A 72,089-nucleotide genomic window follows, 5' to 3' on the forward strand; every position below is an offset into this window, starting at 1 on the left:
AATAGCCCCCCTCTCATATTTAATATCTGTCAACCTATTTATCATTTATGTATCACCTATCTACCTGATTATCTATATCTACCATATATCTATCAGTCTATTCATAGCCAATGCTTGGCTTTATGAGTGGGGCCTATGGCTGATTTCTATCATTCTAGATATTCAGTTATTTTAAAAGTTCTGATTTTGAATTTATTTGGTATTTCAAGTTTTTTTTCCTAATTTGTTTTCTTTACAAAACTACATGCATAAATACAATCTTTTAAAAACTGTAGTTTCACTGATGCAAAACTATTAAAATATTTTTATCTAATAATTAAAAGATCATAAAACAGGAAGCAAAGTATCTTCACTCCATCTTGAAGAGCAGTTCCACAAGAGAGTGTTAGAAGGGAACAAGCGTTTTAGGATAGGATGTATTTTGGAGCTGGAAGAACCATGAAGGTATAATTTAGTCCAACCTCATCAAGGGACCATGAGGGTTAAGCACCTAGTTCAAGTTCGACTAGGTGATAACAAACAGAAGTGGGAATCCAATCTACTTCTTTTAACATACACTGCCACTTTTTGAAATTGTTTTAAGCATTACAATAAGAAGAGACACATTCTGTGTGACAATTCTCTTCTGGTTTGTGTAATTGCCATTAAAATAGGTTTTATCATGTTCAATTTCCTGTTCTCTATTCTCCTTGTAAGACAGAAGTTTTGTTATATATTGTTCTATGCTATTAAAAAGAATGATGTAGATTGATCACCTATGGTGTACTTTGATAATTGTCCCCATTTCTTTTCACTATAAGCTTAGTGTCCTTTTCTGGAAGAGGGCTGGGCCGGGGGTGGGTGGGGGAGTGGGGTGGGTAGAGAATATTAAATGATAATTTTCTTTCCCAGGAAGCCAAACTGCTGTTTAGTTTTCTATTAATAAATCCTGGGAGGGGGCGGAGCCAAGACAGCAGTGTGAAAAGAGGGACTCTCTTGAGCTCTCCCCCAAATCCCTCCAAGCATCCATAAAAAATGACTTTCAACAAATTGAAGAGCTACAGAACCCAAGAAATGACAGAGTGAAACAAGTGTCCAGCCCAAGATGGCCTGGATGGTGGCTGGGAAAGGTCTATGGCATCATGCTGGGAGCAGAGCACAGCCCAGCATGCACCACAGCAGGACAGGACAACGCAGAGCAGGCCTCAGGGCCCTGAAGCACTGAGCTATGACTGTTTACAGAGTTCTCAACCCACAAAAGCCAATGAAGGTCATAGGGAAAACTGTTGGACCTCAGTGGGAGAAGGGCATTGTCCGCTCCCAGCCCCAGGACTGAGAAGGTGGCTGCAGAGGTGGCAGCAGAGGTAGCAGCTGATTCCAGAGCTTCAGGCCTACAGATGGTGGGGGGAATCAAGGGGCTGATCACAGTGGGTGTGCAGGGATCTCTTTGCTGGAACTAAGGCAGTGTACTCTTGCTTTGCCATGCTTGGATCTGGGTCTCAGTCCTGGCTGGAGGTTCTTGGCAGAAAAGAAAGGTTGGTGTGGCAGAAGTTGTGGTGGCTGTGGAGAGTTAGTAGTTACATGGCAGAAAGGAGTGCTTGCACTCACAAACCAGAGCACAGGTAGGGAGAAGAATATCATACCACCTCAGAATAGAAGTAGCTCTTAAAACAGAAGCATAAAATCCCTGAACCTTGGGACAGAGCACTCTCCACTCTGGAAGCAGTAATACCCTGACAAAGAGCTCAAAAGTCAAGTAATTGGCTAAGAAAATGAGCAGATAATGTAAAAGGACTCAGACTATAAAATCGTACTGTAGTGACAAAGAAGATCGAAACATACAGCCAGAAAAAGTCCACAAAGTCAAAGATCCTACATCAAAAACCTCCAAGAAAAATACAAATTGGTCTCAGTTCAAGGAAGAGTTCAAAAAGGATTTCGAAAATCATGTAAGAGAAGCAGAGGAAAAATTGGGAAGAGAAATGAGAGTGATGCAAGAAAATCATGAATAAGGAGTCAACAGCTTGCTAAAGGAAACCCAAAAAATGCTGAAGAAAATAACACTTTAAAAACAGACTAACCTAAATGGCAAAAGACCTCCAAAAAGCCAATGAGGAGGAGAAAGTCTTAAAAGGTAGAATAAGCTAAATGGAAAAGGAGGTCCAAAAGACCACTGAAGAAAACATTACATAAAAGTTAGATTGGAGCAAGTGGAAGCTAGTGACTTTATGAGAAATCAAGATATTATAAAACAGAACCAAAGGAATGGAAAAATGGAGGACAATGTGAAATATCTCATTGGAAAAAACCACTGACCTAGAGAATAGATCCAGGAGAGATAATTTAAAAAACTATTGGACTATCTAAAAGCCATGATCAAAAAAAGGGCCTAGACATCATGTTTCAAGAAATTATCAAGGAAAACTGCTCTGATATTATAGAACTACGGAATATAGAAGTGGAAAAAAAATCCACTCCACTCATTGCCTCTTGTAAAAGATCCCAAAAAGAAAACTACTAGGAATATTGTAGCCGAATTCCAGAGTTCCCAGGTCAAGGAGAAATATTGCAAGCATCCAGAAAGAAACAATGTGAGTATTGTGGAAACACAATCAGCATAATACAAGATCTAGCAGCTTCTATGTTAAGGGGTTGAAGGGCTTGGAATATGATATTCAAGAGGTGAAAGGAGGTAGGATGAAAACCAAGAATCACCTATCCAGCCAAACTGAGTATAATATACTTCAGTGCAAAATATGGATTTTCAATGAAATAGGGGACTTTCAAGCATTCTTGATGAAAAGACCAGAGCTGAACATAAAACATTTACTTTCAAATACAAAAATCAAGAGAAGCATGAAAAGGCAAATAGGAAAGAGGAATCATAAGGAACCTAAAGTTTAACTGTTTACATTCCTACATGGAAAGAGGATATTTGTAAATCATGAGACCTTAATCAGTATTAGGGTAGTTGAAGGGAATATACATATATATAGAGAGAAAGCACAGGGTGAGTTGCATATGAAGGGATGATATCTAAAAAAATAAAATTAAGGGGTGAGAGAGGAATATATTGGGAGAAGGAGAAGGGAAAAGATAAAATGGGGTAAATTATCTCACATAAAATGCATAGAAAAGCTGTTATAATGGAAGGGAAGAGTAGATAGGTGAAAGAGAATGAAAAAACCTTGTTCTCATCAGATTTGGGTTAAGGGTATCTACAGGAAAGTAGTGGGAAAGGGGATAAGAGAGGTGGATAAAAGGGAGGGCAGATTGGGGAGGAGGTAGTCAAAAGCAAAAAGTTTTGAAAAGGGACAGGGTCAAAGAAGAAAACTGAATAAAGAGAAAAACAGGATATGATGGAAGGAAATATAGTTTATCTTTCACAACAAGATTATCCTAGAAGTGTTTTGCATAATGATATATGTACAATCTATGTTGAAATGCTTACCTTCTTAAGGAGAGGAAGGAAGAAGGGAAAGAATTTCAAACTCAAAGTTCTAAAAACAAACTTTAAAAATTGCTTTTACATGCAACTGGGGAATAAGATATACAGGCAATGGTGTATAGAAATCTGTCTTACTATACAAGAAAGTGAGGGGAAAGGGGCTGGTTGGGGCTATGGCATGACAGAAGGCAGGCCAGACTGGGGAAAGGGGCAATCAAAATACATGCCATCTTGGGGAAGGGGGGAGGGTAGAGTTGACATGGAGGGTAGAGATTTGTAACTCAGGTAACTCAGAGAGTAGAAATTTGTGACTCAAAATCTTGTGGAAATGAATTTTGAAAACTACAAATAAATTAAATAATTAAAAAAATAAAGTCTGGGCCAAAAATTGAAAGTTTCTGTGGATCAGTGAAGTACTGAAAAGGCAAAGTTCTATCAAAAATTTGGTTGTCACTGCAGTGCCATGAGATATATTTGTTATTAAACAAGAATGTAACAAGTCACAAAAGGAACACAAGCTTCCTTTTCAAAGTGATTCTGCATGCTTCTGGTCCCACAGGGGCATGCCCCTTTATCTTAGCACCACAGATCTTGAAGTAACCACAGAAGCCATCCAGTATGACATTCTCATTTTACACATAAGGAAACTCAAATACTTGAGTTGAAGTAACTTGACCAGGTTGTTGTTTTCAACATTCACTTCCATAAATTTTTGAGTATAAAATTATCTCCTCCTCCCTCACCCCACCCCATCTCCAAGACAGCATGTAATCTGATATAGGCTCTACATATACATTCATGTTAAACATGTTTTCACATTAGTCATGATATAAAGAAGAATTAGAACTAATGGGAGGAACCACAAGAAAGAAGAAACAAAACAAAACAACAAAAGAAAAGCAGAGCAAATAATATGCTTTGATCTGCATTCAGACTCCAAAATTCTCTCTCTGCACATGGATGGCATTTTCTAGCATGAGTCTTTTTGAGTTGTCTTAGATGCTTGCATTGCTGAGAAGAGCTAAGTCTATCAACGTCATTCATTGCACAATGTAACTGTTAATGTGTGCAATATTTTCCTACTTCTGCTCCCCTCACTCAGAATCAGTTCATATAAACCTTTCCAGGTTTTTCTGAAGTCCACCTGCTTATCATTTCTTATAGCACAATAGTGTTCCATTATATTCATATACCACAACTTCTTCAGCCATTTCCCAATTGATGGACATCCCCTCAATTTCTAATTCTTTGACACCACAAAGAGTTGCTGTAAATATTTTTGTACATGTGGGTCCTTCTGCTGTTTTATGATCTCTTTGGGATGCAGACCTAGAAGTGGTATTGCTGGGTCAATGGTTATGCACAGTTTTATATCCCTTTCAGCATAGTTCCAAATGGTTCTCCAGAATGGTTGAATCAGTTCACAATTCCACCAACAATGCATTAGTGTTCCAATTTTCCCACAACTTCTCCAATATTTAACATTTTCCTCTTTTATCATGTTAGTCAATCTGATAGGTGTGATGTGGTACCGCAGAGTCATTTTGAATTGTATTTCTCTAATCAATAGTGATATAGATCATTTTTATATGTCTACAGATAGCTTTAATTTATTCCTCTGAAAACTGTCTGTTCAAATTCTTTGACCATTTCTCAATTGGGGAATGACTTGTATTCTTATAAATTTTACTCAGGTCTCTCTGAATTTTAAAAATGAAGCCTTTATCAGAGACACTGGCTATAAAAATTGTTTCCCAGCTTTCACCTTCCCTTCTATTCTTGATTGCTGCCCTTTACTCTTAAAGAGGACCATGACATCAGGGTGATGATGCCATGACTTGCAAGTAAATTGCATTTAAGTGAGGGAGGGCTTTGCAAAGTCACCAACCTTACTTTCTCCTCAAGAGCCATCTGGGCCCAGAGGCAAGATATAGATCAGAAAAACTGGAGATGGTCCCAGATGTAGTGGGAGACCGTGGCTTTTGTAAGCTAAGATCTTTCCCAGGTCTCAGTTTGACTGAGGCAACACCCATTCAGTGATTAAAACTAGGTAAGAAATTAACGACTTGACCAGTGTCACATAGAGTGCCAGTGGTGGAAATCTAAACTAGGTCTTTCTACTGAAGTGTCACTGCTTTCCACTGTACCATGCTGCCCTGTTTCTTGCAGGTGTTAAAGCAAGCACAGGGATTTGGTTATAAACAACTGTTACCTTATGGTAGTAACAACCTGTCTTTTAAATTTATTCTTTTGTTTGTTTAATAATTTCAAATGCGTATAAGTGACTTTTTGTTACCCACTTTGAGTCTGTATTAACTGAATTGGGCAATGGCCTTCTCTGAAAATAAATATTGTTGTTTATCTAGTTCTATATTCTTTTTCTTTTTTTCTCATAAGTTATTGTTGTACTCCTTCTTTTGCAGCAAATTGCATTGCCTTACTATTGATCTTTCTCGACCTCTTTTGGTACAGTTTTGACCACCCCATCCTTAACTGACTCTATTTGATTTCTTGGATCCTGTGCTTTTCATATTCTCCTTCTTCTCAAACTCCTTTGCTGTTTCTATCCCTTCCTCTGTTCCATTCATCCTTCCCTATCTCTTTATCTCCTTCCTTCCTTCCTTCTTTCCTTCCTTCCTTCCTTCCTTCCTTCCTTTCTTCCTTCCCACCTGCTAGATTCTCTACATTTTGATTACATTTATTATCTTTGAACTACACAAAGGTGAGAATTTGAAAAATGTTTGTAATAGGAGACCCTGTTTTCACAAACTGAAGAGACTCACTAATCCTAATAGAATTTTTTTAATGGATTAAGGCACTAACAAAACTTGGAGCAGTTGATCTTGAGTTTGAGTCCAGTTTTGACACTCATTATTGATATGACCACAAGTAAGTCTCTAAACTTCTTTCTCAGCTGTAAAATATAGATAATATTCCTTGAGAGAAGTTTCTGTTATTAAATAACTTCATAATCCCTACAGAACTATATAAATGTGAGACATATATAGATACAAATATATGTATATCTATATCTATTATATGAAGTGCTTTATGAAATTTCAATTAACATATAATCATAAGAGAAGAAGAAGAAGAAGAAGAAGAAGAAGAAGAAGAAGAAGAAGAAGAAGAAGAAGAAGAAGAAGAAGAAGAAGAAGAAGAAGAAGAAGAAGAAGAAGAAGAAGAAGAAGAAGTAGTAGTAGTAGTAGTAGTAGTAGTGGTAGTGGTGGTGGCTGTGGTGGTGGTAGTGGTAGTGGTAATGGTGGTGATAGTTAAGTTATAGTAGTATCTTCTTTGGAGATTTCTCCTTTCTAATGGCTGTTTTTCTCCTTTTTTTCTTAAAATCACATCATTCGCAATCCATCTTTCACACACAGTTGCCAAATTTATATTTTTAAAATACAGATTTGACTGTGACACTGTCCTACTCAAAAATCTTTAGTGATTCCCTGCAACCTCTGGGATAAAATATAAGAGACTTATTCAGACATTTAAGGTCCTCCACAATTTTTCACTTACTTATGTTCCCAGTCTCATTTCACATTATCTCCCTTCATGTATTCTCCACTCTACTCAAATTGGCCTGCTAACTGTTCCCTTTCCATGACATTCCATCTCCAGCCCTGTATGCCCTTGCACAAGTGACTCCCCACATATAGAATGGAATCCCTGCTCACTTATACTTTGTATAAACTTATTTCCTCTCTAGTACAAATCAGGCATAATTTCTGTCATCAGGGCTCTTGAGGGTTCATATTGTTAATATTCTCTCCTCTTAAAACACATAAACACAAAGTTTTAGTGTTACTTTTTTCTTATTTTTTATATTCTTGTCATTTCCAGGTGCAGTGTGCCTCCATAATGCTCCCATTGTTACAAACATGTACACACACACACACACACAGCACCACCACCAGCACCTTCAAAAAAGGAGAGGCATACAAAGTTGACTAGGTATCTGACAGTATATTCAATACTCCAAACCCAGAGTCCCTCCCTTCTCCAATGAAAGGAAAGAGATATATTTCCTCATCTCTTATTATGGCCAAGAATGGTTATCACTGAAAATAGACACTATTTAGTGTCATTTTGTTGTTTTCTTTTGACAATGTTGTTGTCGTAAATGTGTGTGTGTGTGTGTGTGTGTGTGTGTGTGTTACTTCTCTGGTTCTCATGCCTGAATTCTGTTATGCATCAAATCATAGCACTGTCATCCTTAATAAAGCTTGAATTTGTCTGTCTTTTCTTATGACATAATATTTTATTACAGTCATATAAAATGACTTGTCTAGTCACTCTCACATCCCACTACAGTTATTTTGTTACCTTAGAAAGTGCTATTGTGAATATTTTGGTAGAGTCAAGATCTTTATTATTGTTTTTGACTGCCTTATGGTATATATTCAACAGTGAACTTTCTCAACCAAAGGACATGAACAGTTTATTCACATGATTTTATTTTTTTTTTTTACAGAATGGTGGCATAATTGACATTTCTACCAAAAATATTTCTATCTTCTAGCAGTTTTTCTCCAGACTCAGCTGTCATGTTGTTTCAACGATCCAGCTAGCAGCTGCTGCAAGGGTGTAAAACCAACAACAACCAGCTCACAGAATGCTGCAAGCCCAGGTCCTTTTCATTTGCTTTATTAAGGAAAGTAACATCAAGGGGTTAACAATCTCACTCTAATCCAGCATACAAATATCATTTACTTAGTTCAGGGGAAAAAACCCGCATTCTGAATTACAGACCAAATACAATTCATAGTTATCAACATCTGGGTACTCAGCTGGGGAGCTCATTATAACTGCTGGCCCAGAGTCACAGGCCACTCCTGCTGTGGCGCAGAGCTCCAAGACAGAATGCTAACCTCTGTGCTTATATACCCTGTTCAGGGCCCTCCGGGCCTTCACCTCACCAAGGCTGGGTATAGAGAAGTTCCCCACCCCCAACATCACATCAGATACAAATCAGCGGCTCCCAATTGTCTCAGTGCTGAGAAATACAAAAACATCCCACTTTATCTGTCCCATTCAAACAAAGGCCAGAATCATTAAAGGTCAAGAACAAAAAGTCCCACCTTAATTACTATCACACATGTGTCAGCTCCTTCTTGACTTTGTTTTTTTCTCCAATTGGTGAGTTCTTCCAGAAATCTTCGTTTTCACAGGAGACCTCTATCTGGCATCCCACATTTTATAGAGTACAACCAATTTGGTACATCCTTCCAGGATCTCCTTTTTGAACTCCTCTTTCATATGCTGTCTTCTCCCTTTTGGAAGTAAGCTCTTGGCTTACATTTTTGTCCCCAAAACTTAGGGCAGTGTCTTCCACACACATTATTGTTGTTGTTCAGTCATTTTAGTGATGTCCAACTCTCCGACACTATTTCATAGTTTTATTGGCAAAGATACCTGAGTGGTTTGCCATTTCCTTCTCCAGCTAATATTATAGATGAGGAAAGTGAGGCAAACAGGGTTAAAGGACTTGCCCAGGGTCACACAGCTAGTAAGTGTCTGAAGCCACATTTGAACTCAGGAAGATGAATATTCCTGATTCCAAACCCAGTGTTCTATCCACTGCACTATCTAGCTGTCCTATAGTAAGTACTTATTAAATGTTCACTTACATTGACTAATTCTCTTTTTCTATAGTCTTTGCCACTTTCTTATGCATGTAAATGCATGTAAACTTTAAAGTTGTTTTACCTTGTCTTTATTATTATTATTTGAAGCAATCATTCCATAGTTGTTAATAGGCTACTCTGGCCTCTTGAAATTATTTTGTATATCACCAGTCCAATGCATCCTATATGAGGAAACATAATGTTTCCTTCTTATTGTGATATTCCCAGTGCTTAGAACATTGCTTTGTGAAAAGTAGGCATTTAATATGGAATTGAAGTGAAGTGAAGTGAAAACACTCATATTATTTGACTTGAAAGGATATAATTTATGCCTGGCCACCATATAGCACTTCAAGTGTAAGAATTTCTTTGAAATTGATGGTCAGACTCATTTATAATGCCCGTTATTCTAAGAAGTTGTCACATGTCAGGAACTATACCAGGAGAGCAGTTGTATTAGAACTCAGTGAAAGAAACCTCCCTCAGACCCCTATGTTTTTGGAACTCAAAATAAATTATTCTATTCAGCAGTCAAAGACAAATCCCTATAATGAAACCTTTTTTTTATTTTAAACCATGGTAGCTACCCAATTTGCTAAAGAACCAGTAATACTGCTATGTAATCTTTCTTTTCTGAAAAGTTACTATAATTTTAAGGTACAACTATCCACATTATCCTGGATAGGAATATATAATAGCCTGTCTCTTAATAACAATATAATCTAAAACTATCCCAATCTTTAATTTCATTTTTAAATGTATTGGGAAAGCCTTATTTATTCACCAAATATGGGAAAGCAAGAGACCAGAACTATGTTTTCTTTGGGGAGAACTTTTTAAAAGTCATATTTATATAGCCCTTTCTAGTGATAGAGCACAGAAATTACTTCATTTTGCTTCACAATAGCTCAAAAAGTTAAAAGTTAAAATTAAATAAGTAGTCTGAATTTTAGAAAAGCAATGTCATTAAAATAAGTCATCCTAAGGTATCTATGACCAGAAGCTCTCCTGGGAGTATTTGTGCTTTTAAAAAGGATACTGGTTAACCAGAATTAATTTCTTCTCTTGTAAGTAATAGGCGAGGTGTCAGGTGAGAACCTTCTTTGTCAGGCTATGAAATGAAGGCGTGGGTAGAATTACAATGTGCAATTATAGCCTATTTTGAAGTGATATAGGGCTCAGAATTGACAGGCCCAGGTGGCTGATGTCTTAACCCAGAAGTTCTTAACTTTTTTGTGTGTCAAGGACCCCTTCTCAGCATAATGTTTCTAAGACCATAAAACACGATACATAGGATTATAAATTACACTTCAATTCTATCGAAATAAAGATATTCTCAACCTGAACTAAAGTGAAGACAGCCAATGTAGCAAAAAATTATGGTCTTTAGTGGAGGCAAGGGAGTTGCAGCTGGGGTACCATGCAGCAGCAAGTGCTGGGGAACCTAAGCAAGGGGCTGAGCATGGTGTTGTTATGAAGTACTAGGAAAGTGCCGTTTTCAGAATGGGCAGGCTGCAAGTACAAGGAGGATGGGACATTCCAGGATGTGACAAGGTAGGTCATTTTATATAACAACCGAAAGTCCATAAAAAGCCTGAGAATCTCAGGAGGGAAGAGTTGTTGTTGTGGTGGTTGTTAAGTCATGCTCTATTCTTTATGAACTCATCTGGGGTTTTGTTGTCAAAGACACAGGAGTAGTTTGCCATTTCCTTCTCCAGAATGTTTTACAGATGAAGGATCTGAGGTAAACAGGGTTAAGTGACTTGCCCAGGGTCACATAGCTAGTAATTCTCTGAGGATGGATTTGAATTCGCGAAAGTAAGTCTGCCTGATTTCAGGCTTGGCTCTCCATCCACTGCATTGGGAAAGGTTCAATATTTGTAAAATAGTCATGGGCTGGGACCGATCGGTCTCATGCAATTCATGGGTCTGGGAACTGGGACAATATGAGCTTTAGTCAACCTTAGTCAGCTCATAGTCAGCTGTGCTCAACAATGTATATTCCAATCTAAGTTTGTGAGCAAGTTCTAAAATCTATTCACGTACCCTAAGGGTCCACAAACCTTAGTTTAAGACACTCTTAAGTAGAAACCAAAATCCATAGTCAAGATTGCTAAATACTGAGCCGAAGACCCTGGAGAAGCAGTAATATACAAAGAAACAGATCAAAACCACTTATATAACTAAATGTATGGTACAGCAGGGGCAGATAAAGACTGAGGTTCTGGGATCAGGAGTTTGAAACAGGGGAGCTCTTGAGTATTAATATGGGTAGGAAAAAAATTAATTTGTTGTTTTTTGTTACTCTGTGGGTGGCAGTGAGGGTGCTTGTGGTGAGAACTGAGCCTGATAAAAAGTGCAACATCCTCCTAGAATTAGAGTTAGATTTAAAATTAGAAGAGAACTTAGAGAGATCATCCAGATTAACCAGGACAGTTCCTGTCTCACCCTTAATCACCCCCACCTTTGCAGAATCATCACAATGGTGGACACTAGTCTGATCCTTGGAAGAATGACTAGCCTTGAGCCTTTTAGTTTGGTGGATATGTAGAACTATATTCTGAAGACATACTGTTTTGGTCAGCTCCAGGCCATGATGAAAACTCAGAGCAGAAATTTAATAGATAATTTTCAGGTCCTCTAAGACAAATAAAATCTTAGCTTCCTATTGCTTCCTCCCCTTTTGTAGTTACCACAGTCCTCTTTTTACTCCCTTTTAACTGCCATGTCTACAAGCATGTGGGCCATAACTGCCATATTTACTGCCCATTGACCTAATTTCTTTCTTAATCTGGTTTCCATTGAAACTGCTTTGATGATATTCTCTCACCAGTTAACTGTGAGATCTCCCCCACCCCTCAATTGAATTACCTTTCCTTAATGCTTATACTCCTGTTTTTTTTTCTTTTAAATTTGGCTCTATCTATGACCCCCTCTTTCTTCTTGCAACTCTTTTTTCATTGGTTTCCATTATATTTTGCTTTCCTTATTCTCCTTCTTATCCCATTCTTTTACTCAGTTTTGGCTGCTCTTCTTCTAGCTTTGACTTATTGAAAAACTAACATGGAACTCAGAATCTCATTAGATTTCAAAATAAACTTCTGAAGAAGATGCTGTCTCCCATGTAGCACACACCAGGGTGAGAACTTCAATCGTTGTTTGTAACACACATGAACACACACACAAACATACACACAAATATGTGTGCACACAAATACTTTGAAAAGTCTTTGAGCCTTTTCAAAATCTCATAAATTCTTCCCTTTACTAACTAAAACAACTGTTGAGTTGAAATACCATTTTGACAATTAAATACAAATATAATGATTGCATTTTAAAAATTCAAGTTCAAAGTATTATGAAAGCTGGTATCTCCCAAGATATTTATATGCACAATCCAGAATATCACAGTATGTAAAGTTGGATTTTGCAAATAATAAACATTTTACTTAAAATACTCACAATCAGCAGAAAATAAATTTGCTTTCTTATTTGATTTTATTTTTATGCTTTCCATTTCTTTGCCAAGTTAAATTGTTTTCATATGAAAAGAGAAAGATGAAGATACTTTAAAATACTTAATGATATCTCCTTATATTCTTAAACAAGGAATTGTAAAATGTGTGTCTCAAAACAGACATTATAACCCCACATGAAAAATTTGACTTCATAAATTTAAATAGTCGCATTACTTAGATAGAATAAAATAGAGTAGGAATATAACTTGAATATTCATCTAAGATTGGACAAAGAATAAATGGAAACCTTATGTTTTTGGCATTGTCCTTTGGTTGTAATACTCAGTTCATCTTCCTCAGAATGCAATTTGGACCTCTCTTTAGATCTAAACTTTTTTTTTCTTCTGTCACCCTTCATTCTTCACTTCCCTGAAGGTCTCCACTATTTTGGGAGCAGAATCAGACATTCTTTTTCATGTTCACGAAAACACCTATTTGGCAGTTCCTTTGAGATTTCTACAGATAAACATGTCTTTCTCACACTACCCTTGAAGCATTTACTCATTTTAATATTTTGAGTTTACTTGAAGCACAGCCTGGGTCTAGATTCTTACCTCATCTTAAAATAGTTCATAGGACAAAGTTAGAGTGGGACTTACAGATAATCCAGTCCAATCCCTCAGCTTATTGATAGGGAAACTGAATTCAAGAAAAGTGTAGCAAATTGACTAAAGTTTCTGAGATAGTAAGCTGCTGAGTATCAAATGCTTCAAACTGTTATAATCAAATAAACTCTTGTACAGTTCTAGTCCTACCATATTGTAAAGGCATAGGGAGACTTATATGTGTAGCAACAATTTGGCTAGCAGCAGCTGTTGAGGTATAAGACACAACACAACCAGCAACAAGAGCTGCCAGCACAGGTTCTTTTGATCTGCTTTACTAAGGAAAGTAACTTTAAGGGGTTAACAATCCTTCTTTAATCAAACATAAAATATCATTCACTTAGTTCAGCAGGAAAAGCCAGCAACCTGAACTTCACAGCAAATACAAACAAATTACAACCATATACAATATTAACAGACCAAATCACAATTCATAGTTACCAGGAAAGCATCAACATCTGGGTTCACCAGCCCAGGACTCTTAAAATGGCTGCCCAGAGTCCCATGCCACTCTTCCAGTGACTGAGAGCTCCAGACAGAATGTTAGCCTTTGAGCTTTTACACTCTGTTCAGGGCTCAAAGGATTCACACCTAATCAGGAAAAGGGGGAGAGCTTGGGGCTTTACACTTAGTTAGCAAAAGAGTGTGCGCCTGGAGCTTTGCACTTAGTAAGACTCAATCAAAGCCACTTAATTAGTTTAACTTTCTAAAACAGTAAAAAAAAAAAAGTCCCACCTTAATTACCAATACACCATGCAAATGCGCATATGGGCTGAATCCATTTTCAAGCACTGGATAGTCAAACAGCTGGGTTTTTGTTGTTTGTTATTGTTGTTTTCCCCTCAAATTAGACATGCTAATATCCAGTTCCCAAGGACATACATAAGCAAATTTAAATTAACATTTTGGAAATTTATCCCAGAAATATAGAATGTCAAATTTATAAGAGACTTAAAAGTACAACACATTTGAAAGCATCCCCAACAAGTGGCAGTCTTTGCTTAAATACATAAACTGATCACTATTATCTAGAAGAAACCACATACCTCACAGAACTTTTAAACAAGGATGCTAGTTGATGTATATGGACAAATTATATTTACATGCTTGCTAGCACTGATATGAACTAACTCTTTCAAGTTGTATTTTTACTATTTAAATGTTATGTAGTTACATCTATAAATTAATAATCTGAATCTCAAGTTTTCATTTTGAAAGTTATGATTAATGTTTTAGCCCTTTGGAAAATTGTACCATGTCTGTTTTTTGTTTTTGTTTTGGTACAATAGTTAGCAACGACAATTGGGGTGAATATTTTCAAAACCTCAAGACTTTGCTTTCAAATTTCTAGAAGGAAAAAAAAAAAACTTTTCCCAGTGTTTAAGAAGCTTTTGCTTTGTTTGTTTGGTTTTGTTTCTGCTTACAAAAGAGAGAGAGAGGGATAGCACAATTAAGAACCAAGACTATTATATTTGTAACCCTGGTAGTTCCCCACTACCAGGTGGTAGTCCTGCCACTGTTTCAAACTCTTTGCTCAACTTTTTTCAGGAAAAGATGGACAGCTTGCCAAATTGGTAGGTTTGTCATTTGAAACAGTGGGAACTGGAATAATTAGCTATGACAAACAACTACACTGACAATTGTAATGTCTCTCCACCAGTGAATGGATACGATATAAAGAGGTGTTTGATGAGGCTAAAGTAAGATTGAAGTAAGAAAGCCTTTTATGCTTGTTAAGTTGAAGAGGTTTGGGGTAGAGGGGTGCTTGACACCCCAAAGTACTGACAGGCTGGGTCCTGCCGAAAGAATTCAACTCAAACCTTCTCAGCCAAGGGAAAAGACAAAGTTTATTAAGGGTTTGCCATAATGGGTTGCCTTAAGAAATCCCACCCTTTGTGATGCTTGTTTTCATAAGCAGGTCAGATTCAACCTGAGCTGAGCTAGATTGTATCTGAGTGCCTTCATGGAGGCAAGATGGAGATTATATACACAAAGATTGTGGGAGGGATTGAGGGGTAGTCTGGGATGACTAGAGAAAGGGTGTAGGGAGGGACTTGAGGAGGAGTCTAAGGAGGAGCTTGATGGGACTGGGATGAGGTCAGACTGCAGGAATGAAGAGACTGGGATCAAGGGTGGGAATAGCTGAGGGCATGAATAGTGATAGTATCAAGTGTGGGAAGTAGCTGGACAATAAAGGGCAAGGCTAGGTAGTGATTTGGGCCTAATGATAATGTAAGGCTTATGGCCTTAGGGAAAGGCCAGATCTAGTGGGAAGATTCAAGGAGAGTTCAAGGGGGCTCCCAGAGACTGTATTCCAGATTCAAGGGGCTTCCTAGAGACTGTACCCTCATCAGATTGATTATTGGTTTCAGTGAATTTCAGACATTTTAAAAGAAAAAAAATTTTTTTAAAAGTCTATCTGTATTCTTCTACATATACAGATACACACACATACATATGGTAATTTTTTCATTATGTCAAACTCTTCATGGGCCCTTTCAGGGATTTTTAGGCAAAGATACTGGAGTAGCTTGTCATTTCTTTCTCCAATTCATTATATAGATGAGGAAACTGAGGAAAACAGGGTTAAGTGACTTGCCCATTGTCATATAGCTAATAAGTGTCTGAGACCAGATTCACACTCAGGAAGAGGAGTCCTCCTGACTCCAGGGATGGTACTTTATCTACTATAAGATATAGATAGATAGATAGTGTAAAGGCAATAAGCAAATGAGAAGATCTTTGCCGCCCATTTGAATGGGCTTGGGGGGAGGGGTGGGGCTCTCAGGATCCTAGGGGGAGTGACTAAGACCAGAGCCAATGGTAGACACCTGAGTTCTGGTAGCTTACATGGTGTTCTAGTTGAAGGGATGACATCCGACGACTATATAAAAGGAGAGAACACAGTTTGGAGATTGAGACGCAGTGGAGGGAAGAGAAGGAGAAGTAGCGGCGGTGGTGGCAGTAGCAGCAGCAGTGGAAGCAGGTGCTACTAAAAGCAGGACTGACCCTCATGCAGGCAGGAGAGTGCTGAGCAAGGGCTTGAGGCCAGTGGATAATCTTCTTACTGGAGGGCCCTAGCATTGGAGGGAAGTACCAGTATGGCTTGGCTTGCTGCCATAATATTTTTCTGTACCCTCCCATTCACTATTGTGAGATGGGCATATTGGTTTAGGAAGGTTCTTGCCAGGATATCGAACTGGGGACACTGGTCTGTGGGTCTGCTATTTCGGAGTTTGAATAAATGCTTTAACTCCTCTGCCTTCTACTTAGACAATTCTTTATATCTGGCGATTCTGGACCATTCAGGCATATTCATGATTTTCTTTGAAATCATGAATTCTGCCTTAATGTTATATCTGGTGACGAGGATGGGATCACTAGGTATAAGATCTCTACTTAGAAGCAGAAGAACTTCAGAGGAAGAGATGAATATCCCAGGGTGGGAGGATTCATTTTATTCCTCCCTAGCAAAGGAATGGGCTAAAAGAGCTGGACTCTGTGAAAACTGGGAAGCAAGGCTACAGAGAGGAGATCCTAGGGATTTGGAAAGATGTTTACAAGAGGTTAGAATTCAGTCAGGGGCATCACTATCTAGGCAAAGCTGGATATTGTTATCAGCCTACTGGCTAGTATATGAAAGATTGAAATTAAGTGAAAGAAATGGGGGCACTCCTATACCACGGCAAGATGGGGAATCTCAGACAGCAGGAGAACAAATTGTTGCTCAAGAGTCTACTGACTCAAATGAGAATTTTTCCTTTAATGTGGCTAGGAGCAACAGGAGGCCAAATAGGTTAAGCGCATTTCAACTCAGCCCAGCTCGAGCCTGACTGCCTGGTTTGTCCTTGCCATTGTGGCAGGGGAAGGGAGTGGAGAGAAAGTGAGACAATGTCAGGGGCTGAGGCACAAAATGCTACTAGAGTTCAGGATGTCCCTAGCATAAAGAATGAGAGATGGTTAAATACTCAGACAGACGTTCATCCCATACAAAGGAGGAGGACAGAAACCCAAGGTGACAATTCAGTTGCGAGGGAAGTTCAGGAAGATTTTTCACAGCGAGAGATCACAGGCATTTTGAGTAGATTCACCCAAAGAATGGGAGAATGGTTAATATCTTGGATGGTAAGACTCAGTGATGAAGGGGCCAGTGGAATATCAGTAGATAGGGTGGATTGTATGAGATTCACAGGCATTAGCCATGATCCTCTAGTTCAGCAAGCATTTAGGGGACATCATCATCAAAGAGACAGTGATAGCAAGACTAATCTGTTGGCGTTAGCCGCTGTGGGATGTAATATGCTACCGATTCTATGTGGCCCACTGAGAATAAACCTTGGTATTCACTTCAAGATTGTATCAAAAAACTAAAGGAGGAGGTATTGAAGACTGCTATCATGATGGGAACTGCAAACACATATTATGATGATCCCTTGGGAGTCCCTCATAGGAATTTAATAGTCAGGACAGCTCCTCCTGCTTATAAACACCTAATTTTGACTCTGTAACTTGGGGAAATGGGGATCTGTCTTTCAGTAGTGATAGAAAAGATTTCACAGTTAAGTGACTTAGGAGACTGGGGAAGAGATAGATCTCCCTGAGAGAGCAGAGTGAATATCCAGCAAATTTGCTGCCAAAATAGAGTGACAAAAAAGAAAAGTTCACTGCTCTATTGAGAGCAGGGGTAGACTTTGAAATGATAGATGGCATTCCAACCAATGAACTGTACAGAATGTACCAAGATAAAGCACTTAATAACAGATGAAATAGGGAAATAAGAACTGCTCCTGTAGACGCTACAGACCCTGAACCCTCACACCCAAGTGAGTCACATGTTAGGGAATACTAGGAAACAGGCCTAGCCCCAGTCCAAATTAAGGAAATACACAGGCTGGATTGCAGACCCCACATTAACTTGACCATATGTTGGAAAAATGGGTCAAGTATGGTAACTAGGGCATTAGTATATACTGGTGCAGAGGTCACCCTTATCTATGGAAATCCGGACAAGTTCAGGCATGGAACTCCTATTACCATCACAGGATTAGGAAGGGCTGAAATATCAGCCAGACAAGTTAAATTGATGATGAAAATTGGACAGTTGCCCAAGAAAATATATGCTGTGGTTATTGTGCCGATTCCTGAATACATCATTGGGATAGACATATTGAATGGTATGACCTTGAATTTACCTGAAGGGAAATACCAATTTGCTGTGAGGAAAATAGATATTAATGCAGTCTTAGTGGGGAAAATAAAGATGGATCCAATCACTTTGCCCGAACCTTCTGAAGTAATCAATTTGAGGCGATATCGTGTACCAGGTGGGCAAGATGAAATTGCCAGTACTATAAAAGAATATGTTGAAGTAGGAGTGTTAGTCCCTACAACTACTCAATGGAAAAACACTGTCAAGCCAGTTCGAAAGTCAGGTGGAACATGGAGGATGACAGTAGATTATAGACAGCTGAACAAAGTGACCCCTCCCCTATATTCTGCTGTTCCAGACACTGTTACTTTAATAGAGAGAATACAGAAACATGAAGGTACTTGGTATGCTGTTATTGATTTGGCCAATGCCTTCTTTATGATCCCAACAGACCCCAAGCAATAGGACCAGTTTGCTTTTACTTGGCAAGGCTGACAGTATACATTTACATGTCTGCCTCAAGGATATATTCATAGCCCAAATGTTTGCCACAGGATTGTAGCTGAGCATTTAGATGAATTAAAGTTACCTGGTGTATACCTTACCCACTACAAAGATGACATCATGATACAGGCAGAAAATATAAAAGAAGTGGAGAAGAGTTTAACACTATTAATTGACCGTATGAAAAGCAAAGGATGGGAAATTAACCCCACAAATGTTCAAGGGACAGCTCAAACTGTAAAATTTTGGGGGATACAGTGGAATAAATGGCTGCAAGTAATTCTCCCACAAACTCGACAAAAAATCCAGAATTTTCTCAACCCTACTAATAGGAAAGAGGCCCAAAAGTTCATAGGGCTATTTGGTTACTAGAGACACCACATCCCACACTTGGGACAGATTTTAAAACCCTTGTATAAAGTAACCAGGAAGAAATATGAATTTGATTGGGGACTTGAAGAAAGTAGATCTTTTGAGGAAGCAAAGGCTGCTATACAATTAGCTCTGGATTTATGGCCTATGCAAAATGGGCCAGTGGAATTACAAGTAACTGTTCAAGATGACTATGCAAATTGGAGTCTATGGTAAAACAACAAAGCCAAAGTGTACCTTTAGGATTTTGGACAAGGAAACTACCTTCATCTGGAATGCAATAAACACCTTTTGAGAAGCAGCTGTTAGCTGCATATTGGGCTTTGGTAGAAACTGAGCAACAGACTCTGGGTCATGAAATGGTATTAAGTCCTGGAATTCTGATTATACTTGGGTATTGAGCACCCCAGCTTCCCACAGAATTAGACATGTGCAAGAGGTGAGCATAATCAAATGGAAGTGATATATTCAGAATAGGTTGAGAGCAGGCAAAAATAGAGTTTCTGCTCTACATGAATCTGTGGCAAACATTGACACTGAGGGGAATGACTAACCCCCTGAAGCTAAGCAACAGATGGTACCATCCTTAGTGAACTGGAATAATGGATATGATGGACCAACCGAGGAACAGAAGAAATATGTTTGGTTTACTGATGGGACACTAAAATATTTGGGACACAAGAGACATTGGAAAGCAGTAGCCTATAACCCCTGTACTAGGTGAACTCCAGGAAGTTCTGGGATAGGCGGAAGTAGCGAATATGCTGAACTGATGGCAGTGCATCAAGCCATCAAAACAGAGAAAGGAGGACAGGGTCATATATTTACTGACTCATGGGCGGTAGCTAATGGGTTAGCTACGTGGATGCCTATATGGAGGAATCAGAATTGGGAGATTCGTGGCAAACAAGTTTGGGGTAAAGAGTTATGGGAAGATATATGGGATATGTCTCTGGTTACGAGTTTGTCAGTTATTCACATTGATGCTCACGCAACCCTAACCACACCAGAATGTGACTACAATGCACATGCGGATTGGCTAGCAAAGATTGCTACTGAACGTATTGTCCCTACTCTGACTCCAACTGATGACCCAGCCTTAGCAAAATGGGTCCACCAGACTGCCAGCCATTTAGTGGTCCACACCACCCATCTATGGGCACAGGATTGAGGTATTAGTATCTCTCATGCATTGTTAAAACAAATAACAGAGGAGTGTTGTATATGCCAATTGGAAAAAGAATGAACTGTTCCTAGGATAGTAACTGGAGAAATAACAAGGGGAAAAGTTCCAGCCCAAATTTGGCAGATAGACTATATTGGACCAATACCCCAAGATAAAGGATGTAAATATATATGTACATGTGTGCTAGTTGCTTGTCCTTATAAGGATGCAACTCAGTAAAACACCTGTAAAACCCTAGATATTGTAAGTTTACACTATGGAACCCCAATGCAGATTCAAAGTGACAATGGGTCACATTTCAAGGGCAAAGAAATGAAAAGATATTGTGTATTGAATAATATAGAGTGGGTATACCATATTCCATACTACCCACTAGCATCTGGGCTGATTGAAAGAATGAATGGATTGTTGAAAGAAGAGCTAAGAAAATTAAGCTCTGATAATTCATATCAACACTGGAAGGATAATTTTTCTATTGCCTTATGTAATTTGAGTAAGAGGCCTTTAGGAGGGACTACACCTCTAGCCAGAATGATGACCCCAAATCTGATGATTGGAAAACAGCAAACACGTGAGATGCAAAATATTGAATTTTGGACTGTGAGGGAAGATGTCCCAAGACCGTGTCCAGGAACACCTGGCTCGGCAGGATATGATTTATATTGGATAGAGAATTTTAGGTTGAATAAGAAGGGGATAAGAAAAAACCTCTACAGGGGTATGTATGAGAATCCCCAAGAATCATTTTGGATAGATATTACCTAAACCAGGATTAGCAGCTAAGGAGTACATGTATTGGCTGGAATGATCAATTCTAATTATCAAAGAGAAATTGTTGTGACACTCCAGAATTTGGGTGAAAAACCTGTACAATTTTGAAGAAATGATAGGATAGTTCAGGTGATTATTATCCCCTGTGAAAAAATACCCTTTGTGAAAACTGATGCTCCTCCCAGAATAACTACTAGAGGAACGAAAGGGTCTGGCTCTGTTGATAGAATAAAATTGGGAGCTAAGGTATGGGTAAAATGGAAACCAGATGATATTCCAAAGGCTGCAGAAGTCATAGCCTATGGTAAGGACAACACTGTAACAGTTGTCTATTCAAGGGAAGATAATTACCAAATCATACCCCTGAATGAAATATTTTACCATGAATAGGGCTGTAATAATATATTCACAGACTCCAGAAGTATGGCTGATGCTGATAAATGCCACCAGCCACTCAGAGGGAAGGTGATCTTCTGTGATTAACAGATAAAAGTTTGTATCTGGGGAAAAGGCCTGGAGGGCAATCCTAGTCTCCATCTAGGATGGGACTCTTCTAGCTTAGTTTCCTTATGGTGTTCCCTTTGAAAAGAAACATTTCCTACCTGAGTTAGGCTATGAGATCGAATTTTTGTATAATTGGAGTCTCAACTAGAATGGGGATGATTTTATTTGAAGTATAATAGCCCATACTTACCTACTCTTTTGTTCTTTGTTTTGGTTAACCGCCTTACAGGGCCCTGAGCAGAGTATATGTTCTGGAAGGTTAATATTTCACTTTTGGGCATACACCCATTGAAAGAATGTTGGTGATGAGACTCGGAATAACTGATTGAAGCGCCCCCCTTCACTTTGAAAAAAACAGCTGTTGGTGATTCTCTCTGGTAACTATGCAAGTGGTATCTTGATCGATCTGTTTCTAATTTCTGTTTGTATTTGGTCTGAAGTTCAGGGTGCTGACTTTTTCCCCCTGAACTGAGTGAATGATATATGTTTGTTTAATTAAAGTAAGATTGCTAGGCCTTTAAAGTTGCTTTCATTAGAAATGAAGATCAAAGAACCTTTGTTAGCAGCCTTTCTGTGTGCTGGTGTTATTGGCCTTACACAACCACAGTAGCTGCTAGCAACATAGATTTAGAACTTGTTGAGACCTTATAAGGCTCTTGAACATGCACTCTTTATTATTTCTGGCTTAGAATTATCCATGGCTTCATTTTCTATTGTTATTGGTCCTCAGGTGTTAATTGTTCATATATTTGTGCTTCATCTGTCTTAAAGAAGATGAAGATTTTCTTAAGTTATCACTAAATTTTAAAGATTCCTTCATTAATCTTAAATTTAATTCATTCCAGGGCATCTCTAGGTTATGACCCCTGCTATAAAAATTTATCTTATTTCATTTAGAAATTAAATTTCAATCTATTGTTTAGGGGGTATTATATTGCTCTTTCAGGGGCAAATTTTGTTCAGTCATAAGAAAACCTCCACATTACAGAAAATTAATGGAGCAAAATATTTATCTTATTAAAATATGTTAGTTACATTAATTGTTATCTAATCACTGAGTTACAAAAAGAAATCTTACTTGGAAGTGGATTTTTTTTTTCTTTCTCACCATCTTTTATAACTCCCCTTGATACATGAAGGAACTAAAATATCACAGCAAACAATGTAGTTTAACATAAGCCAATTTTTGGTTTCTTATTATGAACACATTCTGGATTGTCTCTTGAATTAAGAGGTAACACGGGAACCATGCCAAGTCTCAGAACAAATTAAGTTCCTTAGAGTTGGTTAGAATTTATCCTCAATGAATAAGGAAAAATTTTAATCAGGTTACATCAATTTCCTTGCTTTTCTATGGGTTACAGGCAACATTATGTGTGTGTGTGTGTGTATATGTATATATGTATATATATACATATATGTGTGTGTGTGTGTGTGTGTGTACTTAGAATAATCCAAGACAATCCCAAAGGACTCATGATGAAAAATATGCTAACCACCTTCAGAGAGAGAACTCATGAATCTGAGTGCAAATTGAAGTATAATTTTCTCACTTTTTTTCTCTTTCTTGCTTTTTTGTGATATAGCTAATATGAAAATACGTTTTGCATGATTTCTCATGTATAATTAATATCATTTTCCTTGCCTCCTCAGCATATGGAGGAAGCATAGAAAGGCATAGGAGGGAGGGAGAAAATTTGGAACTCAATTTAAAAGGAAAATAATGATAACATAAATAATATTATAACTTTTTAAATAAATACTTAGGTTATATATTTTGGATACATGTTTTATTAGGTTAACAAATTATTTGGAGTGGAATGAACACAATGACCTGAGTGGAAATGGTGGGAAATGTAATTTATGGAGAGAAATTATTGTAAGAATTTAAGTAATATCTACTATGTACAAGATAGTGCTGGGCACTAGAAAGAAAAAGGCCAAATGGCCCCTACTTTTGAGGAACTTACATTCTCCTAGAAGACATAACATGGTAAAGGAAAAATCATGTTTTTTTTTAAGGGAACAAACACTTGACAACTAAAGGAGTCGGGAAAGGATATAGTAACATAGGAGATGACACATGAGTTGGGACTATTCTAATACGCAGAAGTAAGCAAGGAGAGCATTCCACTGCTTTTGTCATTGTTAATCACCCTCTTCTCTGGGATTCTTTCTGTTCTCTAGGTTTTTATGACACTTTTATCTCTTAGTTCCTCTATCTGTATGATCATTCCATTTTTCTCTTTTTTTTGCTGGATCATCATCCACCAAAACCACTGATTGTGGATATCCCCCACATCTTTGTCCTTGCCCCTCTTATTTTCTCCTTCTATATATTGTCTTACTTGGTCATCCTATCAGCTCTCATGGATTCAATTACCATTTTCAGGTAAATAATTCCCAAATATGTATATATCCATGCCTATATGAAACCTCATTCTAATATTTCCAACCCTCTATTGTAATTTTCAGAGTGAATGTCCCATTGATATATCAAACAGCATTTATAAAAGAGAATGTCTCTTCCCAATCCCTCACCTCTTCCCAGTTTCTCTATTAGAGTCAAGGACACTAGTATTCTTATAGTCAATCAAGCTTGAAACATCAAGGTTTGTCTTTGTCTTTGACTTTTCACTTACACTCTACCCACATATACAGTCTGGTGTCAAATCTTATCATTTTTACCACCACATTATCTCTCATATACATGTTCTCTCTACTCATACATCTACCACTTTGTAGCAGGCATTCATCAATTCATGATTCAAATACTGAAATAGTTTCTTGTTGGTCTTCCTACTTCAGGTCTCTCTCTACCTCAGTCCATCCTCCACTCAGTCGCTAAAGTGATATTAATAAAATGCAGTTTTCAATATTACACACACCCACACCCATCCACACACACACACACACACACACACACACATCAAAAAGCACCCTATTACCTCCAAATGCAAATATAAAAGCCTCTCTTTAGCTTTAAAAATCTTGTATAAACTGGATGCTTCCTTATTTATACCTATATGTAATACCTGGGGTGTAGGTTGTATTCACGAAACACCAGTATCTCTGGTATGAGGGCTGCTGAGCCCTTTTCAGAGCTGATTTCCACTTTTGGTGCCTACCTCTTCCACCTAACTCTCACCTGTGGTTCCAAGAAGCTGTAGCGTGCACAGTGGCCACACCCTTGCAAACTATTTCAGCAGATGAGGTAAACCAGGTTGATGGTGACTGAGGGTCTCAAATCTGTTGGTGAGTTAATGGGGTGTCTGTCCTAAGAGAGGACTTCCTCTGGTGGGATAGCCATATGAGAACAATTTGTTCCAATGGCCATTAAGGCAGGTGAAGCAAGCACTGTGGAGCACTTAGGGCTCATTTCAACATCAAAGACACAAAGGTCATCCAAAGTATCTTGAGCCATCACCAGTCATCTTGACTCTGTTGTGCCACTGCACTGTAATGGCTCTGGAGGAGTGAGTGTGGTCAAGGACTTCATGCAACTCTGCCTCATTTAAATCCAATTTATGCATGAATAAAAAAAAATATGACCCATACCATCTTACCATTTTTTATCTACAGACACAAGTGATGAAGCAGCAGGTGTGGATACACTGGGAGTTGTAGTCATAACCCTGTACACAGAGGGCCCAAGCCTCATTGGAAGCAGCAGCAGGATTTGGCAGCCCCTGGTTGTATGAGCAGCATTTTAAGAATCACACTGCTGAAGAAAGGGCTAGAAAAGGTGCCTTAAAAATTGTCTCCTTACCAACCCTGGCTTGATTATAGTGGCAAGTGGGGATCCCAACCTGTGGTCAAAACACACAAAAAATGTACAAAAACCTTTGCAAAGATGATTCCATTCACCATTAGTATATGGAATGTGCATCCACTTATAGACGATACAAAATTCAGTAGACCTGAAAATGAAGAGCTCTTGTTGATAGAGAACTCAGCAGGTATCACATTCAAATAGCAGTCCTGAGTGAAAAAACGCTGGTGAATGAAGGCCACTTACTGAAGTTAGAGATGGATATATGTTTTTCTGTTGTGGCTCCAGTGAAGGAGAGCACCTTTAAGCTGGTGTAGGTTTTGCAATCAAAACTAATCTAATCAACAAACTCATATGCCAACCAAAAGGAATGAATGGCAGGCTCATGACAATGTGATTGCCATTTGCAAAAAAAAAAAAAAGTCCCACTATCATCACCAGGGCCTGTGCTCCCAGGATGAAGAACCATGATGAGGTCAAAGACCTCATGTGCTAAAAGAGAGCAAGCTTATACTTCTAGGTGGCTTTAATGCTAGTTTAGGTTCAGACTATCAGACTTGGCAGAGAGTCCTAGGGAAGAATGGAGTTGGAAACCACAACAGCAATGGTCACTTAGTACTGAAGACTTGTACATCTTATGATCTTCTCATCACCAACACTATTTTCCATTTACCTAAATGCAATAAAACTTAGTGGATGCACCTTTGCAGCAAAAATTGGCATTTAATAGACTATGTGACTGTAAAAAGAAGATGTGAGAGTGACAAAGGCATGGTATTGTGCATAATGCCGGACCGATCATAGACTTACCCTCTCCAAGCTATATATTCACATTCAATAGCAGTGGCAGGCCCAAGGCATAATAAATATCAATAGATTAGAACTGGTCTCTAAGTATTAACAGCATGTTGCTAGGTGGAGCCAAGATGGCACTGTGAAAGGAGGGAACTATGGGAGCTCTCACGCAAATTCTGTCAGGTATGTCTAAAAAAAGTGAATCTGAGCAGATGTGAGAGAGTTAGAAGCCACTAGTAGATTGAGTGGGGCAGGAGCCCTGGGCACGTGGAATGGCACCAGACCACACCAACCAGAAACAGCAGAGGAAGTCAGCCAGTGTGCTGTTCTGGGAGAGCACTGGGTTCATGAAATGCAGAAACAGGAGCAGGCACAGGGGGAAAGTGTCAACTATGGCAACGCTCAGGCCCCCAGCTCAGGCCTCCAGCCCATGGTGTAAAGGTTTGAAACGCACCTTCTTGAACTTCTGGGAGCCATGATGACCAGGTAAAATATCTCTCATTTATCCCTTCCTCACTCAGATAATACTACCTCAGGAGAAACCCTGAAATAGAGGAGCCAGAAGTGGGGCTTCAGTAGCCTTTTAGTCAGAGAAGTTGGAGAGATGGACATTCTTGTGGTGATGAACAAAGACTGCTGTGGGAAGAGAGGTGTCCCAGCAGGCCCCCACCTCTGCAGAACAACTAGAATAACTGATCCCCAGGGAGTGGAGCTAGCAAACATCAACACCAGGAACCCAGACATGCCTTCACACAGCCAGGGGAAGTGGCAGACGCCAGCACAGACAACAACTGAGACCACCCATCCTGTAGAACAGAACCAAGGAAAGAGGAGACTTCCAACAGCGAGACCACCCCTCCCCCACATCTCATGAAACCAGAGGCCACAGCACACAAGGCCAGTGAGCAGGGCCACAGTTCCCAATACAAGAACCTTGGGACAGAGCCCCTTGAGCCCCAGAAGCAGAGATACACTTTAGAAGCCAGGGGAAAAAACACCATGAAGAAACAGAATAGAAAACCAAAGATGGTTGATTCCTATTATAGAGACAGGGCAGATCAAAATACCAATTAAGAAGAGGGCAGCATTGACACTATACGCATATCTGAAACCTCAAAAGGGAATGTGAACTGGTCTCCAGCCCAAAAAGCATTCTTGGAAGAACTGATGGAGGACATTAAAAAACAAATTAGAGAGGTAAAAGAAAAAAATGGAAAAATAGAAAAAAAAATTGATGATGAGAACAAATTTTTCAAAAGTAAAATTGGTGAAATGGTTAAGGAGAGTCAGAATATAAATGTCTCATTGAAAAAGTAAAATTAATCAAATGGAAAAGGAAGTAGAGAAGCTAAATAAAGAAAACAATACATTAAAAATTAGAATTGGTCAAGTAGAAGCTAATGAGTCTATGAGATATCAAGAATTAGTCAAATATCTTCTCCTTCTCCTCCTCCTCCTCTTCCTGCTCCTGCCACTGCTGCTTCTCCCCCCCGTTCCCTTGGAGTGGACCATTCTGGTGCCTCTTTTGTGAAGTGGCAGCTGAGGAGACTGTGGGACTCGCCATGGCCAATGAAAAGCTGAAGGAAGGAGTCAAGACTGAAAACAATGACCACATTAATTTGAAGGTGGCAGGGCAAGATGGTTCAAAGGTGCAGTTTAAGATTAAGAGGCACACACCACTTAGTAAACTAATGAAAGCCTATTGTGAACAACAGGGTTTGTGAATGAGGCAGATCAGCTTCTGATTTGATGGGCAACCAATCAATGAAACAGACACACCTGCACAGTTGGAAATGGAGGATGAAGATATAATTGATGTATTCCAGCAGCAGACAGGAGGCACTTACTAAAAAGAATCTACAACTCTTCTCCAGAACTGTGCTCCCAAGGAAAACAATACATTCACATTCATCAAATGGAGGTGGGGAGGAGAAAAAACAAACTGGCTCTGTGAAAATACCCCTTTTCTCCATTAGTGGCATGCTCACTCAACTTTTATCTTTATATTCCAGTAAGTTATTTTGCTCTCACTGTTTAACAACAACAACAAAAAAAAAAACACAAAAAAATCCTTGCATACCTTGTTTGATTGGATAATTTCAATGTTTTTCTTTTATCATTGTAAAACCAAGGATGATTTTATAACTTTTTTATACATAGCTGTTACATGTAGGGCAATCTCTGTCTCTCAGTAGGGATAAATTACTATAAAAAAATTGATCCTAGATAGTTTTCCCTTCACATCAAACATCTTGATGTAAACTTCTTGTTTAAAAAAAAAAGAATCAGTCAAATAAAGTCTAAAGAATGAAAAAATGGAAGAAAACATGAAATATCTCATTTGAAAAACAATTGACCTGGGGGCAGCAAGGTGGTGCAGTGAGTAGAGCACTGGCCCCGGAGTCAGGAGGACCAGAGTTCAAATCCAGCCTCAGACACTTGACACATGTACTAGCTGTGTGATGTTGGGCAAGTCACTTAACCCCAATTGCCCTACCCCCCCCCCAAAAAAAAGTAAAACAATTGACCTGGAAAATAGATCCAGGAGAGATAATCTAAGAATTACTGGTCTACCTGAAAGCCATGATGAAAAAAAGAGCCTGAGTAGTATCTTTCAATAAATCAACAAGGAAAACTACCCTGAGGTCCTAGAACCAGAGGGTAAAATAGTCATTGAAAGAATCTACCCATCACTCCCTGAAAGAGATCCAAATTGAAAACTTCCAGAAATATTAAAGCCAAATTCCAGAATTATCAGGTCAAGGAGAAAATACTGCAAGCAGCCAGAAAGAAACAATGGAACTACAGTCAGGATCACACAGGATTTTTCAGCTTCTATATTAAGTGACAGGAGAAATTGGAATATGATAATTCTGAAAGGGAAAGGACAATTGAAAGGGATATACATAGACTGAAGGTATCAGTATAAAGTAACTGATGTGATGATTAAAAAAAATACTTAAGGGACTGTTCTGGGAGAAGAGGTAAGGGGCAGGTAGAAATGGTTAAATTGTGCCAGATGAAGAGGCACAAAAACATAGAGGGAAAGAAGGGAGGGAGAAAAGCAGTGTTTGAGCTTTATTCTCATCAGATTTGGTTCAAGGAGGGAATAGCATACTCTGATAAGTAAAGAAATCAAATTTGTCCTACAGTCAGTAGGAGGGGAAAGGGGAAAGAAAAGAGGGGGTGGATAGAAGGAAGGGAAGAAATAGCCAGGGAAAAGGATAAGGGAGGAAAAGTTGAGGCAGATGGTGGTCAAAAGCAAAACTCTTTTGAGGAGTGGAAGGGAGAAGGAAGAAATAAAGGCATAAATGGGGGGGGGGGGGAAATAGAGTGGAGAAAAAGACAGATAGTAATCATAACTGTGAATGTGAATGTGATGAACTCTCCCATAAAATGGAGGCAGATAGTAGAATGAATTAAAAACCATAAACCTACAACATGTTGTTTACAAGAAACACATTTGAAACAGTGGGATACACAAAGAGTAAAGGCAAAAGGCTGGAGTAGAATATATTATACTTCACCTAAATTAAAAAAAAAGAAGGGGAAGCAATCCTAATCTCAAACAAAGCAAAAACAATGATAGATCTAATTAAAAGAGATGAGGAAGTACTATATCCTGCTAAAAGGCTCCATGGACAATGAAACAATGTCATTACTTAACATATATGCACAAGTGGTATAGCACACAAATTCTTAGAGGAGAAGTTAAGGAGCTAGAAGAAATTCACAAGAAAATCATACTAGTGGGGGACCTCAACTTTCCCCTCTATGAACTTGAAATTTAAGCTTAAAATAAATAATAAAGAAGTTAAGGAGGTGAGTAGAATTTTAGAAAAGTTAGATTTGATAGACCTCAGATAACTGAATAGGGATAAAAAGGAATATACCTTTTTCTCAGTTGCACATGGCACATACTCAAAAATTGACCACACACTAGGACATAGAAACCTCACAATCAAGTGCAGAAAGGCAGAAATAGTCAATGCATCCTTTTCATATCATGATACAATTAAACATTTGTAATAAAGAACCATGAAAAAGTAAACTAGAAATTGATTGGAAACTAAATAATATGATCCTGAAGAATGAGCAGGTCAAAGAACAAACCATAGGAACAATTAATAACTTCATTCAAGAGAATGACAATAATGAGGCAACATACCCAAACTTAGGGTATGAAGCAAAAGCAGTTCTTAGGGGAAGTTTTACATCTCTGAATGCTTACATGAATAAAATAGAGAAAAACAAGATCAATGAATTGCTCATGCAAGTGAAAAAGCTAGAAAAAGAACGAATTGAAAATCCTCAATTAAATACCAAATTAGAAATACTGAAAATCAAAGGAGAAATTAATAAAATTGAAATTAAGAAAACGATCAAGCTAATAAACAAAACTAGGAGCTGGCTTTATGAAAAAAAATAAAATTTATAAATTTTGGTTACTTTGATTAAGAAAAAGAAAGAAGAAAAATAAATTGCCAATATCAAAATTGAAAAGGATGAATTCACCTCCAATGAAGAGGAATTTAAAACAATAATTAGGAATTATTTTGCCCAATTGTATGCCCATAAATGTGACAACCTGAGGGAAATGGACGAATATTTACAAAAATATAAATTGCCCACGTTAACAGAAGAGGAAGTAAAATATCTGAATAACCCCTTCTCAGAAAAAAATAAATAAAGCAAGCCGTTAATGAACTCCCAGAGAAAAAAGCTCCAGGGCCAGATAGTTTTACATATGAATTCTATCAAATTTTAAATAGCAATTAATTCCCATACTTTATAGACTATTTGGGGAAATATGGAAAGAAGGAGTCCTACCAAATTCTTTTTATGACACAAATATGGTACTAATACCTAAACCAGGAAGAGTCAAAACAGAGAAAGAAAATTATAGACCAATTTCTCTAACAAATATTGATGCCAAAATTTTAAATAAAACGCTAGCAAAAAGACTGCAGCAACTCATCCTGAGAATAATACATTACGACCAAGTAGTATTTATTTCAGGAATGCAAGGCTCCTTCAATATTAGGAAAACTATCAGCATAATTGAACATATCAACAACAAAACTAGCAGAAACCATATGATTATCTCAATAGAAAGAGAAGAAGCTTTTGAAAAAAATGCAACACCCATTCTTATTAAAAACACTAGAAAGCATAGGAATAAATGGACACTTCTTAAAATTATAAGAAGCATCTATCTCAAACCATCACCAAGCGTTATATGTAATGGGGATAAGCTACATCCATTCCCAATCAGATCAGGGGTGAAACAAGGATGCCCATTATCACCACTGTCATTCTACATTGTAATAGAAAGTCTAGCTTTATCAATAAGAGAATGAAAATAAATTGAAGGAATTAGAATAGGCAAAGTACAAACTCTCTGCAGATGATATGATGATTTATTTAGAGAATCAATCAAAAAAACTACTTGAAATAACAAAAAAAAATTTAGCAAAGCTGCAGGATATAAAATAAACCCACATACATATTCATCATTCCTATATATTTCTAACAAAGCCCAACAGCAAGAGATAGAAAGAGAAATTCCATTTAAAGTTCTTGTAGAGACTATAAAATACTTGAGACAAGTATTTGCCAAGACAAACCCAGGACCTATAGGAACACAATTGCAAAACACTCTTCACACAAATAAAGTCATATCTAAATAAATGGAAAAACATCAATTGCTCATGGTTAGGCCGAGTTAATACAATTAAAAAATGACAATTTTACCTAAATTAATTTACATTTTCAGTGCCAAACCAATCAAACTACCAAAAAATTATTTTGCAGAGGTGGATAAAATAATAACAAAATTCATCTGGAAGGAAAAAAAGGTCCAGAATATCTAGGTAATTAATGAAAAGAAATGCTAGAGAAAGAGGCCTAGCCATAACAGATATTAAATTGTACTTTAAAACAGCAGTCATCAAAACTACTTGGTACTGGCTAAGAAACAGAGTGGTGGATCAGTGGAATAACTTAGGTAGAGTAGACACAGTAGTAAATGACTATAGCAATCTACACTTTGACAAACCCAAACAATCCAGCTTCTGGGCTAAGAATTCACTATTTCACAAAAACTTCTGGGAAAATTGGAAAATGGTATGGCAGAAACTGGTCATGGACCCATATCTTGCACCAAAATAAAGTCAAAATGGGTTCATGATTTAGGAATAAAGGCTGATACTATAAGCAATTTGGGAGAACAAAGAATAGTTAACCTGTCAGATCTATGGGAAAGGGAAGAATTCATGACCCAACCAGAGATAGAGAGCATTACAAAATGCAAAACTTATAATATTGATTATGTTAAATTGAAAAGTTTTTGTATAAACAAGGCCAATGCAACAAAGATTAGGAGGAAAACAGAAAATTGGGAGAAAATCTTTACAACCACTGTCTCTGATAAAGCCCTCACATCTAAAATATACAGGGAACTGATGCAAATTTATCAGAATACAAGTCATTTCCCAATTGAAATATGGTCAAAGGATATGAAGAGTCAGTTTTCAGAGGAAGAAATTAAATATATCTATAGTCATATGAAAAAAATGCTCGAAATCACTATTGATTAGACAAATGAAAATCAAAACAACTCTTAGGTACCATATCTCTCCTGTCAGATTGGCTAGCATGAAAAACAGGAAAATGATAAATGCTAGAGAGGATGTGGGAAAATTGGAACACTATTACATTGTTGGTAGAGTTGTGAACAGATCCAGTCATTCTGGAGAGCAATTTGGAACTAAAGGTCTATAAAAATGTGCATACCCTTTGACCCAGCAATACCACTTCTAGGGCTGTATCCCAAAGATATCACACAAGTCGGAAAGGGACCCATATGTACAAAAATATTTATAGCAGCTCTTTTTGTACTAGCAAAGAATTGGAAATCAAGGGGATGCCTATCAATTGGGGAATGGCTAAACAAGTGGTGGTATATGAATGTAATGGAATATTATCATGTTATAAGAAATGGGGAAGATATAGAATTCATAATAATTTTGAAAGACCTACATGATCTGATGCTGAGAGAGAGGAGCAAAACTAGGAGAACATTTTACACCACCACAGACATAGTGCTTCTGTGGTGACTAACTTTGATAGACTTTACTCTTCTAAGCAATACAAGGTTCAAATACAGCTCCAAAGGACTCATGATGGAAAGAGCTATCTATGTCCAGAGAAAGAACTATGGAGTCTGAATGCAGATTAAGGCAAACTATTTTCTCTCTATTTTTTCTTCTTCCTTTTTTGTTTTGTTTCTTCTTTCTCGTGATTCATTCCATTCATCATAATTCTTCTTCACAACTTGACTATTGTGTAAATAAGTTAAATGTGAAGGAAAATGCAGAACATATATTGGATTCCATACCATCTTGGGGGGCAGCAGGGAAAGGATGGTGGGGAAGAAAATTTGGAACTCAGAAACTTGTGAAACTGAGTGTTGTAAACTAAAAATTAAAAAAAAATCTAATTAAAAATAGCATGTAGCTAACTTGAAGGGAAAGTTGAGTCAATACATAATTGTCAAGAGTAGAGCAGAAAAGGAGTGGGCAGCTTTTAGAGATTTGGTGTATGACACTTAATTTGCTCATCTGGGTCAGAACATTGCAACATCAAGACTGGTTTAATGAAAATGATGGGGAAATTCAGAAGCTGCTAAAGGAAAAATGAGAACTCCATGGGGTGTACCAGCAAGATAGTTTATCTATCTCTAAGAAGGCAAAATTTAATTTCATCAAAAGTAAAGTACTAGTGAAGCGTAGAGAGATGCAGGATTCTTGGCTCAGTAAGAAGGCAGATGAAATTAAGTTTTATGCTGATAGTAACAATCCAAAGTACTTTTATGATGCCCTGAAGTCTATTTAAGGGCCGAAGACCTATGGTGCATGGCGACTACTCAGTACTGATGGAGCCACATTGTTTAGTGATAAGGACATGATCCTAGGAGATGGGCTAAACACTTTCTTAGTGTTCTCTTCAATCAATGCTGAAGTCATTGACCATTTATCTCAGGTTGAAGTCAATCCCTCTCTAGCTGAAACTCCAACTGAAGAAGAGGTTTTGTATGTCGTTAAGCTCCTTTCATGTGGCAAAGTATCTCATGCTGATTCTATTTCAGCTGAGATTTACAAGGTAGGGGGTCCATTGCTCATACAAAAGCTAATGGAAATTTTCTAGGTTATATGGCAAGAGGAGGTCATCCTCCAGGAGTTCAAGTATGCCTCCATTGTCAATATCTATAAAGGTAAAGGAAATAGATTGTCCTGTGGCAATCATGGGGGGGGGGGGGGCTCCCTGTTAGTCATTGCTGGAAAGATTCTCACCAGAGTACTCCTCAGTAGGCTGATACTTCACCTGGAAAGTGATCATCTATCTGAAAGCCAGTGTGGCTTCAGAAAAGGCTGAAGAATGGTTGATATGGTGCTTGCTGCCTGACAACTCTAGGAGAAATGCCTGGAGCAGAAAAAATGTCTGTACACATTTGTAGATTTGATCAAGACCATTAATACTGTCAGTCATGAAAGCTTATGGCAATTATGTCAAAATTTGGTTGCCCAGAGAAGTTCATCAGCCTTGTATGTCAATTCTGTGACAACATTCTTGCCTAGGTTCTGGAGACTGGATGCTGCTTTCATGCTTTCCCCATCACCAATGGAGTGAAACAAGGCTGTGTGCTTGCTCCCATGTTTTTAGCAAATGTTTTCAGCCATGTTGTCAAATGCCTTCAATGAGGAAAAAACATGGCCTCAAGCTCAGCTACTGCACTGATGGTGAATTCTTCAACTTGAAAAGTCTACAAGCCAAGAACAATAGAAAGAGTGTTGGTGTATGATTTTTTGTTTGAAGATCATTCAGTGCAACCTCTAAAGCTGAGATCCAATGAAATATGGATTAGTTCACTGTTGCTTGTGCTAATTTTGGCCTAAAAAATAAGACTAAGAAAACACAAGTGTTCCATCAGCCACCACCACACCATCCATTGGTTATAGCAAATAGAGAAGTTCTGGATGCTGTGGATAAATACACTCACCTTGGTAGTATACTTTCCAAAGATGTACTCATTGACAATGAGATTGATACATGCATTGCCAGAGCTAGCTTAGTGTTTTGGGGGCTCCAAATATATGGGAGAGAAAAGGTATTAGACTGACTACCATACTGAAGGTCTACAGAGCCATTGTGACAATTTCATTGTTGTATGCCTATGATACCTGGACAGTATACCAGCACCATGCCAGGAAACTGAATCACTTCCATCTGAATTGTCTTAGGAAGATTCTGAAGATCACTGGAGAGGACAAAATATCAGACACTGTGGTCATTTCTTGAACTGAACTACCTAGTATTCAAATTCTGTTGCAGAGAACACCACACTGATGGGCTGGCCATGTTGTTCAAATGCAAAACATATGCTTACCAAAAAGAGTACTTTGTGGAGAACTCACACAAGGGAAGTGCTCACACGGTGGTCAAAAGAAGCAGTACAAGGACACTCTCAATGTTTCCCTTAAGAACTTTAGAATTGATTGTGTGACATGGGAGACCAGTGCACAGGACAGCTCAACATAGTGTCCCCTTATCAGAGAAGATGTTATGCTCTACGAGAAAAGCAGAATTGCAGTAGCTCAAAAGACATTTATAGAATCTGCCCCAAATAGGCACATGGACTATTTGTGCCTGACCTGTGGTAGAACATTCCAAGCTCATATTGATCTGATCAGCCACAGTCAGACACATTGTAACTTGACTCTAGTATAGGAATGACATTTTGATCTTCTTTTAGAATGAAGGACAACAACCTACCAACCAATTTAACAGCTATACCTCTACTTATAATTATACTTGTACTTACTTCTTTATACTTATGCTTTATTCCCCTATATACTAAAATCCAGTAACATTGATGGTTCTGCTGTTCCTCACACAAGACCCTCCATCTTCTGATCCCATGACTTTTGACTCCACATTTGTATTTCTAGCATCCTTTGCTTTACTCAAAATCTAAATCAAATCTCTCCTTCTGTAAAAGGGTTTTCCTGGTCCTTCTAAGTGTCTGCCCTCTGAGATTATATGCTATTTATATTTTATATATCTTAGATATTTATAGTGCTTTGAATGTTCTCTCCTCCCTTAGAAAGCCAGCTCTCTGAGGACAGAGCCTCTCCTTTGCCTTTCTTTGTAGCACTAGCTTTTAGCACAGTACTTGGCACATAGTAAATGCTTAGTAAATGTTTATTTGTTGACCTGATTACATGAACAAAGTCAAGGGGAGTAGAATGAAGAGAACTCCACAGTCCTCCACAAATACTTCCTCAATGTATTCTAAATGTATTCATGTATAATCCTCCTGATTTTATTAAAGGAAAAAAAGAAATGCAGGCCAAACGATGTAGTGGAAAGATAACAAGAAAAGAATCAAAATATATGGGTTTCAGTCCTGGCTCCAAAATATACAAACTGTATGATTTTTGTTATGCTCTGAACCTTGGTTTCCACATCTTTAATGTAGAAAAAAATATTTATCCTATTTAATCTACAGTATAGTTTTGATAATTAAATTAATATAATGTGTACATAATACATTGTAACTGTAAAGTACTATGGAGATGTGAGATATATTCTTTTTGGTAAATATATTTTTATTTCATAAAATAATTCCTGATTTTATGTATTTTTTTAAACTGAATCCTATAATTGGGCAAGCACCTAAAAAGCTAGAGAAAGAACAAATTGAAAATCCCCAATTTAATACCAAATTAGAAATTCTGAAAACCAAAAGGAGAGATTAATAAAATTAAAATTAAGAAAACTATTGAACAAATAAATAAAACTAAGAACTGGTTTTATGAAAAAAAAACAATAAAAAAGATAAACCTTTGGTTAATTTGAATTAAAAAAAGAAAGAAGAAAATCAAATTACCAGTATCCAAAATTAAAAGGGTGAATTCACCACCAATGAAGAGGAAAATTGAAACAATAATTGGAAGCTATTTTGTCCAATGCTTTGCCAATAAATTTAACAAGCTTAGTGAAATGGATGAATGTTTACAAAAAAAAGTAACTGTGCAGATTAACAGAAGAGGAAATAATGTACTTAAGTCAATTTAAAAAAAAAAGAAATTAAACAAGCCATCAATGAAATCCCTAAGAAAAACTCTTCAGGGCCAGCTGGATTTACAAGTGATTCTATCAAACATTTAAAGAAAAATTAATTCCAATACTATATAAGTTATTTGGGAAAATAGGCAAAGAGTCTTCCCAAATTCTTTTATACTACAAATATGGTGCTGATACCTAAACTGGGAAGACCCAAAACAGAGAAAGAAAATTATAGACCAATTTTCCTAATGAAGATAGATGCAAAAAATGTAAATAAAATATTAACAAAGAAATTACAACATTCTATCATGAGGATAATAAACTGTGGTGTTATGATAATGTGATTGAAGATCTTTCCCACTCATTCAATAGGCCTCAGGTGGGGCCAGTTAAGAGAGGCAGGCCTGTACCTTTGTGATGCCAATTAGTGATTAAGATCTTTCCCACACTATTTTGCAGATTGTGCATGAAGCCCTCGGGCCCTAAAAAGAACATATACACCCAGAAGGTAGCCATTGAGAACTGGGAATTCAGAAGTCAGAAGAGAAGCCAGAATTCAGAATTTAGCCCAAGGAGGAGTAAGAACTCCCAGTCCACAGAGCTGCAGAAGAGAGTGCTGAAGGGAGAGTGGAGACCAGAGAGCTGCAGACCAGAGGACTGAGTGGGGAGAGGACACAGGCAAGCAAACAGTTAGGATTGTGAGTGACTGCTTACAGGAAGGCCCTAGATGGGGGGTAAGGGGGGAGGTTATAGGATGACTTGGCTTTTTGCTGTAATTCTGTGTTTTAATCTCCTTATTGCTACATTGAGGTGAGCTTATTGGTTTTGGCATACAATTACTGCTATATCTAATTGGAATTACTGGTTCTGGGATTTGATTCTTTGATGCCTAAACAAATGTTATACTTCCTCTGCCTTCTACCTAGAGAATTCCCTATGCTTTGTGATTCTGAACCACTTAAGCATGTCTATGGCCCTCTCTGAGGTTAGGAATTTTGCCTTACTGCTATACTACCAAAATAAATCCAGGAACTATATGAATACAATTACAAAACACTTTTCTTACAAATAAAGTCAGATCTAAATGATTGGAAAAATATCAGTCATTCATAGGTATGCTAAGGTAGTATAATAAAAAGGACAATTCTATCTAAATTAATTTACTTATGAAAGATAAATTTCTAAATTAAATTAACAAAAATTTTAAGTTTAACCTGCCAAGTTAATTAAACTACCAGAAATATTTTATAGAGATAGAAAAAACAATAACAAAATTCATCTGGAAGAACAAGGTCCTGTATATGAAGGAAATTAGTGAAAACAAAAATCCTACGGAAAGTGGCCTAGCTATAACAGATCTTAAATTGTATTATAAAGCATTAATCATCAATACTACTTGGTACTGACCAAGAAATAGTGTGGTAGATCAGTGGAATAGATTAGATACACAAGACAGAGTAATCAATGACTATAGTAATCTACTGTTTGATAAATTCAAAGACCTCAGCTTATGGGACGAACTTACTATGTGACAAAAACTTCTGGGAAAACTGGAAAACAGCATGGCAGAAACTGGGCATAGACCAACATCTTACACCATATATCAAAGTAAAGTACAAATAGCTGCACAATTTGGATATAAAGCCTAATACTATAAGGAAATTAGGAGATCAAGGAATAGGCTACCTATAAGATTTGTGGAGAATGAAGGAATTTATGACTAAGAGACAGAGAACACTATGAAATGAAAAATGGATAATTTTGATACATTAAATCGAAAAGTTCTTGAACAAACAAGGCCAATGCAACCGAGATTAGGAGGGAAGCAGAAAGCTGGGAAATATTTTTTTACAGCCAGTGCCTCTAATAAAGGCCTCATTTCTAAAATCTATGAAGAACTGAGTCAAATTTTTAAGAATACAAGTCATTTCTGATAGATAAGTGGTCAAAGGATATGAACAGGCAGTTTTCAGAGAAAGAAATTAAAGCTATCTCTAGTGATATGAACAAAGGTTCTAAATCATTATTGATTAGAGAAATCAAAGCAAGTCTAAAGTACCACATTACACCTATCAGATTGGCTTACATGATAAAATGGAAAATTGTAAATGATGGGAAAGATGAGGGAAAATTGGAATACTAATGCATTGTTGGTGGAGTTGCGAACTGATCCAACCATTCTGGAGAGCAATTTGCAACTATGCCCAAAGGGCTATAAAACTATACATACCTTTTGACCCAGCAATACCACTTCTAGGTCTGCATCCCAAAGAGATCATAAAACAGGAAAAAGACCCACATGTACAAAAATATTTATAGCATCTCTTTTTGTGGCTGGCTAAGAACTGGAAAGTGATACGATCCCTATAGATTGGGGAATGGCTGAACAAGTTGTGGAATATGAATGCAATGGAATACAATTGTGGTGTATGAAATTGATGAGGAGACAGACTTCAGAAAAATCTTGAAAGACATATGAACTGAGACTGAGTGAAATGAGGAGAACCAGGAGAACATAGTACTCAGCAATAGCCACTTTGTGTGATGACTGGCTTTGATATACTTAGCTCTTCTCAGCAATACAAAGACTTAAAACAACTCCAAAAGACATGTGATAGAAAATGCCAACTACATCCAAAGAAAGAACTGTGGAGTCTGAACGCAGATTGCAGCATACGATTTGTTTTCTTCCCCTCATTGTTCCTGCCATTTGTTCTAATTCTTCTGTACAATATGACTAATGCGAAAATATGTTCAATAAGAATGTATATATAGAGCCTGTATCAGACTGCACACTGTCTTGGGGAGGGGGTAGGGAAAGGAGGCAGAGAAAATTTAAAACTTATGGAAGTGAATGTTGAAAACTAAAAATAATTAAATTTATTTGTAAAAATAAAATAAGAGAAATGAACAGCTGAGTAGCAGAAATACAAATCTTGTCCAAGCAACAAACTCCATGAAAACTAGAATGAACAAAATATAATCTAATGAGTTAATTATATAAGAAGAAATATTAAAATAAGATAAAAATACTAAGAAGATCGAATAAAAGGTACATCATGCTAAAAACAATTTACTTAGAAAACCAATTGATGACAGATAATTTAAAAATTACCTGAGTACCTGAAAGCTATGAGCAACAGAAAAAAAGAACATAGATTTCATATTTCAATAAATCATAAATGGAAAAAAAAGATCATTCTTCAAAATTATAGTTCATCAAGGCACTGTTGAATAATAGAATCTCATGGTGATAAGTGACCCAAGATATTTTCTACTTCAATTGGTACCCAAGTGGGCATTCAGACTTCAGTTGAAAACCTCCCATTAAAAAGTACTAACTCACTATGTCCAAAACATCTTTTAGAACAGTACTGTTAGGATTTGTGTATTCACTCATTCATTCATTCATTCATTTATCTATCTAGCTTTCAATCATTCATTCATTTGTTATTTCTTGAGACTAGGTCACCCCAATCTTACCCAGGCTGGAAGTGTAGCAGAAACTTATGGACCAAGCCCACGTCTGATTACCACAGGGGTTTTATCCTACTCTGTTTCCAATCTGGGCTGGTTCACAACTCTTTAGACATCCTGGTGCTCCCTATTTCCACACTATTTCCAGAGGTAATGTGGACACCTAGTTTGCTTAGCCCACAACAGCTCAGAACTCAAGTGATACATGAATTTCGGTCTTCTAAGCACTTGGCATTATAGGTATATGCCACTACACCCTACAGGAAGCTTTTCTTTAAATAAAATTTAAAGCTTCCTCACTACAACCTCTACTCTATGTTCCTAGTTCTGCAGTTCAAGCAAAGAAATTTGAATTGATCTTCCAGGTGATGGCCATTTAAGTAAGTACAAACTGCTATTATAGCCCCCCCTTCCCCCTGCCCCGTAGTCATCTTCACTTCAAACTGAACATCCCCTGCTTCTTCAACCAATTTGGTAAACATGATGTCCAATCCCATCACCATCTTTGTAAGCCTCTTTTGAATACATTGGATTTATTTATATCCTTCCCAATATTAATTGCCAAGAGCAGAACATTATAAACCTAATATGTTCTGAAGAAGATAGAGTATAACAGAAATATTGCTTCCTTTGTCTCTGGCACTATGTCTCACTTAATGAAGCATATTTAGCAGTAGCCTTTTATTCCTAACACATCTCAATTAACTGGTATTGAATTTGCAGTACAATAAAACTTCTAGGTCTTTGAAACAACAAAAAAATATCTAGCCATGTTTCTTAATCTAATACATTTTCAGTTAATTTTTTGGATCCTTTTGTGGAATTTGCATTCATCTCTATTAAATTTATTTATTTGTCTTTATTTGGTCAATCATTCTTACCTACTGAGATCTTTTGGATTTTGACCACTCTGCAACATATCTTCCTTAAAGCTTTATTTCATTACCATGCTAGACAAGGAAGCTTTTAAGGGCTACATTTAAATAACTGACAAAACATTTGAACAATACAGGATTGAGAACAAATTTCTGGGACACTACATTGAAGATCTGCCTCCAGGTTAACACTGGCCTATACATGACTCATTTTTGCTCCTAATCACAGATGAATTCTTAAATCACCTAACCAATCATAGTACCATATACCCTGAATTTTTGCTTTTAGCCTGTCCTCAATAGCATGACACATTTTGTAAAATGTTTTGCAGAAATTTGCTAACTTATAAAAAAATTAATAGTGACTATACACATTAGAATACTGTGGAGATAACATTTGGTGAAGTCTTTAAAATAGAGAAAAGTTCAAAGTCAGCTGAACATTAAAATTGTACTTTTCTAATCTTCATGTGATACTGCATACCTTATTTTTTCACCATGCTATCATCCTAACAACTATTTATATGTTTAGCAAATTTTTCTTTAAGACTTAGAAAACACAGGGGGATGGAGTCAAGATTGCAGCTTGAAACCAGAGACTCTGTTAAGTTCTCCCCCAGATCCCTCCAAACACCTGTAAAAAATGACTCTAAACAAATTCTAGTGCTACAGAACCCACAAAATAACAGAGGTAAACAAGTATTCCAGCCCAAGACAGCCAGGATAATCACTGGGAAGGGTCTATCACACCACACTGGGAGCAGAGTACAGACCAGCTTGGGCCACACCAGGACAGACCAGGCCAGATCAGACCAGGCAGAGCAGGCCTCAGGGCCCTGAATCACTGAGTTGTGGCTGTTTCCAGACTTCTCAACCCACAAACCCCAAAGACAATAGAGCAGTTCAGTGGGAAAACTGCAGTATCTGGGTGAGGGAAGTGCACTGTCCAGCCCCAGACCAGGGGCAGGGCAGAGGTGGCATGGCAGTAGCAGCAGGAAGCTCTGGAAACTACTTTGAGAGCTCCAGCTGTCACTGTTTCTAGAGCCCCTGGCCCACATGGTGAGAGGAATCAAGCAGTGGATCAGAGCAGGAGTGCAGGGATCTCTTTGCTGGCACTGAGGCAAAATTCTCTTGCTTTGCCCTACGTGGATCTAGGTCACAGTCCTGAGTGGTAGTTCTTGGGGGAGGAGGAGGTCTGGTGTGCCAGAGCTTGTGGTAACTGTGGAGAGGGCATCCTCCTGGTAGTTACATGGCAGAAAGGAGTGTCTGGACTCACAGACCAGAGCACAGGCCAGGACAGGATCATCATACAACCTCAGAGTAGAGGGAGCTCTGAAAATACCAGCACAAAACCCCTAAAGCTTGGGACAAAGCACTCTCCACTCTGAAAGCAGCCATACCCTGACCTCAAAAGTCAAGTAATTGGCTAGGAAAATGAACAAGCAGCATAAGATGACTCAGACTATAAAATCTTTTTTCTGGTGACAAAGAGGATCAAAACATACAGCCAGAACAAGTCAACAAAGTAAAAGATTGTACATCAAAAGCCTCCAAGAAAAGTATGAATTGGTCTCCAGCCATGGAAAACTCAAAAAGGGTTTGGAAAAGAAAGTAAGAGAAGCAGAGGAAAAATTGGGAAGAGAAATGAGAGTGATGCAAAAAAATCATGAAAAACAAATCAATGACTTGCTAAAGGAGACCCAAAAAATAATGAAGAAAATAACATCTTAAAAATAGACTAACCCAAAAGGCAAAAGAGGTCCAAAGAGCCAATGAGGAGAAGATTGCCTTAAAAGGCAGAATTAGCCAAAGTGGAAAAGGAGGTCCAAAAGACCATAAAGGAAATAGTGCCTTAAAAATTAGAATGGAACAAGTAAAAGCTAGTGTCTTTATGAGAAATCAAGAACTTATGAAACAAAATCAAAAGAATGAAAATAGGAAGACAATATGAAATATCTCACAATAAACCACTGAACTGGAGAATAGATCCAGGAGAGATAATTTAAAAATTATTGGACTACCGGAAGGCCTTGATCAAAAAAAGAGCCTAGACATCATCTTTCAAGAACTTCTCAAGGAAAAATGCCCTGATATTCTAGAAATAGAGGGTAAAATAGAAATTGAAAGAATCCACTTATCACTTCTTGAAAAAGATCCCAAGAAGAAAACTCCTAGGAATATTGTCTCCAAATTACAGAGTTCCCAGGTCAAGGAGCAAATGTTTCAAGCAGCCAGAAATAAACAATTTGAGGATTGTGGAAACACAATCAGGATAACACAAGATCTAGCAACTTCTACATTAAGGGATCAAAGGGCTTGGAATATGATATTCTGGAGGTCAAAAGAGCTAGGATTGAAACCAATAATCACCTATCCAGAAAACTTTCAGGGCAAAATATGGACTTTCAATAAAATAAGAGACTTTCAAGAATTCTTGATGAAAAGTCCAGAGCTGAATAGAAATTTTTCTTCCAAATACAAATATCAAGAGAAGCATGAAAAGGTAAACCAGAAAAAGAAATAAGTGACTTACAAAAGTTGAACTGTTTTGTTTACATTCCTACATGGAAAGATGATATTTGTAACTCATAATATCTTTGTCAATATTAGGGTAGTTGAATACAGTTGAATATACAGAGAACACAAGAGAGCACAGGGTGAGTTAACTATGAAGGGATGATATCTAAAAATTAAAATAAAATTAACGGATGAGAGAGGACTACTTTGGGAGAAGGAGAAAGGGAGAGATAGAATAGGGTAAATTATCTCACATAAAAGTAGCAAGAAAAAGCAGTTATAATGGAAGGGAAAAGGCAGCAGGTGAAAGGGAATGAGTGAATTTTCCTCTCATCAGATTTAACTTATGGAGGGAATAACATACACACTCAGTTGGGCATCTTACCATACAGGAAAGTAGGGGGTAAGAGAATGGTAGGGGGATGATAGAAAGGAGGGCAGATTGGGTGAGGAGGTAATCAAAGGCAAACACTTTTGAAAAGGGACAAGGTCAAGGGAGAAAACTGAATAAGAGGGGGGACAGAATAGGAGGGAGGGAAATATAGTTAGTCTTTCACAACATGACTATTATGGAACTGTTTTGCATAATGATACATGTGTGTCCTACATTGAATTGCTTGCCTTCTCAAGGAGGGTGGATGGGGAGGGAAGAATGGAGAGAATTTGTAACTCAAAGTCCTAAAAACAAATGTTTTAAAAAAGTTGTTTTTACATGCAACTGGGAAATAAGATATACAGGCAATGGGCTATATAAATCAATCTTGCCCTTCAAGAAAGTGAGGGAAAGGGCATGGGAGAGAGTGGTGTGACAGAAGAGAGGGAAGACTGGGGAAAAGGGCAATCAAAATATATGCCACATTGAGGGGGATGGTAGAAATGCAGAGAAAATTTGTAACTCAAAATCTTGTGGAAATCAATGTTGAAAACTAAAAATTTTAGGGGACTTCCAGGGGCGGAGCCAAGATGGCAGCAGGAAAGTAGGGACTAGTGTGAGCTCCCCCACCGAGTCCCTCCCAAAACCTATAAAAAATGGCTCTGAACCAATTCTAGAACTGCAGAACCCACAAAACAGCAGAGGGAAGCAGGGCTTCAGCCCAGGACAGACTGGATGGTCTCTGGGTGAGGTCTATCCCACACGGAGCTGGTAGCTGGGAGGGGAGCGGAGCAGAGCCCAGCGTGAGCGGGCATGGACCAACCAGACCAGGAGCTGGGCAGAGCGGGCCCTAGCACCCTGAATCAGTGAGCTGCAGCAGTTACCAGACTTCTCAACCCACAAACACCAAAGACAGCGGAGAAGGTTAGTGGGAAAACCTGCGGGAGTGGAAGGAGTTCGCTGTTTGGCTACCAGCCCCGGGGGCAGTGGAGGTGGGGCAGCTACAGCTGTTGTTGCTTCCGGCCACAGGCCCACCTGGTTGGAGGAATTAAGTGGTGGATCAGAGCAGGAGTGCACATCCTGCTGAAGATTTAAGCCCAGTCCGGGTTGGGGGTTCTTGGGGATAGAGTAGTGCTGGTGTGGCAGAGCTGGCACTTCCCCCCCAAACGTGGAACATAGAACTCTCTAGTCTACAAGCAGTCATACCCCGCTGAAAAACTCAACGGTCAAGTCAGTTGGTTGGGAATATGGCCAGGCAGCCAAAATGCACCCAGATTCAGTCTCACACTTTGGATTCTTTCTTTGCTGACAAAGAAGACCAAAACATACAGACAGAAGAAGTTAACAAAGTCAAAGAGGCTACAACAGAAGCCTCCAAGAAAAACATGAACTGGAACCAGGCCATGGAAGAGCTCAAAAAGGATTTGAAAAAGCAAGTTAGAGAAGTAGAGGAAAAATTGGGAAGAGAAATGAGAAGGATGCGAGAAAACTATGAAAAACAAGTCAATGACTTGCTAAAGGAGACCCAAAAAAAATACTGAAAAATACACTGAAGAAAACAACACCTTAAAAAATAGACTAACTCATGCTAGAGATGGTGGCTTAGCCACACCAGATATTAAACTGTACTACACAGCAGCAGTCATCAAAACTGCCTGGTACTGGTTAAGAAACAGGGGTGTGGATCAGTGGAATAGGATAGGTACACAAATAGGTGAAATCAACAAGTTTAGCAATCTACTCTTTGATAAACCCAAAGAGGCCAGTTTCTGGGCTAATAATTCACTATTTCACAAAAACTGTTGGGAAAATTGGAAAATGGTAGGGCAAAAACTGGGCATAGACCAATATCTTACACCATATACCAAAATAAAGTCAAAATGGGTTCATGATTTAGGAGTAAAAGTTGATACTCTAAGTAATTTGGGAAAGCAAGGAATAGTTTACTTATCAGATTTGTGGAAAAGTAAAGAATTCATGACCCAACAAGAGATAGAGAGCATTACAAAATGCAAAATGGATAATTTTGATTATGTCAAATTGAAATGTTTTTGTACAAAAAAAGCCAATGCAACAAGAATTAGGAGGGAAGCAGAAAATTGGGAGAAAATCTTTGCAACTAGTATCTCTGATAAAGGCCTCATCTCTAAAATATACAGGGAGCTGAGCCAAATATATAGGAATACAAGCCATTCCCCAATTGAGAAATGGTCAAAGGATATGAACAGGCAGTTTTCAGAGGAAGAAATTAAAGCTATCTACAGGCATATGGAAAAATGCTCTGGATCGCTGCTGATTAGAGAAATGCAAATCAAAACAACTCTTAGATACCACATCTCTCCTGTCAGATTGGCTAAAATAACAAATCAGGAGAATGATAAATGCTGGAAAGGATGTGGGGAAATTGGAACATTGTTGCATTGCTGGTGGAGTTGTGAGCTGATCCGGCCATTTTGGAGGGCGGTGTGGAACTATGCCCAAAGGGCTATAGAAATGTGCATACCCTTTGACCCAGTAATACCACTTCTAGGGTTGTATCCCAAAGAAATCACGCAAGCGGGAAAAGGACTGATATGTACAAGAATATTTATAGCGGCTCTCTTTGTGGTAGCCAAGAATTGGAAATCAAAGGGATGCCCATCAATTGGGGAATGGCTGAACAAACTGTGGTACATGAAGGTAATGGAATACTATTGTGCCATAAGAAATGGGGATGATGCAGACTTCATAACAACCTGGAAAAACCTACACGACATAATGCTGAGTGAGCGGAGCAGAGCCAGGAGAACGTTGTGCACAGCCACAGATATATGGATTCCGTGAGGACCAACCCTGACATACTGCGCTTTTCTCAGCAACCTAAGGGGCAAGGACAACCCCAGGGGACTCACGATGGAGAAAGCTATCTTCATCGAGACAAAGAACTGCAAAGTTTGAATACAGACTGAGGCACACTACATGCTCGCCTTTTCTGCTTCTCTTTAGTTTTTGTTTTTGGGGTTTTTTTTTGTTTGTTTTTTTTTTTTGGTTCTGTTTCTTCTTTCTCATGATTCATTCCATTGGTCAAAATTCTTCTCCACGACTTGACTAGTGCATAAATTAATTCAATGCGAAGTTATACATGACAGTTAAATGAGACTTCATGCCGTCTTGGGGAGGGAGGGGGGAGGGTGGGGAGAAAAACTGGAACTTAAAACTATGTAGAACCGTGCGTGGTAAACTAAAAATAAATAAAGAAATTTATTTTAAAAAAAAATAGACTAACTCAAATGGCAAAAGAGCTCCAAAAAGCCAATGAGAAGAAGAATGCCTTGAAAGGCAGAATTAGCCAAATGGAAAAGGAGGTCCAATGGACCACTGAAGAAAATACTACCTTAAAAATTAGATTGGAGCAAGTGGAAGCTAGTGACTTTATGAGAAATCAAGATATTATAAAACAGAAACAAAGGAATGAAAAATTGGAAGATAATGTGAAATATCTCATTGGAAAAACCACTGACTTGGAAAATAGATCCAGGAGAGATAATTTAAAAATTATTGGACTACCTGAAAGCCATGATCAAAAAAAAAGCCTAGATATCATCTTTCAAGAAATTATCAAGGAGAACTGCCCTGATTTTCTAGAGCCACAGGGCAAAATAGAAATTGAAAGAATCCATTGATCACCTCCTCAAATAGATCCCAAAAAGAAATGTCCTAGGAATATTGTCGCCAAATTGCAGAGCTCCCACATCAAGGAGAAAATACTGCAAGCAGCCAGAAAGAAACAATTTGAGTATTGTGGAAACCCAATCAGAATAACTGAAGATCTGGCACCTTCTACATTAAGAGATCGAAGGGCTGGGAATACGATATTCCGGAGGTCAATGGAGCTAGGATTAAAACCTAGAATTACCAACCCAGCAAAACTGAGTATCATGCTCCAAGGCAAAATATGGATTTTCAATAAAATAGAGGAATTTCAAGCTTTCTCAGTGAAAAGACCAGAGCAGAATAGAAAATTTGACTTTCAAACACAAGAATCAAGAGAAGCATGAAAAGGTAATCAAGAAAAAGAACAAGAAAAAGAAATTGCAAGGAACTTACAAAAGTTGAACTGTTTTGTTTGCATTCCTACGTGGAAAGATGACGTGTCTGATTCATGAGACCTCAGTATTAGGGTAGCTGAAGGGAATATGGATATATATATATATACATATATGTATATATATATATATATATATATATATACACATATATACATATATATATATATGTGAATGTGTCTGTATGTATATATGTATGTGGAGTGAGAGAGAGAGAGAGAGAGAGAGAGAGAGAGGACACAGGCTGAGTTGAAGATGAAGGGAAGATACCTAAAAGAAATAAAATCAAATTAAGGGATGAGAGAGGAATATATTGAGAAAGGGAGATAGGGAGAGATAGAATGGGGTGGATTATCTCGCATAAAGGTGGCAAGAGGAAGCAGTTCTTGGGGAGGAGGGGAGAGGGCAGGTGAGGGGAGAATGAGTGAATCTTGCTCTCATGAGATTTGGGAGGGAATACCATACATACTCAATTGGGTATCTTACCCCACAGGAAAGAAGAGGGAAGAAGATAAACAAAAGGGGGGGATAATGGAGGGGAGGGCAGATGGGGGTGGAGATAATCAAAAACAACACTTCTGAAAGGGGACAGGGTCAAGGGAGAAAATTAAATAAAGGGGGCTGGGTTGGGAAGGAGCAAAATATGGTTAGTATTTCACAACACGAGTATTGTGGAAGGGTTATACATAATGATACGCATGTGGCCTGTATTGAATTGCTTGACTTCTTAGGGAGGGTGGGTGGGAAGGGAGGAGGGTGGAGAATTTGGAACTCAAAGTTTTAAAAACAGATGTTCAAAAACAACAAAAAAATGTTTCTGCATGCAACTAGAAAATAAGATACATAGGCAATGGGGCATAGAAATTTATCTTGCCCTACAAGAAAGGAAGGGAAAAGGGGATGGGAGGGGAGTGGGGGGAGAGTAGAAATGGGGAGAAAATTTGTAATTCAAACTCTTGTGAAAACCAATTTTTGCCCTACCATTTTCCAATTTTCCCAACAGTTTTTGTGAAATAGTGAATTATTAGCCCAGAAACTGGCCTCTTTGGGTTTATCAAAGAGTAGATTGCTAAACTTGTTGATTTCTCCTACTTGTGTACCTATCCTATTCCACTGATTCACACCCCTGTTTCTTAACCAGTACCAGGCAGTTTTGATGACTGCTGCTCTGTAGTACAGTTTAATATCTAGTATGGCTATGCCACCTTCTCTAGCATGTCTTTTCATTAATACCCTAGATATTCTAGACCTCTTGTTTTTCCAGATGAATTTTGTTATTATTTTGTCCAGCTCAGTAAAATAATTTTTTGGTAGTTCGATTGGTATGGCACTGAATAGATAGATTAATTTAGGTAAAATTGTCATTTTTATTATATTAGCTCGACCTACCCATGAGCAACTGATATTTTTCCATTTATTTAGATCTGATTTTATTCACGTGCAAAGTGTTTCATAGTTATGTTCATATAGGCCCTGGGTTTGTCTTGGCAAATAGACTCCCAAAAGCTCAGGGAACTGAGCCATGCCATCTTGGGGAGAGAGAGGGAAGGGAGGGGAGAAAATCTGGAACTCAAAACTATGTAGAACCGTGTGTGGTAAACTAAAAACAAATAATAAAAGTAAAAAAAAAAGAATATTAGGCCAGGGGCACCTTTATTAGGATTCCATCCATACACCTGGACTACTTTCATCACAAGGGTATGGTGAGAACCAAATGAGGTAATGTATATGTAAAGTGAAGTTCTAGATAAATCACAGCTACTGTTACCATTGCTAAAAAATAAAATTAATTTGTAGGCAGGAAGAATGACTTGTTCAAATGCACAGAGGTGGGCTTGAGCATGGAACAAGGTGGAAAGGAGACTTCCAGGATTAAGGGAAATATTCAACTAATAATACTATCAAGATAAGTTCTGGGCATATGATGGTTAAAACAAGACAAAATCCTTGACCTCAAGGATCACAATCTCTGAGGGTAGTGTGGCAGTGGCTAGCATTCCACCACATGGACAATCCTGCTATTCTAGTGGGGCATGGGTTCATGGGCATCCCTACTATTCTAGTGAGGCAGTGAGGTATAGATGAAGAAGTTAGGATATAGAGTTTGGGAGGCAGCATGGCTAGGTAGGGGCAGTGGGCCTGCTGTTCAGTGAGGCCTATGATTGAGTCTGGGGGCCTGTGGCATGGTTAAAGCCAGATTGTGTGGTTAAATCAGGATATGCTTGCTATTTGGTCAGGACCATAAGAAAGTTAGAATATTGGGGCTGGCCTCATTTCTAAATATACAGGGAACTGAGCCAAATATATAGGAATACAAGCCATTCCCCAATTGAGAAATGATCGAAGGATATGAACAGGCAGTTTTCAGAGGAAGAAATTAAAGCTATCGATAGGCATATGAAAAAATGCTCTGGATCACTACTGATTAGAGAAATGCAAATCAAAACAACTCTTAGATACCACATCTCTCCTGTCAGATTGGCTAAAATAACAAAACAAGAAAATGATAAATGCTGGAAAGGATGTGGGGAAATTGGAACATTGTTGCATTGCTGGTGGAGTTGTGAGCTGATCCAGCCATTTTGGAGAGCAGTTTGGAACTATGCCCAAAGGGCTATAGAAATGTTCATACCCTTTGACCCAGCAATACCACTTCTAGGGTTGTATCCCAAAGAAATCACACAAGCAGGAAAAGGACCCATATGTACAAGGATATTTGTAGCAGCTCTTTTTCGGGTAGCCAAGAATTGGAAATCAAAGGGATGCCCATCAATTGGGGAATGGCTGAACAAGCTGTGGTATATGAAAGTGATGGAATACTATTGTGCCATAAGAAATGGGGGTGATGCAGACTTCGTAACAACCTGGAAAAACCTACATGACATAATGCTGAGTGAGCAGAGCCAGGAGAACGTTGTGCACGGCCACAGATATATGGATTCTGTGAGGACCAACCCTGACATACTTCACTCTTCTCAGCAACCTAAGGTGCAAGGACAACTCCAGGGGACTCACGATGGAGAATGCTATCTTCATCCAGAGAAAGAACTGTGAAGTTTGAATACAGATTGAGGCGCACTACATGCTCGCCTTTTCTGCTTCTCTTTTGTTTTTGTTTTGGGTTGTTTTTTTTTTTCTGGTTCTGTTTCTTCTTTCTCATGATTCATTCCATTGGTCATAATTCTTCTCCACAACTTGACTAGTGTATAAATTAATTGAATGCGAAGTTATAAGTGATAGTAATATGAGATTCCATGCCATCTTGGGGAGGGAGGGGGGAGGGAGGGGAGAAAACCTGGAACTCAAAATTATGTAGAACCGTGTGTGGTAACCAAAAAATAAATAAATAAATTTTAAAAAATTTAAAAAAAATAAAGCATAGTTAAGGTTGGAAGAATCATCTCTTTTTATTAAAATATACAAAATATCTCATTAGACATTTAACATTCCTCTCAGCTTATCAAATCACTCTGTCTCCTCCTTCTGTCAAAACCTGTATTCTAAGTAAAATAATTTTTGAAACGCTTTCATTCTGACTTGCATTAATGATAATTTCTTCCTTCAGAAGGTATAGGAATCTACAAAGGGTCATCCTGTTCTAAATCTCCTCAATAATAAAAACTGGTTGTTATGGAAATAATGCGAACCCTGGAAGGAAATCTTAACTCCCTCCTAGAATTTGTGACAGGCAAAGAGAAGAAAGTCAGAAATAATATTAAATTTACCTTTGTTTTGAAGAGAACAAGTTACATGAGTTCAGCAGAACAATGGGTATGATGATATAGACTATAATTCTAAAGGGGAAAGCACCCTATGAGGAATGAAGAATCGAGGTCTATAGACAAAAAGGAAACAATCCTTTTGAGTAGAAAAAAATAACGTGAGCTGTTGGAAGAGAATGATGTGCTTATATAGAGAACTCACTAATAAAGATTTTTTAAAAGTACCTATCAAGGGCAGGTAATGTAGCATGAATACAAAAACATGGCACAGTTAACAGTCACAATAAACTGAGACTAGAAAGGAAAGCTAAGAATTATTTTTAAAGGCTCATTTTTTTAAAAGCTATGTTAGAGGAAAGGGAAGGATCAAAGAAAAATAGCAATGAGAAATATATAATTTATAATACTGGAAAGGCAGAGCTGTCCAATCCTTATTTTAATCCTATTTTATCTCCTAGATGACAATTGTGTTCTTTGAATTAATCCCCAGAACATTTCCAAGACTGGAGATTTTATCAGAGCAATCACTGCAGGAGCCATCAGTGTGATATGAGAGCCATAAAAACTTATGTAATATAGGTCTAAATTAAGAAAGACATAGTTTCTAGGCAAAAGGATGTATAAGTCCTAGACAGATCATATCTGGAGCATCATATTCTTTTCTGATAGTGCTAGCTGTGGAAAAATATTATTAAGGTAGAGAGCATCCAGAGGAGGACAACTAGGTTGATGAAGGCCTTAAATCTATGTCACATGAGCATGAATTAAAAAAACTCAAGATTGTGAGCCTGGAGAAGAAAATACACGGAGGGCAAGTACTTGAAGGGTTCTCATGTAGAAGAGGAGTCATGTTTGGCCCTACAGGGTGGAACCAAAAATAATGAATATAAGTTGTAAAATTAAAAATTTAGGGTTCATGGCAAAAAGAAAATAAAACCTTCCCCTCAAGAGGTAATGAGTACCCCTTTGTTGGATGGCCTCAAAAGAACCTAATGATAACTTGTTGGGTATGTCATAATAGTTATTTCTTTTTTATATGGTTTGCAATATATAGCTACCATTTATATAGCTCTTTATGGTTTTCAAAACACTTTACAGATAATATATCATTTTATTCTCAAAACAACTCTAAGAGGTAGGTACTATTATCTTCCATTTTACAAAAGAGGAAACTGAGGCAAGATGAATTTATGTGACTTTTCCAGTTTCCCATAGCTATTAAGTACCTGAGGCCATATTTAAATTCAGGTATTTTCAGACTTCATGCCCAGCACACTTTCCATTGTACCAGCTAGCATCCTTTGAAATAGAATAAATGGTCACTGAAATTCCTTCTAAGTGTCATATTCTGTAACACTATAATTCTGTGGTCTTTAAAAATTATCCTTTGATGTATTTAAGATTGTGTCACCTCCAATACAGAATTAGGTCATTGAATATTTGCAGGGGCTCAGCTATCTTTACTAGTTCATCTTTATTGTGTATCTGCTTTGTATATAAAGAAGCATTGATTATATATGTGCACGTATCATCGAACACTGAGATGTTAATGTCCAAATACGGTGGATCCTTTGTCACTAATCATGAAAAATGATCATTATAGACATTTTGACAGACTCATTGCATTTTATGTCTATTTGTTGCTCTTCTGACAATTTCACCTGTCAGTGTTCTAGATGTGATGTGACTCCTTTGGTCCTCAAGCAAATCTCTTCCTAGACTTACTTTCACTTTCTATCTTTGATATAACAAAGCTCACAATTGTCATTCTCTCCAGTAGCGTATTACAAATAGATTTCGTTTATTCTAAAATGCTTTTATCTTTGGCTGCCATCTTTTGGTACTTTACTTTTTTTTGGAATTAGAAAATACTTTACTAATGAATAGGAAAATAAAATTAAGAATAGCCTGCAAAGGAAGAGATATAACAAAGACAAAGGTAAGGAAACTTTTTAGAAAAGAATGAGGTTAAAAAAATATTAAAAACATGAGGTTTACTGAAGAGATACATATTTTTTTGGCTTCTCAAGGCTAAGACCAAGTATGTATTTCATATGTTATAGGAAATTCTGTTAACCTTAAATCTTTATTGTCTAGCATACATACAAACCACACAGTGATTACCGATTTTCACAATGACATGGGCTAGACTGTTTAAGATCATGAAACGACTTCTGAATCCTTTTCATGCTTCTCTTGATTCCTGTGTTTGAAAGTCAAATTTTCTATTCAGCTCAACTCTTTTCACTAAGAAAGCTTGAAAGTTCTCTATTTTATTGAAAATCCATATTTTGCCTTGGAGAATGATACTCAGTTTTGCTGGGTAGTTGATTCTTGGTTTTAATCCTAACTCCATTGACCTCCAGAATATCATATTTCAAGCCCTTCAATCCATTAATGTGGAAGCTGCTAGATCCTGTATTATCCTGATTGTTTTTCCACAATACTCAAAAATTGTTTCTTTCTGGCTGCTTGCAGTATTTTCTCCTTGATCTGGGAGTTCTGGAATTTGGTGACAATATTCCTAGGAGTTTTCTTTTTGTGATCTTTTTGAGGAGGTGATCTGTGGATTCTTTCAATTTCTATTTCACCCTGTGGCTCTAGAATATCAGGGAAGTTCTCCTTGATAATTTCTTGAAAGATGATATCTAGGCTCTTTTTTTGATCATGGCTTTCAGGTAGTCCAATAATTTTAAATTATCTCTCCTGGATCTATTTTCCAGGTCAGTGGTTTTTCCAATGAGATATTTCACATTGTCTTCCATTTTTTCATTCCTTTAGTTCTGCTTTATAATATCTTGATTTCTCATCAAGTCACTAGCTTCCACTTGTTCCAATTTAATTTTTAAGGTAGTATTTTCTTCAGTGGTCTTTTGGACCTCCTTTTCCATTTGGCTAATTGTGCCTTTCAAGGCATTCTTCTCCTCATTGGCTTTTTGGAGCTCTTTTGACATTTGAGTTAGTCTATTTTTCTAAGGTGTTGTTTACTTCAATATTTTTTTCAATATTTTTTTGGTTCTCCTTTAGCAAGTCATTGACTTGTTTTTCATGGTTTTCTCACATCCTTCTCATTTCTCTTCCCAATTTTTCCTCTACTTCTCTAACTTGCTTTTCCAAATCCATTTTGAGCTCTTCCATGGCCTGAGACCAGTTCATGTTTTTCTTGGAGGCTTTTGATGTAGGCTCTTTGACTTTGTTGACTTCTTCTGGCTGTATATTTTGGTCTTCTTGTTCACCAAAGAAAGATTCCAAAGTCTGAGACTGAATCTGAGTGTGTTGTCGCTGCCTGGCCATGTTCCCAGCCAACTAACTTGACCCTTGAGTTTTTTGTCAGGGTATGACTTCTTGTAGAGTAAAGAGTACTTTGTTCCAAGCTTGAGGGCATGTGCTGTTGATTTCAGAACCATTTCTATACAGCCAGCCCTGCCACACCAGCACTCCTCCTTCCTCAAGAACCACCAGCCTGGACCTGAGTCAGATCTTAAGCTGGTTCTGCACTCCTGCTCTGATCCACCACTTAATTCCTCCCACCAGGTGGACCTGGGGCCAGAAGCAACTGCAGCTATAGTTCTGTAGCTGTACCACCCCTGCTGCCCCGGGGCAGTAGCCAAACTGTAAACTCTTTTCATTCTGTCTCAGCAGCTTTTCCCACTAACCTTCTCTGTTGTCTTTGGTGTTTGTGGGTTGAGAAGTCTGGTAACTGCCACAGCTCACTGATTCAGGGCACTACTGCCCGCTCCACCTGGCTCCCAGTCTGGTCGGTCCTGCCGCTGCCCACGCTGGGCTCTGCTCCACTCTGCTCCCAGCTCCATGCGTGATAGACCTCATCCAGCAACCATCCAGGCTGTCCTATGCTGGATCCCTGCTTCCCTCTGTTATTTTGTGGGTTCTGCAGTTCTAGAATTTGTTCAAAGTCGTTTTTATAGGTTTTTGGAGGGACCTGGCAGGGAGCTCATGCAAGTCCCTACTTTCCTGCCACCATCTTTGCTCTGCCCCCCTTTTGGTACTTTTCAAAGAAATCAAGGGTTTTCTAGATAGAAGATTTCTGGATGTTTTTTGGTTGTTTCATGTTCATAACTGTTTTGAATCATTTAAACTTTGAAGGAAATGGGAATAATCAAGGTAATTCTTTTCATTCCTTTCCTTTTTTAACATCTATATTAGCCATTCATTTCATTGCATCGAATTGGAAGTATTTGAAGTGTTCTAATATGATATTACTTCTGACCTTTACTCTAGGTAGTGATTTGAAGATATAATTTCTCCTCCTCCTCCTCCTCCTTCTCCTCCTTCTCCTCCTTCTCCTCCTCCTCCTCCTCCTCCTCCTTCTCCTCCTCCTTCTCCTCCTCCTTCTCCTCCTTCTCCTCCTTCTCCTCCTTCTCCTCCTTCTCCTCCTCCTTCTCCTCCTTCTCCTCCTCCTTCTCCTCCTTCTCCTCCTCCTCCTCCTTCTCCTTCTCCTTCTCCTTCTCCTTCTCCTTCCCCTTCTTCTTCTTCTTCCTTCTCCTCCTCTACTTTCTTTCTTTTTGTTTTTTGTCAAGTGTTCCATTCTAACTACCTTCTATTGTTTTTTGTAAGAACGCATTCATGATATTTAAACATTACAATTATCAGTACTTTAGAAATCCCTGATCTCTGTTATTCACAAACTTTAACCTTATTTTTCAACATTTTTTTCTAGTGATCATCTTCAAATTAAAGTAAAAGTACACGATGATTTGTTTTGGAAAGCCAGTCAAGATCTTTATAGACCTTCTTTACTTCCTAATCTTCTGCAACAGATGTTGTTGGGCAAGCTGCAATTATCTTCATAGTCATTTTCCTGCACATTCTCATTGTAAACATTGAAAGATACTTGGCCAAATTTCACATGTAGACAGTTTTTATAACTTTAAAGCACACAATGCAACAAATTCCTCTGGCCTTTTGTTTCCCTCTTCAAGGGAAAAAAAATAGCTTCAATTCACCTTAGTCACTTCATTTTATTCATTAAATATGTGGTTCTTAAAATAGTATTTAGACTGATTGGCCACTGGTCAAATGTGGTACATTTAATCAATTAGTCAATGAAAAACACAGTTTGTGGGTGCTTACCATGTGCCAGAAATTATGCTCAGCATTGAGGATAAAAAGATTAAATGACATTGTCCTTGATTTAAAAACTCACATTATAATGAGGGAGATGAGATGGACGGGTATGTGTATGATAAAATATACTGAATATCTACAAACTGAATACAAGTTAGTTTTGATGAGGGAGACCACAAGCAGCTGGAGAGATCAGGAAAGGTTTCTTGGAGAAAGAGCCTTTTGAACTGACTTTGGAAGGGAATCAACAATGACAAGCAGGGGAAGCGAGAAGGGAAAGCATTCTGGCCATGAGAGGCATTCAGTGCAAAGGAACACAGAGAAAAGAGATGAAATGTTGGGTTTGAAACAGAAACAAGTCCAGACTTTAGAGGACAGTGGAATGTGTGCAAGAGTCATAGGAAATGGGTTCAAGTCTTATTTCCATTACTTATTATCCCTGTAACCTTGGACAAATCGCTTAACCAGTTTCACAATCAATCGATCGACATCCAATTATTAAATGATTACCATGTGCATGCACTGGGCTATGTGCTGCGCATATACTGAATATGTACTGTATATGTACATCAAAAGAAAACAAATAAAAACTACATTTACAATACCTAAAGTTGATATTTATAGACATTGGGAAAACTAAGTAATTCTTAGCACTTTCTGTCTGACTTTCCTACCACACCAGTGATATTACTCTAGAAACAGAAAAAGTCACCTAGGACAGGAGATCATTTACATATGTATATCCGTACGTGTATGCACACACACATGCCATATAAATTCATATTTGTTTGTTGTGATGACCACAATTTTGACCACTTACTATCAGTTTTTATCTATGTGGGACATTGGAAAATAGTCTTAGGCTTTTGCTAGGACAATACTCAAAATTTTTCTCACACTTTAGAACCATACAAAACTTTTACTGTTTCTTTGCTGGCAAAAGCTTCTTCTTGTACTTGATGTTCCATAAGAAGAAGAGTTTGTCGAGGCTGTTACTCAGAGAAACAGCTTAATTCCAAATCCATGGAGTGCTCATATTTTTCCTTATGTAAATATCTTTCAGTCAATTTTATCAACATCTTTAAGAATTAAAATCAGTTTTACATAATAACATGAGCTCTATTGTGTGACAGAATTACATGGCAATTTTGTGGAACTGAGGACCAGAAAATACAGTAAAATCATTTCATTTGAACTGGCAAGTGGAGTTCAAAGCTGTCAAATTCACATGTTAAAAAAGTATTCTTAATTGCCTACCAAAAAACAAACAAACAATATAATAAACAGTCATGGCCACCCTCAGTTTTTTTTTTTCTCATGTTTTTCACATACTAGGCAATCAAATTTACAATTATTTATTTTAAAAATTCTAGAAACCATTTGTGGTTTGTGGTTTCTTTGTTTGTTTTTAGTCTATTTAATAATCCAAATCTCAATAATGATGAGGAAAAAAGGGAAAAGTATGCTATAAGGTTAACATCATTTGCTGTCATTGTACTATGGTAAAATGTCTTAGTAGATAGCTTATGCTTAATGAGTTCAAACTGCCAGGTAACCAAGTAGCTCAAAAAACCCAGTATTAACAACCCATTGTAATTCATTTACCAGAGATTCTCAAGGAAACTGAGGGTCTAGTTGTATCTGTTCTCCTAAATAAACTCCATGATCCCTTCATGGTTTCACTTTTCATAACTCTATGACCCTTAGAGACAAAATACTCTGGATTGAGAATTAAAACATGCAGGTTAATTTCCATGATACCAAAAGGGATAAACAGATAACTCTTTCTTATTCCTCTATGAACACATTCCAAAGCTCCGCATTCATTTTAGCTTTTTTTTAAAAGTCTTTTCAACACATAGTTTTTAGCACAGAATAGATTCTCAATGAATTCTTATTGCTTGTTTATTGAATGATCCCATATGATACCCTATCAATTAAAAATTTTAGAAAACAACAACTTAGGGGCACTGATTTAGTAGGGAGAGAAAGAGAAAGACAGAGAGAGAGAGACAGAGAGAGAGAGAGAGAGAGAGAGAGAGAGAGAGACAAAGAAAGAAAGAGAGAGACAGAGAGAGAACATTTAATAAGCCCTTACAATGTTCAAGGTACTGTGCCAAGTATTGGGGGGGAAAGATACAAATAAGTAAGGTAGTCTCTTACTCTTAAGGACTTTATATTCTAAGGGAGGAAGATAACTCATAAAAGAATAATAGAAGGGGGAGTGAGAGTGCCACTATCTAGAGAGGGCCATGAGGTGACATAAAGGCCTGGATCAAGGCAAGATAATGGTGATTCTATGACAAAATGGCAAATTTCCAATGAAAAGAATGAACAACAGAATGGAGGCTGCATGGTTTGGAAAGCAGTCGGTTGGTTGTTGTCCATTGTCCTCAAAGAGGACCAAAATCACATGACTATGATTGAGTCAAGATTCAATGTGTTGACTGTGGCTGATCAGGCCAATATGAGCTCAGGATGCTCTGCCATAGGTCGGGCACAAACAAGTTAGTGTGAACATTTTGGGTGGATACTCCAAACTTGCACATCCTGAGTCTCCTTTGAGTTGTTTCAATTCTGATTTGCTTATAAACCACAGGACCTTCTCTGATGTGGCAATGCCATGCTGAGCAGTCCTGTGCCAATGTCTCCCATGGCAAACGAAGTAACAGTAAGGCAAGATTCACGATATTGGTGGTGACCATGAAAATGCCTGTATAGTTTGGTATTGCAGAATGTAAGAAAATCTCCATATAGACAGCAGAAGAAGTAAAATATTTATTCAGATGCCAGAGGATCAAATCCCAAAACCAATAACTTCAATTTGACATAGCAGCAATTGTATCCCAAAAGTAGTAAGTCCACTTCATTATAATAGCAAGGAAGTTAAAACACAATGTTGCAGCAGGGAGCCAAGCCATCTTATAACCTTCTCCTCTGCTGGTGCTTTCCCATAAACACTCACTCACAAATCCTAGTTGTCTGCTTGCCCGTGTCCTATCATTTTGAAGTTGTGAGAGCTTGCAGTTCTCCCAGCGCTCTCTCTCTCTCTCTCTCTCTCTCTCTCTCTCTCTCTCTCTGAACTTAACGGCTACCCTAATTAGGAAAAGGATGTGGGCCTGCCTACAAACAAGCCTCCCCTAATCAAGCCTCCCTTAACTAGCTCCACCTGAGGTCTATTAAGGTAATGGGCAGGGAAGATCTTTAATCACATTAACACCACACACAATCAATTCCAAAGTTATTGAGAGAGACCTTGAGTGTATACTTGTATGACTTTTTCTAACCACTATGTGAACACTTGCCCTGTGTGAGTTCTCCATGAAATAGTCTTTGTGGAAAGCATACATTTTGCTTTTGAACAATATGACCAGCCTATCTATGAAGCAGAATTTGAATGTTTGGCAATTTAGTTTGAGTGAGAACCTCAGTGTCTGATATCTTATCCTGCCAGGTAATTTTCAGAATCTTCCCAAGACAATTCAAATGGAAACAATTCAGTTTCCTGGTATGGCACTGGCAGACTGCCAGGTTTCATAGGCATACAATAATAAGTTTAGCACCACAGCTCTGAAGACCTTTAGTTTGGCAATCAGTCTAATAGCTCTTCTCTCCCATACGGTCCTTTGGAGACTCCCAAGCACTGAGGTAGCTCTGGCAATACATGTATCATCCTCATTATTAATGTGTACATCCCTATAAAGTACACTACCAAGGTAAATGAAATTATTCACAGCATTCACAACTTCTCCAGTTGCTATAAATGATGGGTCCACATATGGATGGTGTTGTGGTGGCTGATGGAGAACCTGTATTTTCTTGGTGTTAATTGTTAGGCTAAAATTGGCACAAGCAGCAGAGAATTGATTCATATTTCATTGTGTCTCAGCTTCAGAGACTGCATTGAGTGCACAATCATCTGTAAACAGAAAATCATATACCAACATTCCCTCCACTTTGGTCTTTAGCCTTTAGTCTTTAGCTCATAGCCTTTTCAAGTTGAAGAATTTACCATCAGTGCAGTAGCTGACCTTGATGTCGTTTTCATCCTCATTGAAAGCATTTCGCAACATAGCTTAAAACTTCATGCTAAAAAGCATGGGAGTAAACACACAGCCTTGTTTCGCTCTATTGGTGACTGGGAAGGCATAAGAGCATTGTCCATTATCTAGAACCTGGGCAAGCATGCCATCATGAAATTGATGTCCAATGCTGATGAACATCTTCAAGCAACCAAATTTTGACATAATTTTCCATAAGCCCTCACTACTAACAGTATCAAAGGATTTGGTCAGATCTGCTCCTGGCATTTCTGCTGGAGTTGTCAGGCAGCAAACACCATATTGACTGTTCCTTGGCCCTTTGTGAAGCCACACTGGCTCTCAGGTAGATGATCATCTTCCAGGTGAAGGATCAGTCTACTAGGGAGGACTTTAGCAAGAATCTTGCCATCAATGGCTAACAGGGAGACCCGCTTGTGATTGTCACAGGACATTCCATTTCCTTTACCTTTATAGAGATGGACAATGGAGGCATCCTTGAACTCCTGGGGAATAACCTCCTCTGGCCATATAACCTGGAAAATTTCAGTCAGATTTTGTATGATCAATGGACCCCCCTACCTTGTAAATCTTAGCTGGAATAAAATCAGCACCAGGTGCTTTGTCACATGAAAAGAGTCTAATGACATTCAAAACCTCTCTTTATTTGGAGCTTCAGGTAGGGAGGGATTGATTTCAACCCGAGGTAAATGGTCAATGTCTTCAGCACTGATTGATGATGGCCTATTGAGAACACTATGGAAAAGTTCAGCCCATCTCTCCAGGATCATGACCTTATCACTAATCAATGTGTCTCCATCAGCACTGAGTATTTGAGATGCACCATAGGTCTTCGGCCTCTAAATACCCTTCAGCTCATTATAAAAGCACTTTGGATTATTATTATCAGCATAAAATTGAATTTCATCTGCCTTCTTACTAAGCCAAGAATCTTGCATGTCTCTAAGCTTTGCTTGTACTTTACTTTTAATGGAATTAAATGCTGTCTTCTTAGAGAAGGAAGAACTATCCTGCTGGTAAGCCCTGTGGAGTTTCAGTTTTTCATTTTGCAGCTTCTGAATTTCCCCATCATTTTCATCAAACCAGCTTTGGTGTTTGTGAGTGTTCTGACCCAGATGAATAAATTCAGCGCTATACACCTAGTCTCTGAAAGCTGCCCACTCCTTTTCTGCTCCACTGTTGCCAACTGTATGTTGGCTCAATTTCCCCTACAAGTTAACAACAAACTCTTCCTGCTCAGAGAGGAGCTCTGATTTTTTGATATAGATTCTTCTGGTAGTCATTTTGCCTTGGGGGTGCCACTTTCAATGAATGTGAATATTTATCTTGGAAAGGATAAGTTTATGATCAGTCCAGCACTCTGCACCACACATTGCCTTCATCACTCTCACATCCTGTCTGTCTCTCCTCCTTACAATCACAAATTAAATGCCAATATGTGATGCGAGGGTGCATACATGAAGTTTTATTGAGTTTAGGTAAACAGACAACAGTGTTGATGATGAGAAGGTCATGAGATGCGCAATTCTTCAGTAGCAAGTGACCATTGCTGTTGCTGTTTCCAACTTCATTCTTCCCCAAGACTCCCTGCCAAGTCTGGCAGTCTGAGCCTACTCTAGGATTAAAGTCACTCAGAATTATAAGCTTGTCCTCTCTTGGCACATCGATGATAAGGCTCTCCAGGTCTTCATAAAATTTTTCTTTGACCTCATCAGGGTTTGTCATGGTGGGAGCATAGGCACTAATGATGGTGGCGTGACGTTTTCCTGCAAGTGGCAATTACATTGTCATGAGCCTGTTGTTCGTTCCTTTTAGCACTCATGCAAGCTTGTTGACTAGAATAGTTTTGATTTCAAAACTACACCAGCTTCACAGTGCTCCCCTTCACTACTGCCACTCCAGAAAAATACATATCCAGCTCTGACTTCAGTAAGCTGACCTTCATTTGCCAACCTTGTTTCACTTAGGGCTGCTATTTGGATGTGATACCTGCAGATTTCTCTTGCAACAAGAGCTGTTCATGTTTCAGTTCTATTGCATTTTTTGTTGTCTATAAGTGTACCTACATTCCAGGTGCCAATGGTGAATGGAATCATCTCTGCAGACATTTTGGTCTGTTCCAACCACAGAGTTGGATTTCCCACCTGCCACGGTAATCAGGCCAGGGTTGGGTAAGCAGACAATTTTAGGGCACCTTGTCTAGCCCCTTCCTCACACCAAGAGGTGAACAGTGTGATCCTTTAAAGGCTCCTCTGACACCCATGGGGCTGCCAAATCCCACTGCTGCTTCCATTGAGAAAAGCCCCTATGGCCTGGGCCACCTATGTTCAAGATTGTGACTACAGTTCCCGATGTATCCCCATCTGCTACTTTGTTACTTACCTGTCATCACAGGACTTTGAAATAGGTACAATGGTAAAGTGGTGTGGATGATGTCTTGATTCGTGCATAAATTGGATTTAAGTGAGGAAGAGTCACATGAAATTGTCAGCTTCTTTCTCTCTTCCAGAGTCATCGCAGTCCAGTGGCTAGACAGAATGAAGACAACTGGTGATGGCTCAAGATGCAGTGGATGACCTTGGTGTCTTCAATGTCTAACCAAGCTCTAAGTGCTCTTTTAGTTGCCTTCATGGCTTTTGGAACAAATTGTTCTCATCCACCCATTCCACCAGGGTAAGTCTTCACATGCTTGGGGTAGATACCCCCCTAACTCACCAAAGGGTTTGAGAAGCCTTGGTTACCCTCAACCTGGTTCAACCCATCTGCCAAACTGGTTTGCTAGGGTGTGGATACTGTGCATGCCACAGCTTCTTGGAACCACAGGTGAGAGTTGGGTGGAACTGGTGGAAACCAAACATGGAAAGCATCCCTGAAAAGGGCTCATCAGCCATCACACCAGAGGTACCAGTCCTCCCTGAACATGCCATACACCCACTGCTTTCCAAAACTGTACCAATGTAGGGAGGGGATGGGTGAGTGAAAGTAGAAGAATTGTTCCCCACATTGGGAATGCCAAATCCTGTAACTGCGGTGGTAAGAAGAGATTCAACTTTCAGTAATAGTGGGGTAAGGTAGTTGGTAGAAGTAAATTAGAGGAGACAGAAGGGATAGGAAACAAGAGATATGCACAAACATAAAAACAAAGGTCAGGAGTAGAGTATGTTTGGGAAAGTAGACGTTTACATATGTATATATGTATGTATGTGTGCATATGTGTATGTATATACCTATAGCTATAGAGAAACATATATAAATTTTAGAGTAGCCTTCTGGGGGGGTGGGAGGAGGGGGAAAAAAGAACAAGGTTAAAAAGAGCACAGCAAAGAACAAAAGAAAACTCATAAGGAAGCAAAGAAAAGATAGACAATTCTCAACACAACATGTATTATTTATCATATGGGCTTTCTTGAAATGAACATTTATTGCTATATATTTTGAATCTTCTCTTATGTTCTACTATGTACACAACATGCTTTTTTCTTTCTTACTTTGTGTTTAAGTTCAATATTTAAGTTTATGATATGTTTTGTTTCTCTTCTCTGTTCTGTGTTTGTGTTCTCACCCTTGAGTCTAAAAAAATTTAAAAAAAAAAGAAAGGCAAAGTGTTCTTGCTGTTGGGTTACAAGTGTTACCTTCCCAATCTTTTGTTGTCATTTTCTCTAAGAAAACTCTTGAGGAATAACTATTGCTATGGAGAAGGCTCCACAAAATTCTGGGCAATAATTGATAATCTGAGGCAAAGTTTCCTGTGTCAGTGTGTATAGCATTAATATTTAAGGTTAAAATAAAGATGTGAACACAAAAGAAAAAAGGCACATAGAGAGGGGAACATAGTATAAGGTAAACATAGTATTTATTAGCAGTACTCTAAGGTAGCAAAATTATAGGTACATTGGGTTGAAATTTTGGATCTAGGCTCAGACACTTATAAGCCCCTGCTACCTTTGTTGATTTATCTAGATCAAGAAGTATCATTGAAACCTGGAGGTCAGTTTATTTGAATAGCATACAACATTAGGACCAGTCAAAATAGTGTATTGCTACATATTGCTGAGCACAGCATAGGAGGATATGGATATGTGTAGCAGTTTAATCAGGGTTAGGACTGGAAGCTTCTGTAAGTGGGAGGTATACTCCTGTCGAAGGCTCAGAGCCACTGGAGTCTTGGATTTCTTTAAGTTTCTCAGAAAAAAAGGCTTGCTATGGCAAGTTCCATGTCATTGGTGAGGTGATGGGGTTAAGAAACATGGACCAGTAGCAAAGGGAATTCTCTAAAATTAACAAGGAAGGACCATTCTAACTGCTATAGGGCATGGACTACAGAGGTCTTTCAAGACGAGGTAAGTGGATTGAAAACCATCAGCAAGATTGTGTGAGAGTTTCAGTAGCTGGTGCTAATTAGATCTGGGTGGGGTTAAACTTTAAGCTTACCAACATTGTGCAACAGGAATCAGACCTGAGAAAGTGGAACCATAGATTCCTCTGGGTATTCAAGATTAACCTGAAATTTCTCTGGAGGCAATCTGTAATGATTTAGGGGACTGTACGGAAGGATGTGATTGGTTTCCTTGGGGCCTTATAACCAAATCATAATGACTTTATATTCTCGGTAGGTGCGTGTGTGTGTGTGTGTGTGTGTGTGTGTGTGTGTGTGTGTAAAGGGTGGAGAGGATCCAAGCTCATGGCTGACCAAAAGTTTTTTATGATCATATTCTTCAGGGAGAAAACAAAATTCCAATGTATAAGAGATATAGTTTTGTTTGTATTCAAATGTTAAGTCCAGCTTCATACCTGTTACCTGCAAAAGCTTTTCCTGCATCAACTAATACCTTCTGAACATCTTGACATGGAAATTCCATGGATATATCAAATACAACATGTCCAAAACAGATCTTACGCATTTATCCCCTTTCCTCTTGAAACCCCTCCCCTCTTCTGAAATTCCCTATGACTATTGAATAACAGTTGAATAATCCTCCCAGTCACCCAGATTCTTAACCTCTGTGACTCCACACTCTCACTCACACAGCATATCCAATCAGATGCCAAATATTGTCATGTTGTCATAACATTTCTTGTAAACATCCTCTTTTCTGTATTTATATAGCCACCACCCTAATTCAGACCTTCATCACTTCTCACCTAGATGATTAAGATAGTTTTCCAACTGTGTTAACCTGCCTTCATTTCTCCTCTCTTTAATCCATCTTCCACTTATCTTTCAAACTAAATTTCCTGAAGTTTAAGTCTACCAATGTTACCCCAACCCCTACAAACAAACAGACAACAACAGAATAAACATGGTTCCCAATTATCTCCAGTATCAAAACTAAAGAACTTTTTGTTTGGAGCTTAAAATTCTTCATAACCTGGCACCTTCCTATCTTTCCAGTTATCTTTCCATACTCCTGTGATCCATATATGCAAGCCTACTTAGAGTTCTTTGAACATGACACTCTCTTTTCTAGCTTTTTCATGCCTTTGCACTGATTGTACTCTGTGTCTGGAATCTTCTTTGTTATCACCTTTGCCTCTCAATTTCCTTGAGAATTTTCTTCTATAGAAGCTGTCTTTCCCTGTACCCCAATGCTTTTCTCTCTAAGCTTCCATTTACTCCATATCTTTCTTATATGTTATTACATTTTTGTCCCATTACAATGACATCTCCTTGAGGGTAAAATAAAGATAAGTTTGGTCTTTTGTTTGTTTGTTTCCCTGGAACCTAAAACAGAAATGGACATTTACCTCATAAGGATTTCCACACTTTTTTTTGAAACTCAGAGGATCAACTCTTGATTATTTTGACATTTGAACATCCATGAAGTTTAAAGGAAATGTTTTAAGATTTTGAGAGATTAAGTACTTATTTCCAGGAAGAAAAGGAAAATAAATATGGATAAAATTCTACTTCAATAATTTGTAAATTTCTATAAAATGACAATCGGATATAAAAACTACAGAATATAAGCTGTCCATTATGGGTATTGTTCTAAAGAACTATCCCTATTTACCTATAGGTGCACAAGTATGACCTCTTCTAAGTCCTTTGTGGATCATATGATACTCTTGCTTTATCCTGAGATTTAAGGGAAAGGATTATAGGAGTAGAACATATTTCTCAGTATTTCCAGATTGATTGAGGACTTATGTTAGATCATAAATTTGACCTATCTTGACGGTTGAGCAATGCTTTATGATTCTTGGTCTCACATCCTGACACCTAAGCTATAGCTAGAGAATGGAATAGAATCAATGGCCTCAGGCAAATGTCATACTCTACGATCAGTTTTTTAAGGTATAATAAAGTTGAGATGCCAAAGACAATATGACAAGAAAAGAGGCAAAACTAAAATTACTTGAAAAATATTTCTAAGATTATTATTACTATTATTCCTTTTGTGTCATTGAGATATCAGCTCTCAAGAAAACTCCCTAATATTTAAAAATACTGATTTGTCATTGCTGCTTGGCTTTCACTGCCAGTTCAAACGACTTTTTGTGCATGTAAGCCTTTCTTTTATTTCTTTGACTTTAATTTGAACTGTGTTTTTGCTACAATAACTGGATATACTTATATTGAAGTCTTACTTGGAAAATCAAAAATGTTTATCACTTCTTCATGCCTCTCATCTTTTAGCGTCTCATGCCCCTCCCCTATAATTTATTAACCTCTACCTTATTTCTACAAATGCTTTAAAATCTTTACATAAAATCATGATATATATGTATATGCATATATATAATATGTGTGTGTGTGAGTATGGTTGCTTTCATTCTCTTAATATTCATAAGATTTCAGGTGTAACATAAATAAAAATCTTTAACTCACCTATTTTACACATATGATATTTGAATTACAATCATTTTTGCAGTGATAAGTAAGAAAGTCTAATTCCCCCAGCAGCTTTAATACACCATGTTACTGCTTTTGTTAGAAGAAAAATAGGAATATAGCTACTATTCAGAAAGCCAACAACATATTTATTCACTGAAATAAACCAGAACCTATACTTCCAGAATTTGAACAATTGATTCAATTACAAGGTTGGCAATCACAAGTTCAGGTTAATAGCAAACTATAAATCCGAAGACCTTTATTTAGGCACTTTTTTGTTTCTGTTTTTATTTTTGCTTAAACAGTATTTTTCCCAATTACATGTCAAGAGAATTTTTAGCATTCATTTTTACAAGATTTTTAGTTCTGAATTTTTCTCCCTCCCTAATTCCCCTCCCCTCTTTTGAAAATTGTAGGCAATTTGATATAGGTTATAGATGTGCTATCATGTTAAACACATTTCCATATTAGTCACAGTTGTGGAAGAAGAAACATATTTAAAGAGAAAAAAAAAAACATGAAAAAGAATGAAGTGAAAAAAGACTTTGATCTGCATTCAGAGTCCATCAGTCCTTTATCTGGATATGCATAGCATTTTCCTTTATGAGTCCTTTGTACTTGTCTTGGACCATGGTGTTGCTGACAAGAGTTGAGTCATTCATAGTTGATCACACAATCTTGCTGATATTATGTACAATGTTTTCCTGGTTCTCTTTATTTGCTTTGCATCAGTTAATACAAGTCTTTCCTGCTTTGTTTATTTGTTTGTTTTTGAAATCTGCCTTTTAATCATTTTTTATTACACAATAGTATACTATTACATTCATATACCACTGCTTCTTCAGCCATTCCCCAGTTGAGGGACATCCCCTAAATTTCCAATAATTTGCCACCACGAAAAGGGCTGCTATAAACATTTTTATACATGTGGGTCCTTTATCCTTTTCTGTGATTTCTTTAGGCTGCTGACCTAGTAGTGGTGGTACTACTGGATCAAAGGGTATGTACAGTTTGGTTGCCCTTTGGGCACAGTTCCAAACTGTTCTCCAGAGTGGTTGGATCAGTTCACGATGCCACCCACAATGCATTAGTGTCCCAGATTTCCCACCTCCTCTCCATTTATCATTTTCCTTTTTTGTCAAATTAACCAATCTGATAGGTGTGAGGTGGTGTAATGTTAATAGAATATGAAGATCTTCCCCATCCATTAATAGGCCTATGTGGCCACAAGTGTTCAATCACAGCTATGATACATCCTGAGTGACATAGAGCCCATTGGAGGAGGAACTTGCCTAAGAAGGGACTTGCTTGTAGGAAGGCTTTCATACCTTTTGTTACTAAGCTAATTAGGCGCTAAGTCACAAAGGTTGTGATACCTTCTGGCTCTGAGCCTATTAGCAAAAAGTGTATATATATATATATATATATTAGGTGAGATTTTGCTTTGGGGGCTTGGTCATGAGAAGGACCTCTTGATTTCCTGGAAAGAACTCTGAATAGTCATTTGTTAAGAGCCCCTCAACTACTCAGCCATTGATGCTTCCCTGATCTAATAGTGTATGTAGGTGGTTGTATTACTTTGTTGAGACAGTTGGAGCCCAGTCTGCTGATCTCTGTCCTAATTTCTCTGCTTTTATTTTCTGCCTGTATTTTCTCCACATTCAGGGTGCTGACCTTTCCCTTGAACTAGTGAATGATTTATATATGTTTTATTAAAATAAGATTATTGACCCCCTTAAAGTTGCCTTTCCTTTAAGAAAAGCAGATCAAAGAACCTGTGCTAACAGGATATCCTGAGTGTGCCAAGTGCTTGTTGTTACAGGTGGTATCTCAGAATTGTTTTCATTTTCATTTCTCTGATCAATAGGGATTTAGAGCACTTCTTCCTATGCCTATAGATAGCATTGATTTCTTCATATGAATACTACCTGTTCAAATCCTGTTACAATTTATCAATTGAACAATGGTTTGTATTCCTATAAATCTGACTCAGTTCACTATATATTTGGGACTTTTATCAGATACTAGCTGTGCAGACTGTAACCTGGCTAGAGTCTGCTTTCCTTCTAATCTTGGTTGAATTGATTTTGTTTGTACAAAAGCTTTTTAATTTAATAAAATCAAAATTATCTATTTTGCTTTACATAATGCTCCTTATCTCTTATTTGGTCATGAACCTGTCACTCACTTAACTTCTCCTTTAAGAATTTGGAATGCTGGGGGCAGCTAGGTGGCACAGTGAGTAGAGCACCGGCCTTGGAGTCAGGAGGACCTGAGTTCAAATGCGGCCTCAGAGACACTTGACACATGTACTAGCTGTGTGACCTTGGGCAAGCCACTTAGCCCCAATTGCCCTGCCTTCCCCCCTACAAAAAAAAAGAATTTGGAATGCTATACCACTTAGTGCAAACATGTTGAATATTGATATTACTTCACTGACTATGGTACCTTTTAGCAACATGTAATTTCTGTCATTATCTGTTTTACTTAGGTCTATTTTTGCTTTAGGTTTGATTGAGATCAGGGTTGCTACCTCTGATTTTTTTTTTAACTTCAGCCAAAGCATAATAGATTCTGCTTCAACCCCTTACCTTTACTTTGTGTGTGTCTCTCTGCTAAATCCTGCGTAATCCTGATTGTGGCTTCCCAATTCACTTCCAATATTTTTTTTTCTTGACCTGATATTTCTGTGATTTAGCTACAATGTTCCTTGGAGTTTTTATTTTGGGATCTCTTTCCCCTGAGGTGATTGGTGGATCCTTTCAATGCTTATTTTGCCCCCCGGTTCCAGGATATCAGGGAAGTTTTCCTCAATGATTTCTTGAAAGATACTTTCCAGATCCTCCTTTTGATTATAGCTTTCAGGAAGTCAAATGATTCTGACATTTTCCATTCTGTATCTATTTTTCCAATGAGGTATTTTAACTTTTTTTCTACTTTTTTCATTGTTTTGAGTTTGTATGATTGATTCTTGATGTTTCACAGACTCATTAGCTCCCACCTGCCCATTTTTAAGTTTTAAGGAGTTGTTTTCCTTAATAAATTTTGTACTTCCTTCTCTATTTGGCTAATTTTACTTTTTAAGGAGTTGTTTTCTTTTTCCAAGCTGTTAACTGTTTTCTTCATAATTCTCTTGCGTTACTCTCATTTCTTTTTCCAGTTTTTTTCTACACCTCTTATATGATTTTAAGGTCCTTTTTGACCTGTTCCATGAGGTTTTTTTTTTTTCTGGGCTTGATATCACTTCCCCTTTTTCTTTGGTGTTTTACCATTGTTTGCTCTTCTGAGTTTGTGTCTGGGTCTTCCCTAGCACCATAATACCTTTCTATAGTCAGATTTTTTTTGCAGTTTTTAGGGTTTTTTGCTCATCTTTTTTGTCTTTTTTGTTTTTTCTTTTAAATTTGAGCTCTGCCCCTAGGGTGGAAGGGGCACTGTCCCAGGCTTCTTGTGCCAAGGGCTGCAGGCCCTGGCTGTTTACCTTGTGCTTCATTGACATTGCTCCGAGGCCCACAGGGAACCCTCATATCAGGTTCTGTATTGAAGTGGTGGAATGGGGGTAGCTGGTGCTGCTGGAAGGTATAGAGGTCTGACAGCTTACCTGGTGCTGAAGTGGGGTCCTAGTGTTGGTTTCTGGCATGTGGTGAGGCTGGTGGGGTGTTTCTGTGTTTCCGTGGATCCACATTGAAGCACGTGGCATTT

Source organism: Trichosurus vulpecula, chromosome 6 (assembly GCF_011100635.1).
Source record: "Trichosurus vulpecula isolate mTriVul1 chromosome 6, mTriVul1.pri, whole genome shotgun sequence".
NCBI lineage: Eukaryota > Metazoa > Chordata > Mammalia > Diprotodontia > Phalangeridae > Trichosurus > Trichosurus vulpecula.